At 42.7% G+C, this 62,005-nt stretch overlaps 1 protein-coding gene across 1 annotated transcript; it reads right to left on the bottom strand.

The window, feature by feature from the left end:
- Positions 1 to 13,622: 13,622 nt before the first annotated feature.
- BARX2 (BARX homeobox 2) lies at positions 13,623 to 47,068 on the bottom strand. The gene is made up of 4 exons (XM_053963413.1): positions 46,614 to 47,068; positions 18,165 to 18,462; positions 15,668 to 15,752; positions 13,623 to 14,900 (listed from the first exon to the last, which is right to left on the bottom strand). Exons 1-4 carry the CDS (start codon positions 46,822 to 46,824, stop codon positions 14,646 to 14,648), a joined length of 849 nt encoding a protein of 282 aa, XP_053819388.1. The 5' UTR covers positions 46,825 to 47,068; the 3' UTR covers positions 13,623 to 14,645.
- Positions 47,069 to 62,005: the final 14,937 nt, after the last annotated feature.

Here is a 62,005-nt window from a genome sequence, read left to right as displayed (position 1 = left end):
CTTATCCCAGCAGTGCCAGCCTGGGAGGCAACGTAACACCATGAGGAAGAACCAGTGTGATTCCCTCTTTTATCTTCCTTAGAATACAAGTACAGAAATAATTTTAACTAAAGGAAGTCTCTTAAGAAGAGAAGTTTATCCTGGATATCAATATTTCCATTAATGGAAACTCCACCATACCCTGGGCACAGTCTCCATGCTCAATTAGCCACGCTGTTCAAACATCTCCCCTGATGTCTCCATTATCCCTCCTTTCCATTAGGGAAAATCCAGTAGATATAAAAATGAGACGCATGTCATTTCAGATTTTAATGCAAAAAAAAAAAAAAAAAAGAAGAAAAGTATAATGTTCATTAGGGAAAAAAAACAGTCCTCAAATACATGATTCTCCGAAGGCTGCGATTGCAGCTCTTTTTTCTGACTGGAGCCCGAGAGCTGATGAACTGCCTGACAGAACAAGTACCCTTCTTGGAGGGGAGTTGGCACAGCCCAGCCCTGTGATAAAAGGTTTTGTACAGCCCCAACCATGTTCATGCTGCCTCCATTCACACCCCCGGAGCCTGAGCATGGGGGAGTATTTCCAAATGGAAAGCCTCTAACAGCAGGTGATTATTACCTCAGTAAACAGCCTCCACTTCTCTGCTCTTTCCCAAGTTAAAAACAAAGGCTGAGCACAACATCACCACTCACAGCCTGCTCAGCGAGATCACCCATTTTTACTGTGACATCTGTCAAAACAATAAAGTATTATTAATAACTAAGAGTTCCTGAAAAGAAAAAAAAACTGGATAAAAATTGATTTTTATTAATTATAAACCCTAGCAATTACAGAGATTGAAATGATGATGGGTTCAATTCTCCTCTCACCCGCTGACAGCACAAGGACACAGTGCCAGGTGTGGGAAGGAGGGCCTCATGACCCAGAGGCACATGAGGAGTTGACCAGGGCATGTCCTTGTCCCCATCCTCGATGAGCAAGAAGAAGAAGATCAGCACAGGAGGGAGGAGGGAGGGTGCACTGAGAGCCTAATGAGGCTGCAGGACTCCCTGCCACACGGTGCTTCTGAAACCCAAGAACCAAAGTAATTTCTGTGGATAATGATACCTAGGGTCATTACAGCCAGGAGTAGGGAGCATTTGGAAGGCAGATACGGTGTCACGTACCAAGGTTAAGCCAGCTGTTGGAGGTCAGGAAAAGGAGGAAAGATTGCTCTCCATCTGTCCGAACTGCTCCTCGTACTCCGCTTAGCAGTCAGTGTGACACAGGCTGGATGCACAGGAGTCAGTCACTTTTCTAAACTGCTCCATATCACTCCATATTCTCCATTTCCACAGAATGGTCTGGGTTGGGAGGGACCTTAAAACCCTCTCATTGAATCCCCTGCCATGGGCAGGGACATCTTCCCCTAGACCATTCTGTGTTAGTCTTCAGCTAAAAACAAAATCTAAGAAATCTGCTTTTGCTTAAAATGCCCAGTGATCATCAATTTCCACACAAATCAAGGTGTGGTGTCTTCAGCTGTTAACTAGAAAAATGAAGGAGATTAGGGAAAGGATCTCTCTGTGTACATTTAGTGGTGTCTCCAGAGAATGACTCCCGTCTGCAGGAGACAGCATAAATTATCTGATTTTTCACACTGGCCACAGATGGAAGGAGATTGTCAGCTCAGACTTAACAGCAAACTTTAAGATGGTCAAAGTCAGGTGGGATGAAGCCCATTCAAAGGAAGAAATGTTTCAAGCCACTGTTGTGTAGCATTGCCCAACAGACTATCAACATGATAATAAAAATATCTGCTTTAATTTAAAAAAATAAAAGTGGAAAAAAAGTGCATTTCCTCACCTTTGATTTGTCAGTCCTGAAAGGGCTCATTTTTTGCATACCACAAAAGCAACAAAAATTTGACAAAGTGAACCAACTACCAACTAAAACTGGAGGAGAAACAGAATTGTGTAAATCATTACCAATTTCCATCAAGAACTTATGACATTAAATCCATTAAATCCTGGTGAAATCCACTGGTATTGGCTCATTGGGCTCAAGAACATGACTGACAAGGTGATCTGGAGGTGAGTTACAGAAACACAGTGGTGGCACCTGCGGTGTCTGAAGTGGTTCAGACCCAAACTAACAGCAAAGCCAATTGAGGCTTCACTGGGGATAGAGACCCAGCTTCAGACATCAAGAGCTGGTGGCTTCAACCGGAACCTCTCCAGCACTGAAGAACAACCCTACAGGAGCACTTGGGCGATTTTATTGACACTCAGCTTTGGGTGCCTTCCCGAGCTCAAAACTCCACTCTAACTCCACTCATGTGGGGTGTCATGATCCAGCTCCAGACCTGAATTCTCCAGTTTGCTCCCATCCTGCACCTGCTGAATTGCAGGTGGTAAAAATAAAGGCTATTAAAATATTTCTCAGTGCACCAACAGCACATAAATTTGGGAGAATTTAAGAGAAACTCCAGTCAAAGCCTCTCAAAGGAATTAAAATACATTTCTTATGAGCAGCTGAACTCATGTCCATACTCTTACTGCTCTCAGAGAGGACCCCTGGGGTTTGCACTCCTGCCATTTTTGTCTTTGTTATTTTGAGAACTGTGATTCATGTCTTTGAATCTTTAGTTTCCATATCTGTAAAATGGGCACTTCTAAAATAGAAGTTCTGCATTAACTAAAATTGTCAAAGCATTAAAATCATAGCCATGGAGTTCTTGTTTTCTTGATTTCACCCTGTAAAGAGAATAAAATCAAAGCAGATTGCTACAAAAAAGAAGCCTTTGTGTCTCATCTTCCTCCACAGATAGAGTTTCTAATCTAAGGTATGCTAAGAAACAAAACCCCATAGGGGTTAGTGGTGTCCATTTAAATCTCTCAAATACCTACATGCAAATATTCCAAGTCCAGGAGGATTAACTCAAAATCTGAGTGGATTAGTCAAAAAGCTACCACAACAATGTGGAACTGCTAGAGAAAAATATATAAAATTGTCACTTTTGTCAGTTTTACAATACAACTTGATCCCCGTCTGTAAGCCTGGCAATATCCTGGGATCAAGTGGAGAGGAAAATTTCACTTGGGAACAAAGCAGTGGAATTCAGAGGGTCAGGAGACCTGAGTCCCTCACTCAACACCCTGCAGTCCTCCCCGGCTGCACTCCTGGATCTTGGCCAGCCCCTCTGCAAACCTACAGTCACACACACACACAAATATAAATTTACAAACTCCAAGTAGTTAAAGACAGCTCCAAGTAGTTAAAGACAACTCCAAAAGATTAGGATGTGAAGGACATGATAAACACATGAAATCACATAAGCAAACAAACAACCTTGCACCATTATTTGAAGGTTATATACATTACAAGGCTAAAAAAAAGGGAGACAATTCACTTGCAAGAGGAACAAGGAAAATACAGCAAGTACAGCTTCCTGCAGAACTTCCCTGGGCTAGGAGACTGAAGGATGGCAGAGACAACCACTAGCAACAACCATTCTGACACATATAATTAATACCACACTCCATGGGTGGAACAGGCAACCAAGGGAAAAGTCCAGCTCTGATATAGAATCCCAGAATCCCAGAATGGTTTGTCTTGGAAGGGAATCAAAGCTCATTTCACCCCCCTGCTCTGGGCAGGGACACTAGACCAGGTGGCTTTGAGCCCTGTCCAGCCTGGCCTTGGACACTCCCAGGGATCTAGGGGCAGCCACAGCTGCTTTGGGCTCCTGTGCCAGGGCCTGACCACCTCACAGGGAGGAATTCTTGGGAATCTACTGGCCGAAGAAAGAACACACCACTCTGCACTTGTGGCAGCTCTGGGTCAGAAATACTAAAATATAGTAAGAATTTTTTTCAAGATTATGAAGGGAGGCCTACTCCCACACTCCCACATCCAGGATTGCATTTGATCCGCAGAACTCTTCTGACTTTTTATTGAAAAAACTTCCCTGACTGGAATTGGTTGTCTGTGCCTGCATGACTGGTCACAGCTTATCCATAGCCTAAATTAGCAGGTGTATGATTGCCTGTTTAGCTATATTTTTAGATCTCTGGGCTTTTGCAAGCTGTCAGAACAAAAAAAGGCATTATTTTAGGAAAAGTAGCACTGCGAAACAGAGTGACAGTCCATTTGACGTGTGCAGATAAATTAAGGATGAGAATACATTAAAGAAAACTCTGAGCACCTTCCTCATATTCCTGTATTCAAGGAGAAACACAGCTGAGTTTCAGTTGATCTTGGCTTCTTCATTGACCTGGAGTGTAAATTTTCCTCCCTTTTAGTGTTTAAATTGTTTGTCAGTGAAAGATCCCATTCATAAAGTGCTGGCGATGACAGTTCTGCAAAGCTAAATGGCACTTAACTGTGTACCTAATAAATCTGCAACAAAAATAAACAGAGAGGATGAGAGGGAAAAAAAAAAGATTAACAATGGCAGAGAGCTAAAAAGAAAAAAAAATTTAAAACCCCACTGGCAGGTATGAAAGGCCGTTGTCATTAAAACTGTTTGGAATGGTATTGAGCAGCATTGCTCCCATTTCCCTCCTCTATTTGCCTGACCTTTGAATTCTCAGAAGAAACAGGGCTGGGCTGATGTCTGGGTACTCTGTATTTGGTAAGACAAACTAGCTATAAATGGTGCAGATCCATCTTTCCATGCAGGTGTCCCCATCCACTGGCACCTCCAGGGTTAGACAAAGGATATCTCCACGCTTGTGGAAAGCAAGATTTGCATTTATGAAATTAATGCCTCCATATAGGAAAAATGAATGCAAATCCTCAAATTGTTGAAAGCAGGACTCGGGGAGGGAAATTCAGGCAGAAAATTTGGAACTATGACAATTCCGTAAGAAATGAATCTCATATCACAAACAAGATGATTTATTACAGAAACCCCAGAGCAAAGGTTATAATAAATCAACTTAGCATGAAAAATTGTCTCCTATATTTAAGAATTAGGAAGAAAATTTGATAAAACAGATTTTAACATCTTAGGAAAATAAAGCAGAAGAGATACAGGGAAATGGGATAATGTGAAAAGATTTTGCTAATTTCTTTCCAATAAGATAATGGATTTTCTAGACAAGGGAAATGTCATCCACCAGCAGTTTGTATGAATTCTCCACTTCTGCAAAGAGAAGTAGTGTCTTCACTAACAAAAGCACAGCTGGTACGAGAGGGTCCAGAGGTGGTTGGAGATAAAAAGAAAAGAGAGAGAGAGGGGCAAATGGGCTCAATGAAGTTTATTAACATAGTTGTTCAGGATTACAACTGAGATTAATTTTATATAAGTCTTTAATTAAAACCCTGGGCAGTAAAAGCAGAGTTGAGCCATCAAATTTGGCTGATGACAAAAAGCTGAGTCAGATTGCCATTACCAAAGGAATTGTACAACCTGCATGGAAACAGAGATTGAGAAATAAGATATGGCAGAAGCAAACCATGTGGTAATCACTGAATGATTTAATGAGGTCTCTGGCTACCAAAATCAGGTGGCCCACCTTAAAAAACCCCAACATTTTAGCTCCAAAATGAGCCAGATGAGCTATCTGGGATAGAGGAGGTGCTGCTTTAAGACCTTCCCTACAGCAGTGTGTATGGTTTTCATCTCCTGTGTTCAAGAAAGATAAATCCAGCCTGGAACAGAAACAGCAAAAGGATATGGGAGTGATCCTGGGAAGGAGATTATCTCATGGGACAAGCCTCCAAGAGCCTGACAGGATGAAGATTGCATGGAGATCTGATCCCCAGCTTTAAATACCCAAGGAGAAAAGCAGCAGAGAGGGAGAACTGCTTCTGGACAATGCCAGGGAAAAATAAAAGGCCATGGAATGAGACACACAGAGGCCTAGACAGAAAATTTAATGAAGGGCTGCCAGAGGAACTGGCCTCTGCAACAGTTTTCCAGGAGGAGTAGAAACCTAAACCCCCCTCCATTTGTTTTTAAACAGAGACAGAAATATTTATGAAAGTATGAACAACATGGAATTGCAACAGCCTGGCCTTGTAACCCAAAGAACCCTGCTAATGCTGGCTTTTATCTCCTGCCATGATACCAGCTTGAGAAGGCACCCCCAGGGCTACCTGCACAGAACCTGCACAGGTAAAAGGGGAATATTTGTGTTCTATTTCACAAGCATCCATTTCCTGCTCTGTTGTTATTGTAACTACTCCAAGTTTAATCAATGTAAACTGTTAGGAAGAACAGGCAGGAAATGAAACTGATCAAAATAGGATCCTCCAAAGATATCACCTGGCTCTGGGAAGCACTTGAGGAGCATCAATGGTTTGGCAATAATCCCCTGTTCACCTGCTCCTCCAGATTTATTGTGCACAACTAGAACTGTTTCTTTCTAAGAGCAGATCTTGAAAAAGAGCTAAACTGTAGAAAGCTTTGTGTTTCTGAAAGAAAGAAAAGCATTCTGCCCTTGCAGGCCAGGGGCTGGATGTGCAGTAACTCCTGATTTTGGGAGACCAGGGCTGCAAGGAGAAGTGTGTGATGCCCTCCAAGGAGCTCCATACCTTCAGAGGGAGCATTATCTGCTGCTTCAAAATCACTGTTTCTCCCAAAATGTCTCCAATTCAGACTTTAAATCCTCATCTTAGCCGTTGTTCCAGGCCCATGTCTCACATAAGCTACCCAGGGTGCTGAGGAAATCGCGAAAATCTCACTCTGCTGCCCCAGGCTCCCAGATTGCTGCTGGAGCAGATGGGCTCCATGCTGTGCCCAAAAGGTCAGCATACTCGGCCTAATCCAGCCCAGGGCTGGGAGCCAGGGAGCTGAGAATTCCTTGGGAAAGGCTGCAGGGAGACTGTTCCACAGCTTCCAGTCAGTTCCTGTCAAGGGGAGGATCAAGTTCAGGGCTTTTGCTCATCCCAGGGTGGTAACATGGCACAAGGAGAGGAGCAGGACCTGGGGAAGGGGAACAATGAACCTCAGATTTAGCAGGTAAAGGGCTGGCTGATGCTTCAGAAATGACTCCTGGCAAGAGCTTGGAACAAATGCCAAGCCATCCTCTGCTCTCTGACATCTTCATCTCACTGTGCAAGATGGTGACTTTTCATTGCAGGAACAGATCTAATTATTACCTCAGGGGTAAATATTCACTGAGGCACATGGAGAATAAGGCAGGTAACTCCCAGTCTGGGCATTTAATCCCGTTATCAGGGATTATTATCAGCATCATTATCCTACATAACACAAAATGAAGCACAGGGGGAGAAATGCCATTGTCTTTCCAGTAATGAAAAGCATGGACAGGAGAGGAAATAGTTTCTCTGAGTCATGGTCCCCACCCAAATAATATAAATATCTCCATGTGAAGGAGCAGGTGACGTCATGGATTAGGTGCTGTTAATTTTCACCATGAAGCAGCTTCTTCGGGCAAATCCTAGCACTGAAAGCTGCTCTCCCTCCTTAGGTGGCCCAGACTCTAGAGCTTTGTTGTCTTTGAGGTTTGCAGAGAGCTGATGCTCTGCATCCCTTGTTTGGCAGGGATCAATCCTCTGAGACTGCAGGTGCATTTCTCCGATCCTTCCACACCAATCTAGGGATGGGCACAGCACAGGAAAAAGAGAACAATTGTTCTGGATGTGGAAATCAGCCCTGGTGTGGCAGCCTGTGGTTTGGGAGCACACTCGGATGTCTGCTAAAAATCCCAGCAGCACTGGTGGATCAGAGCTCTGGGAGTCCCAGGAGGTGCAATTCCCCAGCTGCCAAAGCCCAGAGGACCTCCTGTGGGAGCCACATTGATCAGGAAGTGTCCAAGGTAGGAAGGTTGGGAAGAGAGACAGAATTATGGGCAATCCAAAGGTCCATAAGAAGATGTAAATTCCCATCCCTCCTGGAAGGACCTTGAGGCCAAAACACCAAGGCTTGACATGCCAAGAACAGGGATGGATGATGGAGAAGTGTCTTCTCATTGATCTGGTGCCACCATCTCTCAGCAGAATCACTGTGAGCAAGAACTCTCAGCCTGCGACCTACTTGTGAATTTATCACTTTCAATCCACCACTTTCAGCTTGTTTGCTCCGCAATGAGCTACCAGTTCTGCAGGATAATGTGAATTTTGCAGAGGCACCAGAAAAGCACCTCAGGAGATGTGTGACCTAGCTTTACAAATAACCCCCCTTCCTCCATGTTGGCTTGTTAAAAAGCTCTTGAAAGCCACAAAAATCTGCAGGGTTTGTACCCAGCAGCAACAAGGATGGAGCCCTGCTGTTTTCATGACAGTTTGCTCCGCTTTTTTCCCCATTACCTTTATAAGAGTAAGTAAGAGCACTACTATAGCACTGTAATTATAAGGTGACACTGCTGGAACAGCCACCCAAGGTGGGACAGGAAGGGATGCTGCTGAAAGCTTTCTCACAGTGAACTCCTTCTAGCAGAAATAGCACGACCTGACTGATTTCACACTTCTCAGACCTGCTTTAACTTAATCCCCTTTCTGTGACACCTTTCAGGGCTTCAGGATCCCTTGTACTCTTTCTCCTCACCAAACCTGCCTGAACTCATCATGGTCTGCATAGATCAGCATCAGAATTGGGTATTGCAGTTCTGATATAACTAATGAAGGTTTTACTTCAGCTAAAGTGAGAGCTGGCTTTGGGTATGGTGAGAAGAGTGAAGTCTGCAGTGTCCAGGAAATCAGAGCCTTCTCCACCTGACAAGGCTGGCTTCTGCTTGGGAAGGGCATTAATGATCTGTGTGGGAAGCAAAGAAGGCCTGAAATATTTCACAATTATTTTCTTTACAAGGGTTTGGTTCCTTTGGTTTATGCAAATATTAGAAGCATTTGCCCAAGGGGTACCATCACTTCCGCTGCTTTTGTTAGTGCTCAACAGCCTCCACCACCTTCTTCCCCAAGAAATTTTGGCTCCTGAAATTTTACCTTGATAAATTTGTTCCTCAGCAATCTCTGGAGGGATAGTCCCCACTCCCACCTGCATGCAGGAAGACAGGCTGACAGTGATTTCAGGCACTTCTCCTAGTGAGTAACACTTCCTATTACTCTCAATTGTTTGACAAAACAAGAGCTCCAGTGTTTCCAGCAGTGAAGGGATCTGTCAGAGCAGCCTGGAGGGGTTCCCTGTCCATTGGCAGCTGCCCACACTTCTCCCTTTGGGAGAGGATCATTTTACCCATGGATCCCAGCAGATCCAAAGGCTTCCCTTTGAGCAGTGACTATAATTCCGCTGCACTGGGACACTATGTTCAAGGAGGTTTATAATATGGGAAGAGACTGGAATTAGTGGGGAAAGCCTAAAAATGATAGGGTGTCTGGTTTAAACAAAAACAACAACCAGACAATCTATTTCTGCCAGGGAAAAATAGATTTAGATTTCAGGGTTTAAATCCCCGTGTTGAAAATCACCCTCATGGACTTTAACTCCACAACTTAAAGGTGTAAAGCTTGTATCCAGTTGTGGATTCCTAGACACAAGACCAGGGACAAGTTGAGGGGTTTTTTTTTTGCCAGTTTTTAGATAGTAATTTAAACCAAATATCACTAATTTAAGATTTAAATTGCAGCTACAATATAATAATGGAAAGCTACTGTGCTCCAAAGATTGATGCCCCCAAACCAAATTTACAATAAAACCTGCTAAATCCTACCTGGCAGTACCAGACCTTGGGAAGAAAGAGGAGTGAGGTTCTTACAGGATATTCATGCCCAACATCTAAGATTCTACAGGATCTAGACTTCACCAAACCTCTGCCTTTGTTGAGATTTGAGCCCAAATCCTGTATCGTAGCTTAAGTCTAATCCAAGAACTGTTCTTTATCCAGTTATATTTTAATTTATAGTGCATAAAAGGAAAAACAAAGCATGAAAAACATTCATCATCCTTGCACATATAGCTAAACCACAGAAAAATATCTCTCTACAGAACTAGTGCTTCATCTGTCCAAAAAGTAGAGGTTGACTTTTTTACCATGATTATTTTTCCTTCTAGTTTTATTTTTCAAGTAGGTTGATACAGTTAAGCTCTTCCCTTTCTACTTCTCTCTTTTTTTCCAGTCCATTCTTGTGTACTGTCCTTTTCCATTTTGCTGCTGAGGAAAGATTATTGAGAGGGGGAAAACTGAAAACCCTCTCTAACACCAAATTTCTTTGTACTGGCCTGAAGTTAAATGAATATTTTTTTCTCTCCTTATTCATCCTTGCTGGGACCTGGGGGAACCATCCTGCAGGATGAGCTCAGTACTTTGCAATATTATATCAGGAGTGGGTACAATAAAACGTGGGTCCCAGCCAGAACTCCGGATATGAGCACTTCCCATCCCTGTAGGGAGTTAGGATTTTGACATCGGGACTTGTTCGTTTCTGTCAGGACTGGAAGCCAAATACCCCCTGAACATCATCAGGACTCAATCCCAAGGGCTTTTGTCTCCAGTCAGATTTCTGGTATGAGCAACCAGCAGTCCTGGGACAGCAGATCCTGAGAGCCAAGAGGCTTTTAAAGGAATGAAACCATCTCCAGGGCTGGCCCAAAGGCCCCCAGGCAGCCCTTGGCTGTCACTGGGGGTGAGGATGAGACTGCGCAGATTCCCTCAGGGAGCAGCTCCCTGTGTTTCTCCTCAGGTGACTAAAATAAGGTTTGTGCTGTTTTTCCTGGGTCTTAGGAGCACAAGGCAAACACAATTTTCAGCCCACAGCCCCTGTTAGGGCTAAATCCCAGCCCAGCCTTCAAACCCAACTCAGCTCAGCCTAAAGCCAGTGGAAGAGTCACTCAATTCTTGGCATTTCAGTGACCAGACCAAAGGAGAAAAAAACTTAAAGCAAGAGGAAAAGGAGCACTTGCTTCCCAACAGCACCTGGGATCCCTATGTTTAGTTCTACTAGAATTCATAATTTTACTCCAGTTGCAGATGTAAATGGGTTTCCCCATTTCTTCCATGCTGTTTTCCCTCCATCCAAACATATTCTGAGTGTGCTTTAGATTATCACTCAAGGGATTATCAGTGAAAGTCATTCAGTGTGAGCAGCAGGAGAGAGCATTTCAAGAGCTAATTCTGCACTTAAATAATCATGTTGAAAAATAAGATGTTAAGATTGGTCCTCAGCCAAAAGAGGAACAAAAACATCTTCAGTGTCTTGTGGATTCATGAAAAACTAGCCCAGACAGCAAGAGAATTGCATTTTTACCCAGACTGACTCATAAATTATTAGAATGGGATTAACAAGGGAAACAAAAAATTAAAAAATCACTGGAACTGTTCCCACTGCAAAGTGGGGCTGAGTCAGAAACAATTATTTCCATCTGGGAAGTGGGAAATGACATTTTGTAAAACTTACTTTACCTTTTGTTAGAAAATGGCCAAGTTTCCTTTCCCTGGGATTTAGAAACCTGTCGTTAAATTTTTTGTAAATTTTGTATTCTCATATTTATCAGTTTCATTGGACAGCAAAGAAACACCACATACCGCCTCCTATCTCAGGGCAAGAAAGTGATATTTTTTCCTGTTTCTACATTTATTTCCCCACCCTGTTATGTAGATCTATCAGAATTTTTCAAATTGGACAAATGCACTGAGTACCAATTGCAAAAACCCCATCAAATGCACCTGCATTATCCATTTTATGAAAAATCTTTTGGTTGAAGAAAATATTGGAGTTTTCAAATGCTGTGTTTACAGTACATCTCGGATTGGAAATTTTTTCTAGTTAAAAAAGTCCCAGGATGGTTTGGGTCGGAAGGGGCCCTAGATCTCATCCAGTCCCACCCCCTGCCATGAGCAGGGACATTTTCAATGATCCCAAGTTGCTCCAAGCCCTGTCCAGTGTGGCCTGGAAGAGAACAGGTTCACTACAAAATATTTCACTTTGACTCAGACAAGCTGAAATATCTTTGATGCCTTCCCTGACAGTCAGCTTTTTGTTTCTAGAATCATCTGCACACAAAATTTGATTTAATCAGCTATTCAGGCTTACAAACCAACTGAGTAGAAACTCTTGCAGAGCTTTTTGCAAAACTGATGGTGAAACTCATTATTAGACAAATTATTTCCACTCAGTTGCTCTCTTCACTCTCCTTGAGAACTGTGGCATTTGAGACTTGTGGAAACATTTTCTGTGGAGATAGGAGTGCTGATGTCACTATCCAAGAACAATAGAGGCTGATTACAGATTTCATAGACCATGTAATCTAATTCCTGTATAAACAGGCCATAGGCCTTTTTAAATTAAATGTTATTTCTACTCCAATAGATAGGGTTGAACTACAGCACAGTTATGGGAAGAAGAGGGAAAAAAGACATCTACAGATAAAGAATGTGCAACAACTCAGATGTTGTATCATAGCTCCAGACAAGCAGCAAAATCCTTCCTCTCCACCTTTGCCTCTCACTGGGGCTGTCACGAGCAAGTCCGGGCTCTGTGAAAAAAAAAAAAAAAATGTTCAAAGACAACTAAATTTTGATGCATTTAATGGCAGAGGAAACACTTTACAGTTCACAGCCTGTGTTTGCAACAGAAAAGGCAAGAGGGAAATGTTTCATCCCATTTCTAGTTCACTGTGACACAATAAAAAAGGAGCTAAAAGGTAACAAATACCAGGTATTTTGTAAGCTCCTTGCAAATTAGTGTTGCCCAGTTCTGGTAAATTTGGCTTAGGTTTAGGTGCAAACCTGTAGATGCACTTCCACCACTGGTTGCCTTTTCCAAGTTGAATATTGTGTACTGGACACACAGGGAGTGAAACATGTCCCTCCCTGGCTTGGCTAAAGCTGGAGTTTCACCACGTGAAACTGTAATCTCTGTCTCATACACTGTAAATACACATAGTGAGCTGCACAAAGAGGATTACCTGGAAAGTATTTCTCTATTAAGCCATTTCAAAAATCAGTCCCCGGGCAGGATTATACAGATTCATTTCTTCAATGAAAGAAGAAACCCACATTTTATAACATTAGTACTGTTCTAGGACAGGATGTCCCACAAACACCACTGTTGCTTATATGACTTATTTATTTTTACCTTTCTGAAAGCCGTTTTCAAGTTTTAAAGACTGATATCTTCAGTCACTGACTGGATGGGGAACAAACAGCAGGCAGGGCTGGATGCATAACAGCCATGGAAAAGTCTTGCCAAGCTGGGACACTCAACCATGAAAATAAAAATCCTTTACCAAATACCTATTTTATGTTACCCGATGCAACACAGAGCTAATGGAGAGCTGGAATCAGACACTTCCAAACACCACTGAGCAAGAAACTGAGGGAAAAAGAATCCCTTTCTGCCCACTCAAGACAGCTTGGATAAGCCATTTGAGATCTGTGTGTGAATCCTTGCCATCCCAAAAAAAGGGATACTCAGAAATCATCTTCACAGGGCCACAAAGAGCCACTAAATATGTGTGAAAACTGGAGGAGGTGACAGAAAATAGTGCCCTTGTTCTGACACATTCACCCAGTGACAAGGTAGCATTTACAGCAACCTCACCTCCCTTACCAAGTGCTACAAATAGTTTACATAGAGCTTGTTGTGCAGTGATGTTAAGGAAAATCTGATGATTTCCATTTCTTCCAGATTTTGTTGGAATCGAAAAATTATTCCAGAAAAGCCTCTGCCTGATATTCTGAAACGAGAATCTCTGGAAAAGAAACAACAGCAACAACTGTTTGATTTATATATTTTATTTTTAATTAAAAAATAAAGGCTATCTCAATACATCTCTTGCAGCCTTTGGGCAAAATGCACCCTTAACAAGACTCTGTGAAACATGATGCACATCTTTTCTTGGCACACATCTTAAACAAATACCAGCTTTCTGCAGCAGCTTTGGAAATCCATCATTTTCCCCAAACCCTGAAAACATTTAACAGTTTGTTTAAAAAATCCCTACAAAAATTAGAAGTGGGCCCAAAGCAAAAGTCCCAGATCCAAGCACCCAAAAGCTTTTGGAGCAGACTTATATCCAAATGCTCATCTCATTCCAAGTTTTATCCCATATCACTGCAAATTCACAGACGCAGCACCCAAACCACCCAAGGGGAGGCAATCGGAGCTGACCCAGGTACGGATCTCCCTTTGGAAGCTTTGATCTGAACTGGGCCAAAGCAAAACTGGGGGTCTGAACCCTTTCCTAAAATTGTTTAAGTCAGGCCTGTCTCTAACAGAATTAAGTGCTGGTTACACAAGGAAATGGTGCTGTCAGAGCTCCCATTCCTCGGCTATCCCTGATCTGAGCCCAGGCCAAGCTCTTTGTCCATTGGCACTACACAAGGCAAGGATAAAGCCAAGGGAACACACTGACCCTCCAACACAGCCACACACCTGCCTCCCACTGCCTGGGAGAGCCCTAGGCTTCTCAAGGAGCTGTCTTGGAGTTCTAGGCATAGTTTTCTCTGGAAATGTCTCTGCCTCAGCCCTCTCTGCAGGAAAGCTCAGACCCCCACCAGAGGAACAGGCTGGCACCACTCCCACGGGATGTCTTTGTTCCACCTGGCCCGTGATGGCTGATTCCCAAAGGCACAACGTGACCAATCTGTAGACTCATGCACAAGGTCTACATACATATATATATATATTTATATATATATGTACATGCCCACTATTACATACATATTTAAATATATATATACATTTATATATTTGGTTTTGATTTTTCTCTTTTTTTTTTTTCTCTTCTTTTTCCCTCCTTTTAACTTAATGGTGTAGTCTCCTCTAAGGAAAGCTCTGGTATATGTTCTGGAGACTTCTCTGTCTCCAACAGGACTTCTTCTGGGTTCTCCTCTGTTAGTTTTGGCTCCTCAGAGGGTTGAGATCCCTCCTGTGGCTGTCTCTGAGTCTGGCTGTTCATTTTCTCCTCTGCTTCGATCTCCTCCGAGGTGGGAATAGAGTTTTTCTTTGGACGGCCTTTAGGCTTCGTTGGAGCTTCCTGTCCCCCCTTCAACACCTGGAGCAAAGAGATGAACTGTCAGGATTCTGAACTCTGCTGGTCTCAGACATCCTGTTCCTATGTCTAACTCCCTCTTTCTTCACACCATTCCTGCAGCAACAAGACACTCCAGCCAAGGATCTATTTCCAAGGTAATGCCAAATTTGTTAGAAGTGACAGTAACTTCTGCAGGTGCCACATGCATCCAAAGAAACAGCCTAGAACTGCATCTCATCTCCCAGATCAGAAAACATAGACACCTCCACTAGAGAATGTCACAGCATCATGCTCCCACCAGCATTTATTGAGTGGCTTTCCTTCATAAAAAAGCATTTTAACTGGAAAAGGACCATGAAGACGAGAATAAGTGAACGGTGAAAGGAAGATATAAGAAGCAAAAATCAATGATATCAGCTCTCAAAACTGCTCTGTTTCCATAGAGCAACAGCTTTTTTTTCTCTATGCACAAAACCAATCCCAGAAGCACTGAGATCACACAAATGCCAAAAATGCAGAAAGAGGTATTTTGGTTCTTCCCTCACTTCTATTTTCATTTCTTTCACCTCTTTGCTTTGTTCTCCTCCTAATGCCTTTAGTCCCCTCTAGCCCACCACATGAACAGTATGAACACTATTAAAAAAGAGACCATCTCTGTGAAAAATGATCAGGAATAAAACAAAATTTGGTATAAATAAACACAAGTCACTCCACTGTGTTCAGCTTCCAAATCTGTTCTTTGCAATCAGTTTTTAAGAGCCATGTAGAAATGACAAACACCCACTCACCATTTTCTTCCACTTCATCCTACGGTTCTGGTACCATGTCTTCACCTGGAGCTGAGTCAGACCCAAGGACTGGGCTAAGTCGAGCCTGGGAGACAAATCAGACAACAAAATGAGTTTACAGAAGCCAAGAGGAGCTCAGGTGCCAGGTCTAGGCAGTTAGAGCATTGTAAGAGCATTCAGCAGTGTTGATCAGTTATCTTGAGAATGGTAACACAAAAATGGTAAAACTCATGAATTTAGAATGCAAAGACAGATGCTCCTTTGGAAGATGCAGGGGTTTGCAAGCTCTCTTTTCTAAATGTGGCAGGGTTTGTCTGCCTGCTTTGAGACATGAACCTGCTGCACTCCAGCTGCTTATGCTCCATGTTTATCCATGAATCAGGAGCTACTGGTACATCACATCCCTGAAAAACAGGTCACTGGTGTCTGAAGCAAACAGGTAAGAACAGACACACAGCATCAACTACTCTTTGCATCATGTTTCTCCTTCACTACCTTCAGAATGGGGATCATGGTACTTGCCCTTTTCTCATGAAGTAGTAGTACATCTAAATCTATTAATTTCATATACATTCTGCTATTTAGGCATTTTAAGCCTCTAAGTGAATTTTTTTTTTGTACGTTTAGCTGCAGGACATATGTGCCAGACAGCCCATAATTTTGATTCATCCTTCACAAATCTCCAACCCATGCAAGTTCGTGTGAACCCATTCATTATTTCTATATTAAAGCCCAGGATATGAAACAAATATGGCTCAGAGTAGCTCCTGATCCTTCTCCACAAGTGATAGCACCATGCATCTGGCAGTTTTGTAATGAAGCTGCACAAGGGATGGAGTTAGAAATCCTTAGCCACGCCAGGAAAGTGCCCCTCGGAGTCATGCAAGTCCTGCAGGTGGGACAGGTCCAACTCAGAGCCACATTCCACAGTATTCTGCATTCTGTGGCTTTTTGGCAAATATCTCCTTGCCTTTGGATGGGCATACACATTTGTCAAGGCCAAATTTTTAATAATAAAACCTTTGTTACAGCTAGGCTCCTTGGGCAACAAGATTTACATTTGTAAACACCCACATACCCCACGCCAGCTCTCTGTGCTCCACCCCACACTCAAGGATTCATGCTTCTCCCCACTCTGGATTCACTCTGGACCTTCAGGCTTGTTCTGCCACTACATCACATCTGATGCCATTGATCTAAGACATCATTACTGTTAAGAGTAGAACATGTCAGAGTCATTACCCTGATGTACTGCCCTCCCTCACTGTGGATAAACCAGGGGTTTCAGGTGCCCTCCCAGGACTACAGTCTCCTATCCAGGCCAAAAGCTGCAGAAGTGAACACAGACTACAATTCACTGCTTTGCCACGTTTCAGCCGTGAGTTGACAGAGAGAAGCTCGGCTTAGGCAATCCTTCATGCTTTAGTGCTCACGTCTGGTAACACCTGGATTACTTGCAACCAGCTGCCATCTCTTGCCACATAGCTCCGTGCAACCAGCACTGCCTGGAAACCCAAGGAAACAAACACAGGGGAAATGGTACATGGACAGGAATTGCTCATTGGCCTCAATGAAGCCAAGGAACAGTCATATGAGATTATTAATTACCAGCCTCGAGTGCTGCAGCAAAGTGTCAACCATCTGGTGATGTGAAGCTGTGAGAAGTCAGTGCAGGCATAGCAGGAACTCTAAAACTCCATGAGGCAGGTTGGCTACAGCTAGGAATTTTCATCTTGCAGCAATTTGGTGACAGGCAGGAGAGCAGAAAATGCCATCTTCAGAATCAATTTAAATATTGGGACACTGTCCTCTGTGGAGTGCAGGGACCCATACCTTTCAAACCTTCTCCAGATTTACAAACTTCCTAGGAATTTGATGAGTCATTTTTCCATAATTTAAATTTCCAGAGTAGGATTCAAAGCCCTTAAAAAAGCTAAAATCTCTCTTGGTTTGGTTTGCCCATGTGGTACCAAGTAGTGCCTAAGAACTTGCCAGTGCCTTGCAAGGCAGCTTTCAACTCCAGGCTCTGCTTTCCAAGCTTATGGACAGGCCACCACCTTCCCAGTGAATTGCTGCCCAAGGTGCTGGATAAAAGCCAGCTCAGGAGGAGCTGAAGATACCATGAACACACAGCCATGAACCAGCAGATCCCAGGGGGAGACAGGCTCCATCTTTTTTCAAGCATGCAGCAGGAGTGGGAAAGGCAGAGATCCTGCTTCTCTGAGGAGATCTCTCAGCCTGGACAACTAATCCCAACCATGTGTATCATCATCTGACATTTCCACTGATATGATCTATTTGTGTCACCTCTGATCCCAGGAAAAGTAGCCTTGAATTTGAATCAGGTTACCTGCCCATGGCCACGGCCAATGGCAGAGGCAACTCGGTGGAGCCAGAGGCAGCACCCCATCCAGGGAATGTTCAGTATGGAACAGCAGAGCAGGGCTGGAGCATCCCTTTTGCTCATCTCTGTTCCTGGTGTGAGCAACCAACCTACCTGTCAGGGGTGGAGAGGTACTTCTGCTTCTGGAATTTCTTCTCCAGGCCCATGAGCTGGATCTCGGTGAAGATGGTCCTACTCCGGCGTGGCTTCTTCGAGCGTGGCGGGGGCTGCTCTGCCTCCGACTCGCTGCTGCCTTGGGCCTCGTTTGGGGGAACCTCGGAGCCCACGGACCCCACGCAGGGCTGGGCTGGCAGCACCTGGGAGCTGCCGGCGGCCGGGAGCAGCGGGGGCAGCACGGGCGGCTGCCGGGTGATAACGGAGATGAGGGGATACGCCCGGAGAGAAGGGGAGCCTGGCAGGGAGGAAGCACAGGCAAATGAAGGTCAGTTCAGTGTTGATGTGTTTGAGCAAAGGGAGCACTGGGGAGAGGAGGGAGAAAGGAAGGACCTTCCTGGCTCTGTCATTTGCTTGTTAAAGGACAAGCAAGAATATTCCTCTCTCTGGACCTGCTCCTTCTCCCAGATTGCACAGCTTTTCTTAGGCTGGGGAACCCTAACCCTAACCCTAACCCTAACCCTAACCCTAACCCTAACCCTAACCCTAACCCTAACCCTAACCCTTACGCTAGGACAGGGAAAGGAAGGACTGCCTTTCCACTCCTTTTCTAGGAGATATTATAACCATTCAAATCATCTGTCTAATTACTGCAAGAGATTCAACTCCAAGCAAAGGATGAAATATATCCCCATTCTGTTCCCAACTTTGTTTCCCTGGGGAAACTAGGACAGGGTTCCCTTGAGACAGTCCCCCTCCCCTTGTGGGTAGCAGACAACAGAGTGTGGTTCACAGCTCATTCCATCCCCTAACAGGTAACTGCATCAGAACCACTCTTGTCCTCCACTGCCCACACTGATCCCTCTGACCATGCAGGAAGATGAGGATGAATAGATCCCAAGAGTTCTTCACTGACTGAACTCTGCATCTTACAGCAACCAGTTGATACCAGCCCTAAACCAGTTCTGCTCCAATCTTTTCAGGTCAGGGCTGTTCTGGGATGACAAATCCAAACATTCCCAAACACTAGAGGAAGTTCTGATCCACATCAGGCCTTCTGATTTACAGCTATAGCAAATTCCTGCTCAGCCTTAGCCCCGGGAAATTGAACATTCCTTTAAAGTTTGGGCAGGGAAATTGAGCTACATACAGGAAACATAAACTCACTGTAAGATATTCAACCTGCAGTCTTGGGCAGCTCACTTTCTTGCTCCGTACCTCATTTTACCTCATTTGCAAGATGGAAACAATCCTCCTTACCTACATCACTGGTGGTAAAACACGGATTAAAATTTAATGTACACAAAGTATTCAGAGATCTTTAGATAAATGGGACTGTGGAAAGGAACATATTACACCAGCAGGCTTGATTGTGAAACCTTCACATGAATCACCACTAATGAAAATAATGATCTCTAGACCTCAGTGAGTGTGTTGGGGTGAGTAACTCCACACAGTGGAAGAAAGGAGTTCCCAGCCTGGCCTGCTGATGACCTGTATTCCTCAGCCCTCTCCCCAAGTGTAGCGTTGTGATCACAGGAACCAGGTCCTAGGTGAGCTGGGTACATCAAAGAACATCATAGGTTTTTGATAGTTGCTTCTCTCCTCAACTGCAGCAAGTTGTGTAAAATCCAGCCATTTACAAAGCAAGCTGGGGAAACTATTGTCAAAACCCTAAATAGCTGTGACTATACACTGGGGTTTATGCAGACTAGGGCTTCAGTCTTGCTTTCTCCTCTGGACCTCTGCAACACTAAAAATCAAAATATTTCCATTAAATGTAAAGCTTTCCACTTAAACCACCAAGAAAGCATTTGAGAGATGAGATTGGAATTGCCAAGCCAACCTTTAGCTTGTGTCAAGCCTTAACTACCTTTTCTTTCTGGATATTTTTTTCAGCTCAAGACTGTGCTGATCTACAGCACCACTGAGTAACCTGGTGGAAATTCTGCCTTGATTTACAACTTCAGTGGCTGTTCAAAGATCATAAATTAGGACAGAGTATGCTGTCCTTTGCTTTACACCTCTGTCCTGTGCTTTATGCACTAAATCGATGCTGGTATTTATGCACCTCTAACACCACCCAGCTAGACAGAAGGTAAAGCAGATGTTGTTCCCATAGCCTATGTCCTCCTTGTCAACCCACCACTGTTCATTTCCGACACTGTGAGATAACAAAAAACTTGCTGGCCTACCCATGGAACAGATGATTTCTTCTCTTTCAGACAAATTTGCCCAAAAATCATCCCCTCTTGCCTCCTTGAAGAGTCTCTCAATTTCTAGAGTCCTGTGAAGGAACACTGAGGCCACCTCCACCGTGAGAGGTGTTCCTGGGTGTGCCATGAGATTCCTGAGGACATCGTGTGATGACGTCTTCATTTGCAGCAGTCCTGGGACTCAGCCCCAGGACACAACTGCTCTTGGTCACTCAGGCTCCAACAGGCTTCTCAGATCCCAGTTCTCAGTTCTACCCTGTTCTGGATAAGGAGACTTAAGCTTAAGCTCAGTCCAGAAAGGAGTGGATCCAGTATTATTACATCCCCTTAACCACTGCTATGGAGTCCTGGTTCAACATGCCCATCACAGAGCTCCTGTTCCTCTACAGGTTCATCCTCCAAACCTTATCCCACAGCCCATTCCTGTTCTCACTCATGGGTAGCTTTTGGCACCAGATCACTGATTAATCAATACTTTTGTACCTCCATACATTTCCAGCAGGGCTCTCCATAAAGCACAAAATTCCTCGTGAATAATAAATCACCAGAGCTCAGAAACCCTGCAAGGCTCCAAGTGACTGATACCTCTTGATGAAAGGATTTTTACAAGTAACTCTCTTCAAGGGAGGTCAGCAAAGTTAATCGATATCAGAACAATTTTCTGTCCAGCATGGCAGCAGCATGTGGGAGTGCTTGAAGGGAGGGGAGGACGGTTATAATCGTCCCAGAGCATAAGATCTGCCTTCATCAAACAGAGAAAAGTCTCTTCAGGTTATTTTTCTAATAGTCAGGTAAGATTAGGATTAAAGGAACTGCTTTTCAAGATCAGCAGCAAGGCCTTGGCTATTTTTGCAGGGTACAACAGTGGTTATTAGAGAAGCAGATGACACTGGAGTTGTTTGGGTCTGGGTTTTCAAGTGCTGAGCACCTGAATGGGGGATACATTTTCCAAAATTCTCAGCAGCCAGCAGCTGTGCCCTGGTCAAACAGTTAGAAAAGCTCAGCACATGCTTATTTTTGTTGCCCACGTCAGGACACAAATTTATTAATGGCCCTTCTGAAACCACGGTGCTGCCTCTGCACAAGTCGTGGTTTACAACTGCCAAGCTGATTTGAGTTCCAGGTGCTGAACAGATTTGTGAGGCTGTTGACACTAAGTTTCGTGTATTTGTTTATCATTTGTGCTTGTAAGAGTAACCTTTGCTTATGGTTTGACACCAACAGTTGTGACAGTGCTTTTAGAAACCCCTGTAAATAATGAAAGCATCATGATCAGCCCAGCTTACACAAGACTGCTCAGCTTTGTGCCCTCAGCCTGGTGAGGACATAGGATGGATGTGGCACAGAGTAAGAAATAAGGATGGCATCTAGGAAAGACATGGGCATCAAGGCTGCAGATATTTTTTGGGAGAAAGCTACAGGTCAGAAAGGGGGCAACGCTTTAGCAGCCCCTTGCACGTAGAGCAAACCAGAAATAACTGACCTCTACATTGCACGAGGCAGCTTTCAGTTCCCAGAGAAAAAAGCCCAAGTTCAGTGTCCTGCTCTGGATCTAGTTATTCCAAAGTTCAAAGCAGCTGAAGGTGAACCAGTCCATAGTCTCTAGGTACACTCTTAACATGACTCCCCTCAAACCATCTGTACAGTTCTCACCCTGATAAAGCCTTGCCTTCCAAACGCCATGAAATCTGAGGCAAGATCTAAACTTCACATCACCCAGAGTTCAAAGGTACTTCTAGACTGACACGGTATTGTAAGAATGGAATAATTTCCTAATCTTCAACAAATTAAATGCTGGCAGTCAGCTCTTGTCTGCTCAGCACTGTTGTGACACGCTCTGTCTCCCGAACTGGGATGAATGGGAGTGAAGAGCTCTTTCTTTCCATACCTGCCTTTCACAATGCTTCCACTGAACACGTTCTCACCTGTACTGTCGTGTGAGCACTTTTTTTGACCCACTGCTCTTTTGTATATGAAAACCCAGAAGATGCCCATATAAACCAGAAAATGAGGAATTTGCTATCCTAGAAATACACCTAAAGCATTTTACTATTTCCATTTAAAACTGTCAAGAGGCCCCACGCTCCAGTGGTGAAACCACCAGTGGTTTAGGACTCAGGAGGTCTCACTGCTCTTCACAGGGACAATGGTCTCTTACTATGTGGTTTTCTGCAGAAAAGACCCAGTTTTATCTACTAGAATAATCTTAATCACCCCAAAGCCTAGGGTATTCTCGGGCTCCCTCTGCTGCTGAATACTTCTCAAATACTTGGGAAAAATAAGTATAATCCCATACTTCATACAATGCACTACTGAAGGAGCACAGCCTAAACAATAGATTTTTTTTCCTGTAGTTCTTTTTTAAGGATTTGAATAATCTCAGTTTCAAGCGGCAAAAAAGCTCTTCTTTCTGTCCACTCCACAAAGGAAACATCTGCCCACTCTCGTTAAAACTAATCAAGGGTTAAAAATAAAAGAGATGTTGGATCAGCAGAGCATTTTCTATGATCTGAAAACATTTTGCTTTGCTATTTAAATCTGTGTTGGCAGCCACTGTACAGTGAATAAGAGATCTGTAGTAAGCACTGCCCACATCACCTTGGCAGGAACTGGCATATTCAAGCCACACATAGGATAACCCTGGACTCCTGTTTCCTAATTATATGTCAGATATTTCTGAAAAAAAAACCTATCATGGTTTGACATATCCAAAGATTTATTTTGTCATTTGTTTTTCTTTTCAGCAGCAACAAGAAGAAGATGTTGCATCAAGAAGACCAACCTGAAGCCATCTCCACTCATCTTCTGGGATGTTTCTAATAAACTTCTTTTAAACCTCTTCTGACCACTACCTAAGACACAGTGGATACACCACCACTGCACCAGATCACCTTGCAGAAGTTGTAATTAAAAAGAAATACTGGAAACAAGTCTTTTCCCCTTATTTTTTACCGCCTCCTCCCCTCCTCCCTGGCTTAATTTCAACCCCAGCAGACACAGGATAGAAGGAAGAGAAAAGGGAAAGCACTAATTAATTGCATGGTTTGACTGCCAGCAATGGAAGAACCGTTTTCCTCCCAGGCAAACTCAGTTTCCAAATGTTGTTTTGGAAAGCAAGAAAGAAAAAGGAAGGAAAGATTTATGGATCAGCTCCTCTTGGCAGGTCAGCCCTGCTCTGAGGCAGAATGAATCTCACTCAGAATGGGCTGTAGCAAAAGGTAAATGATAAAAGAAAATGAATTTACGACTCAGGAAGGTCTATAAATCTCTCATCTCCTGAGTGTCAAAACAAAGGGAACCAGGAGTTGAGTTCATTTAGGGAAGAACTGGATTTTGCTAAAGGAGCAGGCAGTCTCCTGACAGGAATAAGCAAACCCTGAGTGAAGCAAGGAAAACAAAAGAAGCACGGAAATGTTGAGAATTAGTTGAACCACACATAGTTTCATAGTAGTAGGGAGGGCATTACGTCATCTTTTTCCACCATAGATCCCAAAAAGCAAAGATTTTCCAACAATACCAATTCCATGGATCTCAGCTAGACTTTGCCACCTCATCCAGAGCTGAGCAGGGACTTGGTACAATCCAGGAACTCAATGTGGCCCAGGAGCCAAGTGCTTAAAGACAGCAGCCAGGTACCCAGTGTGTGCTGCAGGACACATGACAGCCCCTCAGTCAGAGTGGGACTTTGCCTTATGGTTGCCAGACCTGCCAAAAGCTGACCAGAGAGAAAACGTGACCCTTGTACAAGGGCTCTGTTCCTCTGCTGAGCTTCCTCAGGCAGCACATGGACCTGCAGCACCTCTGTTGTCCATTAGGAGCCCCACTGAGGGCAGGAAAGCAATTCTTGCACTCAGGTTAGACCTTATCTCATCTATTTTTGATGATACCAAATTTGAACCCTCTCTGCTCCCTCTATACCAGGCTTAGGCACCGAGAAGTTCCCCAGACATGGGAGACTCTTTCTTATTAACTATTAGAAGGCATCAGGTTCTTCCCAAGACCAACGCTGTGCTCCACCAAGCACCCTGATACAGACATAAAGGCAAGAGGAGAGGAAGGAACAGCAAAAGGCTGTGCATGTACCAGAAAAATTCACATTCTCTCAGGAACAAGTGCTTAGGAGAGGGTTGAGGGGAATCACCAGGTCTCTCAGACTTCCTTGATCCAGCCATTTCTAAGCTGCCTGGCCCACTGAGCACTGTCATGAACTTTTGAATCCCAAGTTTAAAAAATGACCTGGGTGATGTTTCTGCTATGCAGCACAGTGGGAACAGATCCCTCCGCTATCTCCAGAAAGGGAAGCAGCAGAGCCATGCCAGGGGATGGCTGCTCATGAGCCAGTTATGATCTGGGCAGAGGTGAGCTAATGAGGTTGTGATCACTGTGCTGACAGCTTGGCACTTCCCAGCTGTGAGCCCATGTATTTGCATGGTGCAGCCCTTGGAACACACTGGCACACAGTCCTTCAGAGCTGGAAGTCCAGGCACAGCAACAAAGTCTCCCCAAGCTGCCCCTGTGCAAGGCAATTGAGCCTAGAGGTGGTACCTAGGTATGGAATTAGATGTTCTTGGCACCCCTCTCAAACAAAGCTGGGGCAGAAAGGTGTAGACGAGTAATTTGTCAGAATCCCTTTTTATCAACAAGTTCAGGCATTGATTCTCTTCTCATCCTTTCCAGTCTTTGTGAAAGACAACCCTCAGATACTCTTTTACATTTCCTGTACCTCTCTTAGTATTGGAAGAACTGGAACACCTGCAGATAATCCTCTGAACCTTTACAAGTGCCATAGCTCAGCTCTATAAGCAGATTTTTCTGTGATTTTTGCATATTAAATGGGAATCCTGGAACTGGGAGTGTTTGAAAATGCTCTTTCTTGCCATTCTTCTCCAGCACCTCAAAGCTCAGCGACAGACTTAGCCCTGTTTTGGGAGAGGAGAATTGTCTGTGGTTTGGTTTCTTCTTCTACTTGTTCTTTTTCTTTGGATACATGTGGAAAACAGTGGTAGCTAAGCTAGAGCTAAAGTCTCTGCACAAGAGGAGAGGTGAAGGGCACTTCTGGGACATTTTGAGAGGTTCCAAAAATAGTCTCAAGACTCAGCCAAAATGCACAGAGACAAAATTTCCATAGGAATTGTCATGGAAGATACAGGAAGGCAGAACAACCAACCCTGAAATCTTAAGTGCAGAGCTGGAACATGAAGAGACACTGCTGATACTCTAAAATAGCACCAGTGAGGATCCTTGGAGTAAAGTTTAACTGCTCCTCAACCAAAGACTGTAGGTACATTAACATTAGATTCTTTTGCCACTTCAATGAACCCTATTAATCTGACAAGAACCACAAGTCTTGCAAACATTAAATACAATTCAGCAACACAGCAAAAAGTGTAGCAAATGGCTTCTCTTCACTGTGGAAAAATCCAGACCTAACTGATGTCCATGGCAAAATACCCTCAGCTTCAGTGGAGCCAGGATTTCACCCACATATGCCGCAGAAATAAAACAGAAGACAAAACAAAACAAAGGAAATTAGTGCAGCTAATTTTAGCACAGGTAAAATGATCATTTTTTTAGGCATTCTGACTGAAAGCCAGTTCTTCAGGAGTCTACACCTCTGTATGAACCAAGTGGGAATGGGAGAAAAAATTGGCATCTAATCAAATGGCAATTTTTAACCTCAGATTTTCAGGTGGGAGAAAACCTGGGCTCATCCAGGAGTAATGTTTAACCCTCCCTAAGAGAACAGTCCCTTTTATCTGCAATCACTCTTTTTGGGGGGAGCAGGTTTTTAGCTAAATCTGTTGCAAACAAAACCACTGATGTTGGTGGAGGTTGATTTAAAAGATGATCCTCCCCAAAGCATCTCCCACTCTGTAAATCCCAGTACAACTCCCCAGGGACACAACTCCCTCCATCTTCTGTTTCCTGTGGTCTGGGACACTTGGAAGTGTGGCTGAGTTCAGCTGAATTTCAAAGCCACAGGGGAAATTTTCTCAGCTCTTGGAGCTGTAGGATCCAGATTTTCTGTTGTAAGTCTGTCCCCATTAGCAATTTATCAACACATTGCTGTATTTCTTCTCAATAATAATAGCAATTAATAGGTTTGAATGACGCAAGGTGTGCACACTGCAGGCCTCCACAAAAGACAACAGAAAAACAATTAATCCTTACTTATTAATGACATTTGATATTCATATTGTGCTTTTTTGTGTGTTTAAGGCCCCACACACAGTAAGTAATTGGCCTTGAACAGCTGAGAAGCCTGAGAGCCTCCCTGAACAAGACTTGTCTCACTCCCTGCTCCCACAGGCACCTTGCCTTGGACAGGGCTGGATGTGGGGCAATTATCCATCTTAAAAACACAATCCAAACCTCACCTAGAGCAGCAGTTTCTCCAGGGATGCCAGATCCCTGAAGGATGGCACCAGGGATGGCAGGGCTGGTGATCACCATTATGACAAACTGACGCTGCTCAGGAGGGGAGGAGATGGTAATGAACCTTTTGAAGCTGGAGTGGAAAGGCCTGGCTGTGCTGTCCTGGGGCAACCACTGGGATATCCTGGGATAACAATGCTCAGCCGTCGAGTTTATTCCCAACTGCTGGAAAGACACAAGCCAGCACCACCTGGTGCTAAAGGCTGCTGCCCCTGCACAGAGCAGCCTTTCTTCCAGGCTGTCAGTCAAGCAGAGGAGCATGCCAGGACCTTGTCAGATCCTCAATGAAGAGGAAAATTTATATATAAAGAAGATTTATTTTGTTTTAAAGAAGCATTTAAAGAATCTATTTGGCCAGCACTCAAGAAATCCTTTGTGGCAAATGTAATGGCACTGTGGCTTCATCAGCAGAGAATGAATCAGATCAGACACCGTTCCTGTACTTGGAATTATTCTGCTTCACGTACTCAAATGACAACCTGCCTTTTGGGTGGGGGCCTGCCTTGACTCAAACCTGCCCTCTCCAGCCAAACTGAGCATGGCTCACAGAGGTCCTGCTCATTGTCTAAGGCTACCCAAAAGGGTCTCTGTCTGGGATTCCTCATCTTTAGCTGATAAGTCCTTTAAATCCTACTCAGTGGGAAAGAAGGTACTCTGAACACAAGCAGATCTGCCTTAATATTTAGTGGATACATGGGCTCATGGCCATCTTGACTTCAAACAGCTCGCAAGGGAAGGCAGGTTTGGAAGTGAACCTCCATTCCAGACCCTTATTGCTTGGACTCAGAGGGAGTTCTAAGCCCGGGCCACATCAATCCCAGAGAAATAAACACCAGCACATCTCCATAAACAACAACACTCAGGCAGTGCAGGGAAGTTCCGGGATACAATCTGCCAGCTCCCTGCCCAGATCTGCACCAAGGGACACTTCGGGTCCACTAAGCCAACTTTAGCTTGAAACTCTTTCTTTTGAACTGAGTCATGTTAAATATTTCAGCCAAGAGGTCCCTCCATCACTGAGGAGAAGGCTCAGCACTAGAAGTCATCACCCACTGACCCAGACTTCACATGTGGAGCAGCCAAAGCATGAGAGAATGGAACAGCTCTAAGGGGTGGATTTACAGGAAGTTTCCGGTCTTGGCTATTGAGGATGAAGGGGGAACACAGCATTGAGACACCAGAACTCTCAGGGTGTCTCAGCTCAAGTTGCGACAATTTACCAATGACAGACATGACCAGACATCATGGGAGAGGCCAAATTGATTCCTCTGTCCAGATGGTGTTACCGGTCAAGGAGCAAGATCTGGACTTGGATGGTGAAACAGCTCATCCTAGCTGAGAGGGTGGAGTTTGATAGAAGGGTAAGTCCTGTCCTGTGCTCTATCCTGCTCCCCGAGCATCCCTCCCTGGCCACTGCCCAAGCTTTCTGTCTATGTGGCTCTTGGGCCAACACATTATGGCCATTCTTACATCCTCACACATCCGACAAATGATTCTGCCTTCTCTGAGGATTTCACAGTTTCTGGCCAAGTTCAAACACACAATGCCATGAATGCATAAATCAATCAGTCCCTCACTTCCTGCTGTGTTAACTATTATCACAGCATCCATAAGCAAACACCAGCCTTGGCCAGCTGACTGGCTGTGCACACAAAAGCACTCTTCAGGTTTCTCAAGCCCACCTTTGTGTGAGCTCCAGCAGAAAGCTGGCCATAAATATCACTACCTCTTCCTGCTCCAAGGCTCTAAAACACACTGCTGAGAGTGACACATGGGAAGAAAGAGAGTGCAATTGTTTCTCAACATCAGACTGTGTAAATTTTGCCTGATAGGTCTTTTGGAAAACACTTTCTCCTTCTCAGGAGAATAGTGGATCAGTGTTTAAAATACACAGACATCCCGCTCTTTTCCTCCCCACTGAAATGAAAGAGGGACTTCAGCAAGTGCCAGTGTTAACCTGAAATGGACCTGTCACATCTTGGCAAAGCCTCTCCCTCTTATAGCTGTGTCTTATAATCTCAAGGGTTGCTTTATTAATAATTTTGCCCCCATCAGGACACATTTAATAAAGAGTTTGGTCTCTCTGAGCTGCATATATGATTGTTTGATTTTGCATCTGCCGTAACACAGAGAAAACCCATCTCTGTTTCCTCTATGGACAAAAATAAACTCTGTGGACAATTTGACTGAACAGCTGCACAAACAATGCAATTTAGAAGGATGCAAATGATACATGAGCAGGTTTTGTTCACAGCCTGCCTGTCCTTTGTCATTGACAATTAGATCAGTGGTCTTAACCCAGATCTGGTGGCTGGATTAAGGAGGAGAGACACGCACAGGGAACAAAGCTGAGCATAATGGACATCCCAGTGTTATTCCTGGAAGCTGAAACCCTGTTAACAGAATCTAGAGCACCCTGGAAGAGGATTTCCTCCAAACCTGATCTTTTTGTTTGAGTAAGCTGACTATGTCACAGCTTCCATAAGCACAGGCCATGACTATTTTTATCTTCTTCACATCAAATAACAGCACACCCATGTCACCTCACAGATCCAATCTTAACCAAAAGAGAATGAATTTAGGACAACTAAGCTTTCACTTTTTGGATGGGGGAAAATACACAGCTGGATTTTCAGGTTACAGAAACTTTTCACTGCCAATGATTCTACAGCATAAAAATCAGTCCTGGCAACTTCATTCCTGAAGCAGCTTCATTGACTTCAGGACTCTCTGTATTACATAAAGTCAGTCATGAGCTGAAGATGTTGCAAGAACCATCAGTCACGGTAACATCTCCACCTCTGCCTGCAGACATGAGTGTCCCATATGGACATGGGAAGGTGGATGCTCCCACCAGTAATACCGCAGTCTCCCAGCAAAGTGATTAATGGGAGCCAAGACCCGGCGTGTTCACTCCAGGGTCAGTGGCATATTGGGGTTTTTCAGCTGAAACACAAAGTGAGTTTCACTCTTACAGAAATTCATTTAATCTCAAAAAATAACCTGAAAAATATCTCAAGGATGGGCAGTCCCCAGATGGACACACACAGAATAAGCAGTTCCATAAGAAAAATGTCAGCCTCAGAGTTGCAAAGCGCTTTGGAGGGATGAAACCAGGTATGTGCCAGAAGAGTGATGAAGGTTTTCCCGGTGTCCATACCACAGCTCTGATAGAAGGATGAGCCAGAGATTCCAGCTGGTAAGCTCCAGCTGTCCTGACCTCCTCCTACTCAGAGGAGCTAAGGCTGCCCCATCCCTGGAAGTATCCAAAGCCAGGCTGGATGGGGTTTGGAGCAACCTGGGATAGTGGAAGGTGTCCCTGCCTATGGCTGGAACTGGATGAGATTCCAACCCAAACCATTCCAGAATTCCATGATCCAGTGATCTCCTAACACAAGCCCTCACTCATGTCCAACATTAGTCTGTGTAATTTTTTCTGTTCTGATAGGAAGAAACACTGTTTTCACATCTCCAGAGAAATTTAGATTAGACTTCAGGTGGAGATAAGGCCCTAATTAATCATAATGGATGGAATTAGGTTTCTACAGTGCTCAAATTCAGCCTTAATTGTGAACTAATGCCTTTATGGGAAGAAATGTTAGGACAACTGTTGGAAACAGCTTCAATCCAGAACTACAAACATGCCCCTGGAAATGCTCTGATTTAGGGATTGAGGTGGGAAATTTAGGGATCCAGATGGAAAACCCTCCCTCAATCCAAGATTTGAAGTCAAAGCTTTGGTTATCACCCACCTCTGGTTTCATCACTCGTGGATTCTCCTCCGAGTTTCCTACAGGCCCTCTCACTGGGAAACGCAGCGTTGCTGTGCTCTACAGGGATGCTGGGGCTTCATAATATCATTCCAATGCCAGTTATAAAATAGGCAAAAATCAACACAGCCCTTTTTTCCCTGCACATGTAGGTGGGCGTATAATTCCCACTAGCATAAGAAATAGCTCCAGGCTGATGGGAATATTGTCACATTCTCCCCGACTTTACTCTGTCCCATAAAAGAACCAAACAAACAAAGTTCTGTTCACTTGGATGTAGATTTTGGGGAAAGAGGACCTCAGGCACAATATTTCCATCCCTTGCACTGCCTTCATGTTCAGTCTCAGCCAAATCCCTGAATCCCACTGGACTTCTGTTTTCTCCATATGCAAAACGAGGGCAATAACACCAACCACACCAGTGATTTGGTCTGGAAAGGACTCAACAGAAGCCATGAGAGGAGGCAGAGGTGTTGCTATCTCCCAGCTCGCTGCAGACATTGCCCATTAAGACACTGCATGACTGCTGCGTTGAGAACTCTCTTTTGTGTCACACGATTATGAAATTCCTTAACATGCCATTAATATGCATGTTAATTTTGAAGCAATGCATGTGTCCTGTTCTTGTGCAAGCAGCATTGTTTCCAGGGGAGCTCCTCCAATAACAGGCACAGATGCAGTATGTGGCTTTTCCAACAAAAATAGCTTTTTAAAGCTCAATTTTTGAAAAGTTCTCTTCACCCAAGAAAGACATTCTGCCCAGGATCAGCCATCCTTGCCAATTGTAACATGAAGCTGATCTAAATAATTCTGCAGGGAATATTTTATGGATCTCCCAAATCTCAGCCAGACTCTGATTTGGCTCTTCTGGGATGAAATTCATCTTAGATTTGGCATTTCCACATGCAAACAGACAAAATCTTTACATTGACAGTGTTTTCATTAAACTCTGAAAAACCTTCTGAAATAGAGGCTGTATCCCACCTGGAATTTTATCAAGCTGTCCAGAGAATTTAGTCAATTATTGGCATTTACTGCTCTCTGATGAAAACATCCAACACTGCTGACCCATCACGGGAATATGCATGCTCTGCTCAGCAATGGCGTGATAGTTCTGAGGGAGCTTTTAAATTCTGAGACTCAAAAGAGCCTTTAATTCACATTTGGTGAACCTCATATGAAAAGCTGTTTCAATTTTATTTTTTTTTAAAACATCCTAGTCATTTTTCCTCTCTGTTGAAGTACTGATGCCCTGCCCACAGCTGTCCCTGTTTCCATCCCAGGAGATCTGATGGGAAGGAGATCCAAGGACTTTCATTTTATGTAGAGCTTTCAAAATATTTGCTTGGACACTGCATCCCATTTCACTTCCTTGAAGTAGATTTTCTCCAATTAATTAAAAAGTGCTTTTAAAAGTATTTTTCCTCCTTATTTGAAGCCATTCTACAGAAGTTAAAACATTGACATTAGATGGATGCAGTGTTGAATCCATATGGATATAAATATATAGCTGGTTAATAAAAAGGTGAGTTCTGTGTCTAGCCTGTGTATTCCAACCACAATCTACCACCACATCCTTTACACACACAAAATGACAAAGTGGAGAGAAAAGTGCAATTGAAACTGCAGCAAAACCAGAAACTTATAATCTGATACAAAAATTAGCTCAAATACCTAAAGATTTCAAATTATTTTAGTCCTTTATTAAAAATAAAGAAAACAAAGTTTAAGGCATTTGAATAGCTTGCCTCTTCCAAATGCTAAAGTTTCACAATGACAACACATTCCTACTTGTTTCCAATTCGGAGGAAGAGTAAGAATCTTGAAAGAAAAAGAAAAATCCAGTATGAAAAAATAATTTTATGAGTTGTCTTCTCACACATTAAAAGGAGGCAAGGAGGCAAGGAAAAGGCAAATTTAAATTATTTTCTCCTCTCTGTGGGTCACCTTTCATTAAATTGCTGTGAATGAAACACACTCCCACCAGGATGTTAACATCTCATTTTCAGTGCTGCTGGGGTGAGGAGCCTGAATAAAAATAAATGGTTTATCCAATGAGACACATCATCCATCGTCAGCATGTAAAACACAGTCATTAATCACAGCACAACCTGCTTATTATGGGCATTCAAGCACTGGCAATACAAATGCTTATAAAACAGGGGCTCATTTCACAATTCCAGTCTCTCAATAGTTTAGAGGATTAACCCTTTTGCAGTGAGGGATGGGCAAACTGGTTTTGCCTAATTCCAAACCAACCTGACATCATGGGTTCAAAAGTTCGACTTGAACTCAACATTCTCAGGTGCAGTTTGTGCTGAGGGAACAAAGAGCTCAAGGGGGGATAAAGGAAGGAAGATAGGGAAAGAGCAAATTGAAGAACTCTACAGGGCATGGACTAAGTGTAAAAATCCAGTGAGAGACAAAGGGTGGATAAAAAATGGTGATGAAAGACTTGAAACTCTTGCAAAGTAATAAACATGATTTTGTCTTAACACCTATCTTAAAGTGATTTATGGGGAAGTCTCTTCCTTCCTACAGAATTCCCTCTGTTGAGAAAAAAACAACAGGCTTTTACTTGTACTTAATTAATACTCATGAAGAGCACAGTTACGCATACACAGTTAAACATACACAGTCCCCACTGACCATATGACTTCGGGCTTCTCTTATATTTCTTAGCAAAGGAATTCAAAATGCTAATGTGCAGAGAACTAACATTTTTCTTTTAAAAATGGGAAGGATAAGGAATTCAGCTGGCTCCATGTCACATATGAATTCAAGGACAAAGCCAAGCACGGATGGCCCAAGCACAAAGTGCTGCCTGCAAAGCTCTCAGCCCTTCCCTGGGCCCTGCAAAACCCAGCTCCACTCAGTTATCCCTGCTCCCAACACAGCGTGTCCCAAGCTGCCAGATAAATGAATGCTCAGAAAATGGTCATTTATTTGCAGTCTGATGCAATTCCTTTTCTTTTTCTACACACTCAAAACTTCTATTGACTTCAAGGAGAAAATAAGTGGGGGCACAAGGAAAATCCAGCGGTCCTGAGAAAAGCAGTATTTGGACATCCATGCAGCAGGCAAAAGTACTTAAGCCCCACTATTTACTGACAGTTGTAACAAGTGAAACACCCCTATGAAGAAAATTCTTGTGGAGAAAAACTAGATGAGGTGTGTATTTGAATTTTTTCTTGAAGTGTGACCTGGTCCCAGGTTAACCAGAGTTATAATTTGTCAAACACTTAAGTTTGTCATCAACTGGACAAATATTTCCAGTGTTGGTATCAATTACTGGAAGCAAGTGATCCATGATTGGCTTTGGGGAAAACAAATATTTTGAGAAGACAAATTAATAGTCCACCATATTTTAAATTACACTAAAGCTACACAACAGGTACTGGAAATTAACACTTAACTTTCTTCTGGGTGGATTTTTCAGTTAATTAACATTGCAGGAATGAGTGGTGGCAGCAATTCCATTATAATTTACTCCAAATGTAAGAAATAGTCAGTGAATGCTTCATAGGCATGACTGGTTCAGAGTAGAGTGGGATATGTCCCAGCAAATAATCAGCAAGGAGTTAAAATAAAAAAATATCTTGAGCTACAAGAGACTCACAGGGATCATCAAGTTCAACTCCCAGCCCTGCACAGGGCAAAATCACACCTGAGGTACTTAGAATTTCAGCATTGGCTCTACTTCCTAGAAGTAGAAGAACTATCAGAAGTTTTCCCAAGGTATTTCTTCTAAAGGAAAGGTTTTCTTCAACTGAAGTCACCATCAAGTAACTGTGATGAATGAAAGGCTTCTCAATATCCTTCACTGCCAAAAGAATTTTCTATCCTGTAATATACTACAGGAAAGCACCACTTTTGATTTGTGGGTGGAAGCTCAGAGATAAAAACCACGAGCAGGTGAGAGCTTTATTGATGGATTTGCTTTTCCAAAGGCACCCCCAAAGCTGAGCTCGGTGGTGAGCCAAGGCTGTGCTGAGCAGTGTCTGCGAGGAGGGAACAGCAATGCTCAGGTTTTAAAAAGCTGCCAAATGATTTTAATGCATTTTTGCAAGTTGTATCATGACTAATTGTGCTAATACTGAAAGGGAGAAGTAAGGCCTGGATCACAGAAATCAGATTTCTCAAACACATTAAAGCCACGGAGTCACCAGTTGCCATCAAAATGTCTTGTTGCTCTCCTGGCAGTGGTTTTGCTCAGTGACAGGGAAGAGAAGGGACAGTATTTTTCCATGGTTGAGTATGTGCCACAGAAGTCCTGTAATAAGGTTTATCACAGTCCTTTTTTACTGATTAAAGCTGCTGGATGGGTATATTTTTTCCCCTTCTCTGAAGGCCAAATTTCTATTTCATAGTTGCCAACACTGTAGAATGTGACAGTGGAAGCTATTAATTGATCCTGCTATTAATAGAAAACAAGGAAAACAGAAAGGACAAAACAATTACAAAAACTGTGACAGCACAAAAGAAAAAGAAATTATTTGCCAAACTGAGTTTTCCAGACCAAAGCCCAGTCTATGGAGCCACGTACACAGCAATAAGACAGTCCAGCATTTCCATGCCAGCTGGACATGCAGTCAAATCCATCTTTTCTATTTCCACACGTGTCCAGCACCTCCATCCTCCACAAAGAACACAGAGCTTCTCACAGAGCCAAAGCAATGTCATGCCATGAAAACCAGGATCAGGCCCTATCTTTCATTTTAGCACAACTGCTACAAAGACAGAGAGCAAGCCAGATCAATCCCACACCTGCAGAAGTACTTTCAGCACTTGGCATGGGCTGGGAGATCATCTGTGCAGAGACAAATTTAGCTCACCCAGAGATGGGAATGATCCCAGTGCACAGACATTCCCTGCTGTCTGCACAGCTTGCCATAACGCAAGGTTTTGATGGGATGGCACTTGGGATGTGGAGCTCTGACCTCCCAAGACAGTCAGACAAATCCAAGCCAGGAAACCCTACATCTGCAACTCAGAGCTGCTCCCTGGCTCTGCTGGAAAATGGACAGGGAGGAAAATTTCTGAGGATAAATGAAAAAAATCAATCCAGAATGTCTTAAAAATACATAAATTGTCTTAAAGGAAGCATGTAAATTACAATTTAAAAGATAATAATGATTTAAAAGATAATCTGCCTTATTTTGCGAAAACACTGCCATACTTGAACTTATTTCTAAGTCCACCATTTTACCATATAGATTATTTCTTTTTAAATAATATTTTGGATGCTGTACTTTGTTCAGCTGAGAAACAGATGAATACCCATAAACATTCCAGCTTTGGAATTTGGAATTAGTAAAAGTTTCATTAATTTATGAGCTGATACTTACACAAGTAAGCTTTCTAAATCTTGACAATTAGATGAAACAGCAGCAGGATTTCTACAATCTCCTTTCAGTCATCTTTGCTGCCTCTTCTGATGCAATCCCTTCAGCAGCAAGTCTGTGATGGACAAATTCATTTACAGTACCAGTGGCTGTGACATCTCTTCACAACAGACAGGTGCTCTGGGGATTAGGCACCAGCCAAAGAGGTCTCTGTCGCAGCCACAAGAAAAAGGCTTTTAATAGGGCTGTACAAATAAAATCCAATCAGTCGGGATTTCATAAATGCTTTTGTTTTAATATAATTTAAGTGCTGAACTACCTTACAGTAATGTGCTTTAAAATGTTTACAGTTAAGGCATAATTGAATTTGACTCATTCTGGCCCTGATCCAGCTACAATTTAATTGACTTCAGTGGGAGTTGGACTGGGCTCTAAGTAATTTTAACTAAAGTAATCCATCAATTGTTCCTCACCCACTTCATCAGACTCCTTCCTATCATTTATGATTGCTCTATAATTTATTACAACAAGGTGAAACCAACCCTTTTAACTTCTGGCACAGCTTCCTGACCCTCGGTGGAGAATTTCACTACATGCAGCCACCTAAACCAGACCTGTTTGAGGAAAGCCAGGAGCACAATACAGCTGAGCCCCAAACCTCCTAGTACTATCCACAGAAACCTCCAAATATGAGCTCCTCCATGGCTTAGTCACCACAGGAACAAAATGAACTGCTAGCAAAGCTGTCAAGAGGAGGTTTGGAACAAAATAAGCAGAAGAGTGAAGTGAAATGTGTTCACAAACACCTTTTTTTTTTTTTTGTGTCTTCTGTCTTCTCACTTTTTTATTCTATCAATTATTACATTACTGTTTTCTATTTATTTTCATATTTTTCCTCTTTGAGCCACAGGATTAAATACCACCCAGAGCACTAGGCCTTCCATAAGGCATACCATGTTATGTGCAACATACAAGGAGATGTTTTCCATAATAAAGTACCACTACTTCAAATTTCATTTCAAAGATGACAAGTTAATCTGTCATACTACACCCTGTTTAAATAACCAGAAACATATAATGCACATTTCTCTATCTTCTAAAAGAAAAGGACATGTTTTTATTAAGGTTTCAACCATTCTGTGCTTACACAACAGGGCTCTTTTTTTAATGGATCAACGTAGGCAGCTCTACCTTGGATGTGGCAACAGGCACTTGCACACTCAAAGGTACAGGAACTTGTTGCTTCAACATTAATTCTCAAGACGTCTATTAAAATTAAATTCAGATGAAATTCAATCCCTGTAAGGTGAAATAAATACCAGATTGAAAAAAAAAAAGCCAACTCACTGGCAGGAAAAGTAGCCATTTAACTGCTTTGTGACTTGCAAAATAATCATTAAAAGAAATATCCAAAGGCAAATGGTGGCCAAGTATTTAAAGATGACTTAGTGATTATTTGGAAAAATCTCTTATTCTGATGAAAATCCAAAAAATGAGTAGTAAGATTATCAAAAATACAAGGCAAATATAAATACTTCCAATTCAACCCCTTCTCTGCAAGTCATCCTGTTGGAGTCAGACAACAAACTACACGAATAGAAACTACTGGCATGTCAAAAAATTTACAAGATAAGACCTGAACATACACATCCAAACACATTAAGGTCACTGAAAGGTTGCTGCTAGGAGAAAAAGACCGTATATCTGCAAATTTTCTATTATCACATCTCCAAAGGGAATTGTAATTTTGTTGCATGGGAAGTTCTGGAAAACTGTTTTTTCCTTTCATTCATTAAAAAAAAAAAAAAAAAAAAAAGACAAAAGGGAAAAAAATATGTGATTTTTTAAAAGAGAAAAATGAAAAACAAAGCAGATTTGTCTCAAGGTTCTTTCAGGTTCTGTGTTTTAGACAGAGCTCAAGTATTCTGGATGTGCTACCTGCAGTCCAAAGATTTTGAATATGAGTGCAGGTGTCCATGTTCAGGAAGATGGGGTTTTCTTTGAAAGACTGTTCTTCACCCTTCTCTTTAGTTACTTAAATGGATCTCAGCTGTTCCCAAACACCTGCAACACCTGCAGCTGGTATCTGGGTGTTGTTCTGAGCTGTGCTCTGGACAAGAATGGGTGAAAACGTAAAGGTGCATGAGAGGAAAAGGGAAAATACTGGAAAATGGAAACTACTACATATTACTGTCTTAGCCAGGTCTTAATACCAAATCTCTATATTTTTAAAGATGTCATTAAAATGTAGCTTTGGGAATTCTGGGCTAGAAATCTCTCAGCTAAATTTTCCCACAATCCTGGACAACGCCAGACTTCTACTACAGCTCCCTTTGTCCTTGTGATCCTATTCTATTACAGACTTTACACAAATACAACTGAGATCACAAAATACGTCCTAAATTTTCCAAGGAAATGTTACTTCTTAGCAAGTGAAGCTCTTGAACATGTTATGGTTTCTGCAATTTTCCAAGGAACTGTTATTTCCTAGCAAGTGAAGTTCATGAACATGTTCTGGGTTCTGCAATCTAGCCGGAGCAATTCTTACGTAGGAATGATTGAAAATGCTTGGTTGTAACTTTCTCTCCTTGAAAAAGAAAAATAAATAAAATTTTGCAATACTGAAAGTAACTTCATTGCTTTGCCAAATGTCCCATAAAAAGGAAAGTGCTATAAAGTTTTGCCTTATCCTTTAGAGATAAGTTTTCAGTATTTTATTCCTGATTGAGTATTTTCTCTGATCTGATTTTACACACACACTTTTTAAACCTCTCCATTGTCAAGCTAAATTTATAACATTTCCTTCCCTCTGAACTGAAAAGGATACTTAATGATTATTTCTTCAATCTACCAATGATCCAAAATATAAATTTTTCTGACTTCTCCTGTTTTCACTTGGATATTATGAGATTTTGTTCATGGCCTGCAAATGCAAACTCAGGTTTCCAGTGGCTCCAAGCAGGGCTGTAGTCACTTCTAACACTGAACAACTTATCAAGGGCTGAGCAGAAGAAATTGATCAGCAGAATCAAGCAATTCAATCCTCTGAGCCACCAGAGCAGAGACTTTCTCCAGCCCAGAAGTTTTTTTTAGAAAAACTTAAGCCACTGTATTGAGCAAGTGCCTGCAGAGCTCAGTTCCTGACTGGACCATCAGTTCTGGCTCTGCCATCCATTGTGTGCATTCCATGCAAATCTGCCTTCCCCACAGGCCTGCACTGAGGGCATGAAAGTGACTTTGATCTGGAAATGCACAGATTTTGTTCCATCACCCAAACATGCTCACAACACTCCTATGAGCAGAAAATCCATCCTGGAGGTGGATCAACCCATACATTGCCAGAGCTGTGATCCAGGAAGCTGTCCGTCACCGCACCTAGATCAAAGAGATGTACTGCTCAACAGAGCAGAAGTAAAAATACTCCAAGAAAAGGCTCCTTAGTTCCTGCCCTGCTCTGCTCCATGAGCCTGGTGGGGTGATAGGAGCTCCACACAACACATCAGCTCCAAACACTCTTCATTCCTTTTCCTCACTTTCCCCAGCGAGTTTTGCTCTTGTTCATGCCCAGCTTGTCCTGAAGGCAGCAATGCTGAGGGTCATTGTTTATACAGGATGAGATGGCGTTTTCCTGCATTCTGCAGAAGCAAGTTAAATAAAAGTCCTCAAAATGGCACTGGGTCTGCACTGCGCAGTCTCCATGAGCAGTGGCCAAATTGAGGACACTTTTAACCGAAGTGCTACATTTAAACCTAACTCACTGTGCAGATGGATTTAAACTGTGCTTCAGTGCCAGCTGTGAGGCTTTAGAAAATGAGGCGTAGGTGTCAATTTTCCCTGTGGAATCCCAGATTCATTAATGCCTCCTATTATAGCATTCCTCCACAATGCTTATTCATGCCCAGCCACAACCACAGTGCTGATTACTTGCCACAATAGGTTTTATTGCAATCACTGGGGTGTGATCTTCTGGTTTGTTCACTGCAGTTTTGCCATTCATTAAATCCTTTTATTCACTATTAACAGTACCGAGATAAGACAGCAAAAGTCAGTCTTTATTACAGATATTTTAATATCTAGCACTGAAATTTCTTTAGAGACAGATTTCTCTGCTCAGTCCTGAGCTTTCAAAACTAGATTCAAATCCGGGTTTCCTTCTGAAATGCCACATCTAGTACTGCATATAACCCAACAGAAAAAAATTAACAGGCATTTCTCCAAGTATCCATTTATCATCACCCAGCCCATTATTATTATCCTCCATATGGCACTTTTGGGCATTTCTGAACTAAATTTTCTGCTAAAGACATCAAAACACTTAAAACCCAAGATGGCCACCCTGAAAAACACTAGTCGCCTTAAAATTAACTGTTGTGCCCAATCTACAGCACTTACAGAGGAATCTACTTTCAGTTCATAGATTTGCTTTATTTACCTCAGTTGATAAAGTGCTCCTCATCCACAGACAGGCTTTCCCTTGTAGGGCTAAAATAGACAGAATTTTGGAGAGTTTGAGAAAACTCAGATTTTCCCAATGTTGCAGCTGAATAAATCCCCCTGCAGGAGCAGGGACACAGTCCCAACAGGAATTCCTGACTTTTCTAGGTTTTCAGAGGAATGCTCAGAGACAGCAGCATAACTGTGAGTGCACCTTCTGCCATTTCTAGGCAGAAATGTCATCTCTGAACTATTTTATATCTATTAAAAATACTCAATAGCTTCACAAATACTGGATCAAAGACATCTACAGAGGAAGCACTTTGTATTTCTCAGGATCAATAGAATTCCTTTCTAATTTTGCCTTTACTTTTTGCTACTCAACTATAGAATTCTACTGATCTTTGTAAACTAAACCAAATAAATACTGGCAGTTTTCAAAGTATCTTTTTTTTTCCCCTTCATATATTTGCGCAAATAATCAGCAAAAATCCCAAACAGCCTTGCAGCTATGCAGATTTCCACACGGAGACATTTTCAGCTTTGCAATTTAGGTTGGTACCTCTTGTATAAACACACAGATTCATTTCGGCCTGCTTCCCTCAACATTTTGGGACACAGGTTTTTCACAAACTCAGGAGCCGTTTAAGACATGTAGATCTCCTGAGCACTCACTTCACACAGCACAGAAGCAAAACTCTTTCTGAGACCTTGCACTATTGCCTGGGATGCCGTTGCACTGCCGGCAGCGTCCTGGGGGATGACAATCCAGCCCCAGCTGCAGATGCCAGGCTCAGGGAATGTGGGACGCACTCAAGTCCAAGTGAGCCTGGCAGAAGGTGCCCCCACCACTCCACATCAGCTTTATTCAACGGGATTTATCCAGCTGTCATGTTCCAGACTAGAAACATGATGAATGGATGGCATCTCATTTTTCCCCGTGCTGGAACACATGCACTACATAGATTCCCTTTTCTTTTCCCAAGTGTTTTGCCTTCCCCCAAGAATTCCATAACAAAATCTGTTCAATGTAAAGGAGAAGATTCAGCAGGTATTTGAGCAACAGAAGTGGCTTCCACCCCAATTTTAAGTAAAGTCCCACAGCAAAATCAAGCCTTGCCCATATCAAGGCCTTTTGGAAGCTAATCAGAAGGAATCTCTTGCTGTGAAGTTGCACATAAAAGCTGAGCTATTTTAAGTCACAATAAATCTACTTTCTCACCATGGTTTCCTAAAAAGGCTGAGGAGACTGAGTGAGAACCAGAAGAACCAAACCTCATACTTTATCTCCCAAGCAGTGATTTCCCAAAGGCCCCAACGGCTGCAGGTACCGCTAAGTTTAATCCAGAAAATATAATTTATATGAGGAAAATGACAGTTAAAAAGACCCCTTTGGAATAAACAGCTCCCAAGTTCATCCTAAGATAAAACAACAGAAGACAGACAGAACTGGAAGAGAAGAATCCAAGATTTGAAAAATTCTATATTAGACACCTGCCTACATTAAAATCCCAACCACACATATCCTGAATGTTTTGAAGTAAAAAACAAAACAAAACAAACAAACAAACAAAAAAAAAACCAAAAAAAACCAACCAAAAAAACACCAAAAAACAAAAACCAAAAACAAAAACAAAAAACAAACAAACAAAAAAAAAAACCAAAAAACAAAAACCAAAAACCTAAACAAACCAAAAAATCCAATCACCAAACTAAAAATCCCAAAAATAATTTAAAGAAAGCAAATAATAATAATAATAATAATTATTAATATTCTTTAAAGGCACAGACCAGCAAGCAGAGTAGTAAATTTTCAAAAAAGTAAAAAAACAAGTGGAGAAGCTTAAGATTACATTCACTTCCCGAAATTGCGGCACTTTTAAATTTACATGTAGCAGTAGAACCCTCTTCAGCACAACTCCCCTAAAACATGGGTAAATATTTTCTATCTTAGCAGACAATTGTCTCAGAAAAGAAACAGGGCCACTCTGATCCAAGGTATATTTTTGCCTTGCAAGGTGTTGTTCTGGTATAGCAATTAACGAGAAATCAGCACAGCCCTACCTGAGATACGGACTAGTACAAAACCTTGGCACAGACATAAATTACTCTGCTGCTCATTAGGATTTAAATTATAAACCACTAAGATACATTCAAATTTGAGGGTTTTTTTATGAGCTGGAATAGGGCCTGGTACAAATGAATACACAACACAGACAATTAACAATTTGTATTACCAAATTTGCTGAAATAACTGAACTCTGCAATTGAAGGCAACGCGATTCTTTTTAATCCAGCCATCTCAATTCATTTGGAGCGTTTAAAAAGGCCATCCAAGACTACTATTACTGATTACTGACACACAATGTCACAAATTCCACTAAGACCAGGGATTGCACACTACTCCCCTTCACACCCCAGCCTAGTTTTCATTTTCAAACAATTTTAGTTCCTTTGATAAATAAGGAGCTTTTCTAATTTGACCTTGTAACACTGCACACTGTGTCCTTTGATTCTTTATCATGCTCAAAACTACTAATAACGCAACTGGATTCTAAATCTATCACTAAACCAACATAATATAAAATAGAGGAAACAAATTAGAATTGGAATAGGCTTGCCTACAAATATTTTTAATTGAAAAATTAAAATTAAAATTGGAATTTGAAAAGTGATTCCTACAGGACTCTGCTCAGTGAAAAAGCAACCGTCAGCAATCACCATAACAAACCAAGCATATGAACAGTGTATCATTACTTATACAAATTAATCAATGGTGACATAATATGAAAAGCTAATTAAAAATATAAGTATCATGAAACAAGAAAAATAGTATTTTCACTCAGCCATCACAGCCCAAAAAGTCATAAAGCAAAGTGGCATTAGACACCATCTAAAAATATTTCTAGTCTTTAAGATTTTAATCATAATGGCTCTGAACCCAGACTAGCATTTTGTTACAGATTTGCTATTGGTTTATCTTGGTTTTTTGGCTGAATAAAGACCACAATACATGTTCACATACCATACTTTAAACTATTGATGGAACATTTCCACAGGGAATTGCAGTTTTCTTTCAAAAAAGAAAAAAAAGGTTGGAGAGTTTATTCCAAGCTCTCTTCAATGGGAATCTCCCTGGTGTGACACTGGTGAGCTTTGCATTAGACCTCATGAACGCTCCTCACAACTAAAATGCCAATCTTTGACCTCAAGATGCACCAGAAAAGTCCTGAACGCTTCTTCCACCTCCTTCTGCTTCTACTTGACAAAACTGTTTTGTTCCAATTCAGATGCACTCAGTTAAATATTCAGCAATTCATCAGAGCCAAAAGAAAAACTCTTTTCTATTGAGTTAGCAAAGTTTTCTCATCTCTCTTCACTTAACTAGGGATATTGTTGAACACAAACACTGGATATGTACATCATCTTATGTCTTTCAGCTCCAAATAAATTATAAAGGCATGTCAGCCTGCTCTGACTTCACCCAAGATGAAAGAAATATTAACTCTTTAGCCCATGAAAATGTCTCAAACCCTGACTCTTGCCTTGAGATAAAGCCACTGAGATGTTTAGCTGGAATAACTCATTACTCATCACTGTTTCAAATGCTCCCAAGTCCAAGCTATGATGGTACGGTAACAAATCTCTGTGGTTTAGGTTAAGACACATTTTCTTAGATGATGAAGAGACCATGTGCTCACTCCCTTCCCCGATTAACTCCGGAGGCAAAAGAAACTCAGGCAGAAAGTTAAATGCCATACAGTATTTATATAGTGCTATATTTCTGCAGCCTTTAGCCCCCAAGTAGTTTGGGAGGGTTTTTTTAGTTTATTTTCACTCTGTGTGTGTGTTTTTGTGGGTTTGGTTTCTTAGTTTAGTTTAGTTTAGTTACAGATTTATATTGGGTATTTTTCAAATTCTTTCACATTTAGATATCTTTTGCGGTATTGTCCATTTCTTAGCCAATAGTTTCCTTTCATAAAAAAAAATTCCCACTGCCTAATACACGTAAGATTTGAATTATGCCTATACACCTTAGAAACTGACTAAGTTTTGATCCACGCTAAGTTTTGAAGTGTGGACTTGATAGTAGTTTCCTCTGTGATTTTAATTCCACAAGCAAATTCTCTCTCTTTACTTCACCAGTGCTGCAATTCCATACAGCTTAGTCCATTAGAAGCAGATATTAAAAACCCAGGCTGAGATAGGGACAGGCCAGAGCTTGGGCTAGAAACACAACCTTGAGGGCAAATTCATTAAAGATCCCAGGCACAAAGAGAAATAAGGCTTTAACTGAAGAGTAACCACAAGAGACTCACTAGCATCAATCTCAACCCTCTGCTGAATCATACGAGGATTATTGATTATTTACTGAATATACATCATTCTTGCAAAGACAATGCTTGCTATACTTGACCCAGAACTATGTATTTTAAAAATTTCTCTCTTTTTTTTCCATGGGGGGTGGTGAGAGTCAAACCAGCTGCTAGGAAGCACCTCACCAATCAAAAATCCCGAGGTTCTATTAGGTGACATTCAGACCGTAATTTTTATGCTGAGGTAGTTGTACATGCTTCTGGACACTGATCATATCCAGGTTAATATTCCTTTTGTGTGCTAAAGGGACTTTCTTTTCTAATTCTTCCTCTTTCTGTACAGAAAGAGATAAAAGGCAAGAGGCTTGGTGTCCTTACCCTGGTGACTTGAGGTCTGCAGGCAGAATCAGGCGCTCCGTGCGTCATTGCCACACACCAAACCCTTCAGGACGTTTTGGCCAAGCACTGAATTTCACTACGCAGTAGTGAGGGATCAGCTCTCAAAAATTCCCTTGTCAGCAATATCTTGATTAACAACTAGTTCTTATACAAAATATGTCAGCGATTAGTTAGGGAAGGCAAGGGACGTCACGCACAAATCGGTTGAAAGAAATTAATGTTGATGGAGGATCAAATTGTCCATGCAACTTCTTCCCAAAAGCTGGTCATCATGGGTCTTAATTCTGATCCAGCTTCCTAATCCCTCCTGGATCTTTAATAACTACTATTTACAAAAAAAATATTGAGGTTGAAGGAAGATTTATGCTTGGAGCAAGGATTTACTCTACTTGTCAAACTCTTAGGGTACGCTAACGGCAAGTTTTCTATCAGCACAGCTCTGCTAAGAGCTGAAAAGATCCTTGTTATTTATATTCAGCAATAAAAGACCTCAAACTAAACCAGCAAACCTAAGCCAAAGTATAGACCTTGAGGTTTTAAACACAACCTAATACAAGGGCAAAACGAACATTTCCAGCAAAGAGAAAGAGGAAAAATATAACTCTATGACCTTGAAATAGGTATTATTCTTATTGGTAATTAGTCCTTTACAAATATTTTTCAATAGATAAGATTTTTTGAAGAATGCATTTTTAAGTTGCAGTTTCATCACCTCATTTTTCTTGACACATTATGTGTCACCACTGGAAGTATGGCCTCATGAGAAGAACAGAAATCTGGAAAACTGCCTGCTTCACCAGAAAAAGGGATTTTTAAAAAATATTTTTTTTAATCTGGAATGTATTCTAAGAATACTATTTTTACTTTTAATGTGGATTTTTAAATGCACACATTACAACAGTCTGCTTGTGAAATTTTATAATGCCCATGGTCAAGACCTGATTGCTCATTGTGTTGCCTGTGCAGGGCAGAGCTGTTTGTGCGTATTTATTTGTGGTGTCTGCAAAATCTTTACAAGTGTTTTCCCATCTTTGCTGTTAGAAATAACCTACATTCTTTCAAAGAAAAACAGAATTTAGGGTAGAAAAAGTGTGCCTCTATAGATTTTTTTTTCCTTTTCACAATATTTTTATTAATTTCTTTGTACTCACACCGACAGAATGAAAAAAACACTGGAGGTTTCAATGAGCATAAGATGAAGGATGATTTCTAAAGGAGCTGGACTCCTGTAGATCTCCTTAACTCATTATCATTAGCACTGATATATTGGCTCCAAGGCACACCCCGACGACGATTGGGCTGAACCCCACCAGTACACATTGACAGTAACTAAAAAGTGATAGTAACTAACTGATAGCTGCTAGTTACTGATAGCAACTAACAACGATCCCAGCGCTGGCAGACCCAGGGAGTGGGGATGGAGTGTGAAAGCCGGGCTTCGTTCAGGCAGGGTTTGAGGGGGATGCGGTGGGGGATGCAGGAGCCGCTCGCCCCGGCTCCGCGCCCGCCGCATCCCTGCTGGGGTCAGGCTTACCGGCGCAGGAGTGCAGCGGCTTGGGCCGGACCAGGAGCGACGGGCACACGGAGTACAGGGAAAGTTTCTCGAAGTAGTCGCAGGTCTCCTTGGAGAGGATCTCGTCGATCATGAAGGTCTTGTAGCGCCTCCTGCCTGCCTTGGGCCGGCCGGGCGCAGGCAGCCGCGCCGGGGGCTGCGGGCCGGGCTGGGGCTGCGGCTGGTCGTGCATGGCGGGACCCCTGCGGGGCGGCCAGAGCCGCGCCCGGCTCGCATGGGCGACCGGCTCGCCGAGCCTGTCCCCGCTGTGTCCGCGCTGTCCCTGCTGTGTCCGCGCTGTCCCCGCCGCTTCGGCCGCGCTGCGCGGCGCCGGCTCCCCGCTATATAAAGCCGCCGATAAGCATCTCTCCCATCGCTCCGCGGCCTTTTTAGGAGGCTCGGGCTGTCAATCAGGGCGCCCGCTGCTCCCCGCCAGCACCATTGTTACCCTGCGCCGCGCTGGGAGGATCCGCCGCTCCTTTCCCCTCCCTGCTCGCTATTTTAGGATACTGGGGTGTGTGGCTTTTTTTTTTTTTTTTTTTTTCGTCTTCTCCTCCTCCTCCTCCTCTTCCCTAGATTGTAATTATCTAAAAAAGTTAAAATTCGGGCTGCCGGAGGAGAGTGCTGCCCCGGCCCCGACAGCTTTCCCCGACCGGCGTCAAACCTATTCCCGAGCCGCAAAATGCTGGAGAGTGGCAGACGGGAAAAAATCCTGTTTATAGGTGCCCTGCCTAGGAAAACTGCGTAGCAGTTATATTTCTCCGGCGTTACTTGGATCCCACGTCTGAGATTATTTTCTGGCGGATCCCTGCTTAGTTCAGCTGGATTTTTGCAAAGCTGAGCACCCCTTCTGCTGAGGGGTGCTGAGGCTTCCTCACTGGAAGTTTTCCTACCAGGCTGTGGACTGAATTTTATTTCTCATCTCCGTGGCCTCCAACAGGAATCCCCAGGACAGCCTACTAATGGAAAGGTGTATCAGGAGGAATCCTCTGGATTTACTGGTTGCTGCAGGTTTTCCAGAACCCACAGCCAGCTCACTAACTTTAAATGGCTAAAGAGATGCTCATTATGGAGACTTACCACCCTCCAAAAATTTACTCGCAGGTTTCATACAAGAATTTAAATATAATCTGCAAAAAGTTATCAGACATCCTTCGGTTCTCATGCTTTGGCAATCCAAATGGGAGCAAATGCTTATTTTAATAACAGAAAATTCAATCTGTTTTTGCAAAAGGCAACAACAATTTCAAACTCTCATCAACGATTTGAACCACTTTTATTTTTTCAACTGTATTTTTTAAAATCCTTCAAAACACTGTAAACTATCTTTAACCTCTTTTGTAAAAGCACTACTTCTGTTTTCAATTCAAAGTTTCATTTACCTTCAGCAATACAGTTGTTCATTTATAGAGACTCAAAATCAAAATAAGATGCTTGCATTATCCGTACACTGACAAAACTGGAAGGCTGATGCAAGAATATATCAGACTTATGATAGATCCATTGAAATTTTTTTCTTAAAACCTCCTTACATTTCTTTTTAAAATATAGCACAGCAAATTATATTGAAACAAATGTAAAGCAAAGTGTTTTGCTAATTTTAAACCATTGGGATGACATTCTCATTTAAAATAAATTATTTGGAAGTGGTTTTACTTCTTTTTATTTTGAAAAACTAAAGTGATCTTATGATGAGGAATTTAACTAGAATGATAACAACTAAGGAGTTCAAGAACTTCTCTCCTCCACAGCATTATAACTCTTTCTAAATTACTTAAACTACTGCTTTAATTCCTAACAAACTACAGCCATTTAAGCAGATGGACTGATTTTGTTATGACTGTACTCACATCTTCATTCAGACAAAAATCATTTCAGGAGCACATTTTCTTCATTTTTTCAGACACTTTTTTTTCTTTTTTTTTTCTTTTTTTTTTCTTTTTTTTTTTTTTTTTTTTTTAGGAAACAAAGTAATTACCAGCAACATTAGCTTCAGCAATTAGTACTTGCTGATAATTATTGCAAAGAATATTTTGGAGGCAATAGTGAGCAAGCCACTGATTTAAGCCCCAAAGCACCAGCAAATGGCATTTTATTACTTACGTTACCTCCGGGTCTGGCCAGGAACTGCAGCCCACCCTATCCCCACTTCAAATTTATCCTGCTTTTCTTGCCTTTGAAAAACCTAACACAACACAGCAGAGGAATGTTTTCTGAAGAGTATTCCAGGAGCTTGACTAGATCCAGCCCAGAAATCAAGAGGGGAAGCAAACCCTGGGCTTTCCGAGCTCATGGGACAAGAGACTCTGCTTGTCTTTGAATATTTCTTTCTCACATATGAAGGGCTGAATACCCAGAGGTGTGTGGCTGGCACCTCTGTCCATACTCTAGAAATGTGATGCTCTCACCTGAGCCCAAGCAGATGAACTGGCAGGTGGGATTAGCCCACACTAACACATCTCTAGAAACTTTATTTCTTTTTATTAATGTTTTTTTAAAAGTAAGTGGTCAGAACAATACGCTGGGTTATGTCGGATGAAACACACACTGGCTGTCAATCAAAAAGGGGGTGCTTTGGTCAGGAATAATCAGGGGTTTTGTTTCTAAAATTAATGAAGTGGCTGGAATAGCGAACATCTGCCAAGGGGACTCATACCCCGAGCAGCTGTTGGAGCCCCAGGACTCTTCCCATGTAGAACAGCCTTGCTGATAAGTGTTTCTCCCTGAGGTTTCCCTTGTGGTTGAGAGCTGGGACCGGATGGGAGGCTGGAAAGTGAAAGGCAGATTCGGGAAGGTTTGGAGGGCAGGAGATTTGACACAGACTCTGCCCCAGGCCGGCACCTGCACGCCATAAACGGCAGCCGGGTGGCCAGGGACCAGGATTTCTGCTCTTTTCCAAGAAGGAATAAGTCCAAGGGACACGATCCTCCATTTTACTGACTAAACCATTTTTGCAATCAGAATTGAGAAAACAGAACTGCTGTGAGTCTGTCAGTCAGTAACAAGTAATTTCTAAGGAAAAGCAGGGAGGTCAACCCAGCACCAGAGAGCTGGAAATAGATTGTCCTGGAGGGCAGTTGTGTTCAGTCAGGAGAGATACGGCAGCACACTCTCTAAACTTGGGTTTCTGGAGACAACTAGTTTTAATTTGGAGTCAATTTGTGCTACCAGGCCTTTTGTATGCAGTACCAGAACCCCACATGCATGGTGCACGTTGGGAAAATGATTAAGCACCTTCGAGTTGACTTGTTTAGTCCCAGCACAAACATTACCATGAGAGACAGTGATTAAGGGAAGAGGAATTAAGTTGCTGCTGTATTACTAAATTTGTGATTTAGGTAGTACCCAAGTGGCTCCGCTTAGGGCAGAGTCAGCTGGTTGTGATCACTTTGCTGCTGCTGCATTTGTATATTGCCAAGCACACTGGGATTGTTTGCCTGAAGAGAAGAATTCTGTCTGTCGGATTTTCAGCTTCCAGTTTCCACAAGAATTTAAAATGCAAACCTATTTTGACAGAATGGGCAGGATGAACTAAAGTGCCAAAGTCTGAAAGTGCCTTGGCTCTTAGTCTGAATTCCTAATTCTATATTAAAAGGGCAGAGATACCTTTCACAAGTCCCTGACATTACCATTTTTAATCACTAGAAAAGTCCCTTTTCCAGTGAAATGCAACCACCTTTGAAAACAGATCTGTACAGACATAATAAATCCTGCTAAACACCAACACTCTCATCTCAAGTGTATGCCTTTTTCAGCATGATATTGGGCTTGATACTTGATCCAGTATAGAAAAATCAAATGTGTGGCTAGAAAGAGGAAGGCACAATTTGGGCCAGTGCTTCGCTCCAGGGAATCCAGAGGCTTTGTCCTCTCAGCATGAAAGGTCTCAGTGCATAAAAATCCCTTTGAGCAAAAGATCTCAGCATATGCCTCACATAAATAAAATGAGTTTCTAGTATCTGCCCCATGCCAGAGAAAAGGGCATTGCCCAGGAAGATTTTTTTTTGAACCAAGGGAGAGTGTAAAACATCCAACACATGCACATAGAAGGAAAACCCACCTGATTGGTGGCCAAGTGAGCCCCTCAGTCCTGTGCATTCCTCTGACAGAAATGCTCTTTGACAGAAAGACACCTCTGAGCAGGGTCTCCTCCCTGCCTCCTGGAAAGCCTTGTAAAGGCAGAGGATGGAAAAGAAACTAAAGTGTTTGCTGACCCTGAACTTTACCTTGGCCCCTTTGCGGATGATAAGGTGATACCTCTGAGCAGCCGAGGAAACAGAAATTGCAGAGCAGCAACTGCACAAGCTCACACACCCCCATCACCTTTAGGGGGGCTCTTTGCTCCCAGCTTATCTATACAACCAAATTTCACTCCTGGCCTAAGTGACTATGGTATATGACTACTCCAAGTCTAGCAGTTTCATTAGATTTTTTTTTTCAGTCCCCAAAGCTATGTAGCCTGTCTCAAATCCTCAATTACATTATTTCCCCTGTCACCTTAAATCTGTCTGCCACTTCTTTGCGTGTCACCAGACCTCACTCTGAGTCCAACTGATTCCCCTCCTACTCCCTATCCCCCACTGTGATGCTGCAGCATTTGTGTGGTTCCAAACCATTCCTGGCTCCAGTTTTGTCCCGTAATGGACAGCCCTGGGCTTAGGGCAGCAACACTACAAAGGTGTCCTTGACATGCTCAGAATAAACCAAAGCTTGAGTTACTTTCTTGAATAAAACTATACTGAAAGCTGAACTATCAATTGGGACACCTTTGTTTTATTTCCTGCTCTGCCTCAAGCCCTAAACCTAATCTCCCTTGCCTAGAGCCAACTTTGAATCATCTAGAAATAGAGTATAAGGGTATTCATCATGTGACTGGAGCCACTGGCCAGTCCCCAAATTAGTTAAGATGCTCTGATTTAAAGTAATAGTACAGCTAATAACCATTTTTATCAGTGCTGATAGCAGGCTCAGAACACACAAGCCATAAAGTTCATGACACATTTGCAAAACCTCTTAAAAAGGAGACCTAGATATGGCCTCAGATTTACATGCAGAGAAACTGAGGCAAAGTTTCCCTCTGTTAATGCTTGGGACAGAAGCCAGATCTCTCTCACCATCATGTCCTCTCAAGGCAGAGCAGAATCTAAATCCCAGAATTTTCCTCTGTGACCTCATTTTTTCCCCCACAGTACACTGGGGGTTGTGAGACAGTGTGTTAATTTTTTTCCAGTTACCTCTTTGCAGGACACACAACACCTGAGCAGCTTCTCCTTCCCTACCTGTTGCTACCAAAACCCTGCAACCAGAGTCTGGCACTGGAGTTGGAGTATTTCCATGAGCTCCCAGGGAATTGCTGTGCCGCTACACAGGACACCAAGGAACTAAACCAGAAGGAATAAGTCACTATGAATCCTGAGACAGACCCACTGGCAGAACAGAAGGCATCTAGAGAGATATTTATGGGGTGGCTCTGATTTTCTGGGAGTTGCACAGACACCACGTACACCAGAGGCTATGCCAAGGAACAGAGCCCATCTTTCAGCAAGTGGGATTTGTTTTTCCAGGCTATAGCTAAGAGGCTACATTCTGGACTTATAAACTAGGACTAAGAAGTTTGGGAGTGGCAACCAGGAATGCAAAGGAACATTCTGTGCCACCTGAGGGTCCTGTCTGGGCAAGGCAGAAACAACTGGTCCCCTACTTGTCACCCCAAATATTAATGGGACAATAAACAGTGTTTTTCCCCTTTCTCCAATGAATTCCACACTGCTGTGACAATCCACCCTTAAAGGGAAGGAAGCACCCAACCATCATCCTCCTACCCACATTGCTGTCCTCTCTGGGATGCCAGTGAAAACAGAGACAACTATTTTAATATGGCCAAGGTAACAACAATCTCATTTAACTCATTTTCCTAGAGGGACTGGAGCCAATTGTGAAGGGAAGTATCTAATCTCATGAGAATGAGTGTTTGGAATTGGAACATCTTTCAAAAAACACCCCCAATTTTTGGCAGGGAAGGCTTCCCAAATTTAACACTACTTCACTCTTTAATCCATGCTCCAGCCTCATTTGGATGAAGATCCACATGTGAATACTTCATCCAGCTTTGCCTAAGGCCAATTATTTTTGCACAAGTCTTGCTAAATCTCTGCCAAACTGGTAGTGTGTTAAAAAAGGAAAAATCAAAATATTTGCAACTCCTTCTATAAAATAGCCAGGATGTTTTGGTGTTCTGTGACTGATGTTTTATTCATTATTCAGAGGATTATCTCTGCTTTCTTTTTTTCCACAAGAGAATTTACCTGAAAGCAGCAAAGAAAAGATCCCCAACCAGTTGATCAGAAGAATGTCTCCAGTCTCCATAGAGACACCAGGAAAACACCAGGATCATGTGAGTTTTACACAAGAAACCTATTCATACTGGAATGGGTGTTGTTCCAGGACGTTAAGTAATTTTGACAATCTGCCACTATCTCAGCCTGCAAGAAGCCCAAAGGGACTTATTGATGCCATCAAGTTCTGATCTTTATTAATGGTTTCTAGACAGCCTTCATCATTCTGGGCTCTGCAGGAACCCAGTCCAGACCTGCAGATAGATCTTTGTACAGTCATCCAAGAGAAACCAGGACTCCCATTTCCAGAGAGCTCAGGGGCTGAGTGTCCTACAGGAACTGCTCAAGCTTCCCCTCCTGACAGGCTGCAGAGAGCCAGGAGCTGCCAGCCAGAAGCCCAGTTATCCCAGTATGCTGGAACAGCCCAGGACTTGCTCTTCACTTACCAGGTGCTGTGCTGCTGCAGTTCACCGTAGATAAACTTGTACTTAATTAATCCAAGGACAAACAAGGAGACACGGGGGCTCTGGGACTCAATAAATAACAGAGCATACCAAAATTAACTGTAGCATTCCTGCATCCACAGGTAAGGCCAGGATTTTCATTGCCTAATGCTAAGGAAAAGACAGAGATGAAGAGCCTGATCATGCCTATAAATAGATTGATTCCTTCTAAACAAGGAAAGAGCAAAACCTCATCTACAGTGAGAAGTCCTTTCCAGAGATCCCAGCCAAATTTACCCTCCTGAGGAGCAAGCAGAGGACTGACTGCGTGTGTGGAAGCCAGCCAAGGTAGGCTTGGGGCTTGAAACACAGAGGAGTCTCTCTCCTATTTCAAGTGCCTAGTTTGGCTCCCTATGATGCTCTGTGTCATTCCTCGACCTTCCAGAAAGTCACAGAATCCTTACCTGTGTAAAAGCTCAGGAATCAATTTCATCACCAGAGCTGGAGAACTGTGCCATTCCCAGAAGGATTTGTTGCCTGGGTTGCTGCAGTTGGGTGTTTCAACATCAGCTGGGAGCCAGCAACCAGCTCCAGGGGTTTGGGAATGCTGCAGAGGACACTCTGCATTGACAATGGGGCTGCATGCAGAGCACTCAGCTTTTTCAGCCCGGGCTCAGTCAGAACTGCTCAGAACACTGAAACCTTCAGAGCAACCATGTACTAAAAGGTTTGACCCTGAAGAACGACCTGACTGTACCAGTGCTACTCTAGAAGCAAATCTGTCACTCTAGATTGCTTAACAGCACTGAGGCACCTGCAGGATCTGCAATCCATCCGGTTTTGCCACTGCTCAGCTCCAGGCTCTGCCTCACTTCCCTTCCCCGCAACGCAGACAGAGATTTTTGGGTAATCCTAGCTCCATGCAGAGACAGGCCTTGACCCCAGCCTTGGGATCAGCCAGTGAGGAACAGGGAGGAATCAGCTCTCATTCCATTGCCATTCCCTGTAATTAGGATTTTCAAATACATGTAGCTGTTAAGACCCTGGTGCCAATAGTTAAGCCCCAGAGCTTTCAATGTGTTATCAGTGCAAGGGGGGAGTAGGACATCAAACAACTGGTATATGTGCCCAGTGTGTCCAATCCCCTTATTTAAGGGGCACCCCCAAGTCCCTTAACACAGTTGTCCCATTTTTCTGCCCATAGTCTCAGCTTAATGCTTGATCCTGAGCTGTTTTTCTTCTCATCATTACCTATTTCCTTGCCTGCTTTCTCCAGTCCTTTTCCAATGGCATTCTGAAAGCCTTTAAATCCTTACTGCCATGGATCTTACAGCTGCTGAGAGCCTCGGGGCTGTCTCAGCTGATAACTGAGCAGTGTCTTTCACTCAGGGCTTAACCCAGACCGCACAGATCCTCATCATGTCGGCTTGCAAGGCAGAATTGTTCTCATTTGCCTTCCACCCATTTCCAAGAGTTCCCAGGGTAGATAAAGTTCCACTCTCCTGCTGGAGGAAACAGCAGCAATTGCAGAGTATCCTTAACATAGAAAAGAAAGGTCTCTAGAGTCAGCCTGAAAGCTTGTCCCTGCTCCCTGTCTGCCACCAATCTGCCATTAACATTTCTTCATATTCCAGAGATGCTCCTACTTAACTGCACTAATATTTTACATTTAAATTCTTCATGGCTTAGCTCCATTTTATGCTCTCATTTTGGGGCAACACCTTCCTTCCCCAGTCAGGACTTCATATTCTGCTGTGAAAGTCTTCCAGCTATAAGGAAGAGAAGAAAAAGAGATAAATAAGCAGAAGGAAAGTTCATCTTCCTCTTTTCATAAGATGTCCAAGTCCTTGCACTTCCACCTGCAAGCTGTAACAAGGGGTTATTGTGCTAAGTGCCTTCTGCACTGTAAGAAGGGGACAGGACAGTCTAAGAGAGCTGTAATAGTTATGATTGCCAGTTATATTGTGTTAATAGCTCAATGTTAATCTCAGCACTTGAAAATAATGTGTTTTAACTGTTAAAATAGGCAAGGCTAATGTAAACCAAATGTGTATATATATATCTACATATATCTATATATATATCTATATATATATCTATCTATATATATATATATATAATTGCATAGTGTTGGCCTAGAAGAATGCCATGAAGAAAAAAAAAGGTCTGAGCTCTTATAGTAAGGGCATATTATTATAAATCATTCTTTATTATACAGAGGTTTTTTTTTTCTCAATTCTAAATTTCCCATGAATGTATTTCTTAGCACTGAAAAAAGAATGTTCTGAGACTTAGTTTCTGAAGTCTTTCTAGCTCACAAAATATTTTATTTTCATCAGCTATGGATCCCTGGTGTAGGCAGGAAATCTCCTTATAAGCTACAGGGGTCGGGGAGTGTAGGAGGAGGGGTTGGGGAAGGCAGTCTAGGGTTGCCATGGGAAACAGCAGTTGTATGAGTTCCCCACCCCCTTTTGTAAGAGAATTGTACCCTCCCCCTGTCCTGTCAGTTATTGTTCAAGTCTGCCCCTTACCTAGAATCTTCTCTGTTCTATGTTTCCCCTTTGGTTCTTCCACTAAGAACACTCCTTTCCCTTTTCCCCACTGGTTAATGTTGTATTTCCCCTCCCTTTAGCCTTCTCCCGATTGTACCCTCGTATGCTGGACCCTCCTACCCCTACGCAGTTAAAAGAATCCTCACCCCGCCCTTCGGGGCTCTCGGAATCTGCCTCCCTTCTGCTCGTTGTCTCCCTGTTTGCCCCTTCTGCGATCCTTCAATAAAGGAGCAGGATTTCAGCAGCCCGAGTGTCCCTCCCGTTCTTCTAGTGGACCCTCAGATGTACCAGCTATCCGAGCTTCGTGCCGAGAGGCTACAAGCCCCCGCGGCTCGGCAGGGGAGCACTTGGAGACTCCTTAGTCTTAATCCGTCTCCGTGTCCTAGTCTATGCTTTGTGTATTAAAGAAAATTATGGTTTACCACAGCTGTAGCTCTAAGTCTAGAAGAATATTAATATAGAAGCATTAAAGTAGGTATGTACATTAACACATGGAACAAAGGTCAAGGCTTATGGAAAGTCTCCTATTAAGAGAGCATAAAGAAATTATTCAGCTGCAGATAGAGAGTAAATCAAAATGCACAATTTTTCATAGTAAACCATGTTTCTTTTCAACTTGTTACTATTCCTTCATGGCCTGATAGTGATTAATAGTAATAAAGTAATTGCAGTGGGATGTTTCTGCACACTTGAGTGTAAAAACCCCCATTCTTCCAGAATATTGGGATTGTGAACAGGATCCAGTTTAACAGATGATTCCTGTTCCATTACCTGCAATAGGATTTTACTGATAGAGGATAAAGATCTGTCTTGTGATCCAGATAAGGCAAAGCTTGAGAATAATTACCTGCTAATTAGGTCTCCATTGTCCAGCTGTTTTCTTGGATGAATAAGTAACTGGTTAACAATAAAGACCTGCATCCTTGAGAAAAGTTGCTCCTTTCAACTTAGTGTGATTTTTAGTTTATTTTTTAAATATCTATACTAAAGGCAGGACAATGACATCTTCATTCAGGCAAAGGATGGTGACTGGGGTTGTACTGGTAAGCCACAACTGATTGCTGGGAAGGCAAAGAGCAGGTTAAAGAGTTTTCTGTCCCTGATTGTTCTCAGCAGAACTGGTATGGCCACATTTCTCCAAGATGCTCCTGTGTATAGGAGAACAAACAACTCTGCCATGTCCCAAAGGGCTCTCTGGGTCTGAGGCACCACTTCAGGCAGAGAGCCTTTGTTCCCCTCTTGCCCAGTTGTCACTTTGCACACACAAGTAACAGGAGATGTGCTGCCTGGCCCGTGGGCTGGGATAAATGGGGCTGGTTCTGTTTGGTTCCACAGGGCTTGGCCAGCCGATACTGGGAGGTACAGCTCTCCTGGGCAAAGGTTCACGTGGGCAGCTGCTGCTTTCTGACCCCTCTGCAGGCATTACTGAGGGTGATGTGCATCCGAGCAGGAGCAGAATGAGTAAAGGTGAGTGTACCGGGGCTGCTGGTGGTTGTGAATGTTACCCTTTTGTGTGTCATAAACAAACACTTTCAACTCTAAAATGAGCATGCAAATAGAAGAGGATGACAATCACAGACTCACAGAATAGTTTGGGTTGGAAGGGACCTTAAAGCTCACCTTGTTCCAGCCCCTGCCATTGGCATGGAACCTTCCAGTGCTACCAAAAACCAGACTGATCAGGAGTCCTGTACTCCTGTGACCTTTTCACATCACACAGCAAACGTGGAGAACAGCTTGCAGGTCAGAGTCACAGTAATCCATAGTCCCTAACAGACTGCAGTGGGATCTCCAGAGCATTGTTCCCCACTGGGTATAGAGTCGCTGTATTAGTAGGGGAAGGTCAGCAGAGCTTCATTAGTTTATCAATACAGTTATCAAGTCCCCATTTTGGGAGGTGCTCCCATAGGGGAGTGGCTGCTGACAGTCTGTCTAAGGCACTAATGACCCGGTCATTAACTGCTGAGTTTGCGAAGCCTGTTTGTCCAACTTAGGGCCGTGTGTGCTGTAGAATAGACAGCAGCATAGGAACCAGATGCTGGCTGGAGAGGAAAGAAAACAAATGTGCCTTTGGTGTGCTTCAGATGCCATCCAAGCCATGTTCAAACACCCAGACGGGGCTGCCGTGTTCTCAGAACCAATTGACCCTCCCTTTGCAAGTGTTAGGTCACAGACACGTGGGTTATTCATGTTAAAAGACAGGCAACACAACTCTTCCATAAAAGTCCACCAGACAGACACTTTAACCCCTGTAATCCCTTCCTGTGGTGCATGTGACGCCACATAGATTTATTAATCCTGTTATCTGGTGGCCACTGTCAATTAAGTGTTTCCTTGTAATGTGCATAACGAGGGCTCATTCATTAGCAAATGTTTCCATTACATTTAAGGCTGTGAGTCTCTTCCCCATAAAGGGGTACAGAATTGGCTGTGGTTTGAGATTCTGGGTGAAGGGAGGGGAGAGAGAAGTGAAAAACAGGAGGGACATATAATGGATCTGTTGCTAAACTGAACAGTTAATAAATTTAATTGCTGTGCCCTGGGAAGGCACAGTGCTGTCTGCAAAAATCTCTGTTTCAGGAGGTGGATGCAATTCTTGCTGTGCCACTTGCCACTTGCACTTGACCCCAGGAAAGTTGCAGCACACCTTTTTTGTTGCTGTTCTCTGGTTTGACAGCTCTCTGGAGAACTTGAAAAGGAACAACCTCACATGCAGGGTTTGCATCTTGATCAATGCCTCTGGAATGGGCTCTCACTGAATAATATGACCGAATAATTAATTGCAAAATGTACTGACACTCTACTAAAAGTACCAGCTCCCTGAGTTCTGTTACTAGAAATAGTCATGTCTCTGCCTGATAAACTCTGACTGCTGAGAAACTAAAGTACCAAAAGACTGAACAAAAAAAAGCTTTCAGGCAGTATCTGTAATAATAAAATCTTCATGATTTTAAATGAGTACCAAAAGTCCCTTCAGACCTGATATGATGTCTAGATCATTGGATTTCAGTAAAACGGATCTAACAGAATAATGAATCCACTCGGAAAGTTAGACAGAGTTCTTTCCAGCAGCTGCCTCGAGAGAAAGAGGGAAAGGACTAACTGAAACCAAGGCTTTTAAGTGCATTCCTGTCAGTTGTGATGGAGCAGCTGCTGGGAGATGGAGCTTCAGTTCCACCTTCTGGCAAAATTTGCAGTTGCAAGTCTCTTTTAAAAACAGGATTTAAATTAAAAAAATATATTTTCAATTAATCCAAGACTGGGTTAGGGCTCGTTCTGAATAAAGCTCAAAGGTAAATATGTCAGGCAAATCACAAAGTCTGCATGTCAAGAAAAAAAGCAATTAAAGCATATAGGAAGGTAATGACAAATAGTCAAAGAAATTATACTCAGCCAGTAACTTGTTGGCTGATTTAGCCCTCAGAACTACATTTTTATTGCTGCAGTGTTGTTAGGTCTTTGTACAGTGATCTCAAGGCTTTAAATTTATTACACTGGCAAAAGGAAGGAAAGCCTCTTGTAAAGATTCATTAGCTGCCAGAGAGCCTGGAAAAAGATGGGAGTGGCAATTTGGCTGTCAGGCTGAGAAGGTCCAGTGTGGTGTCCCTGTGCTGTTGGAGTGCTGCACCATGGTGTTGGATATCACCACTGGGGAGTGGAGTCAGCAGCAAATCCTTAGAGAATCCCACAGCAAAGATTCGAGTCAGATGTTCCCCTTCTCCCAGGTCCTTTGGGACCTCAGCCAGACTGAGGGAGCTGTTACTGTGGAGCACATGGAAAAGGCAACCTTATCGAATCAAAATCACTGGGAAAAAGAGACAATGCCACCTGGCTTCTCTGGAGAGAGCTGGAGACCATGCTGGCACTACCTCAGGCAGGCTGTGCACTCATCCTTCCCCACACATTCCTGGGACATTTCTAATCATAACTGTGAATGGCATCCCGCAGGGCCTTTCTGGGATCAGGTTTCCCTCTACAAGTGTCCAATCCTCTGTTTGGAGGCAGCAGAGCTCCCACTAATATCCATTGAAACATAGCCTGCCTCCCTGCCATCAGAACTGCTATTTCATGGAGGGCCCATTTATAAAGCTCTTAATAGAACATAATTTAGACTTTCAGAGTATCATTGTATCTATTCAAAGCTGCAGTCTTTCAGGAATTCAGCAAAAGACAGGAAGGGATAAAATTACATATTCCTTGTCCTGTCTTCTGGATTGTTCTAGTGTAACAAGTGTATATAATCAATTATGGAGAGCAAAAACTAGCATTCTTTTTTAGAAGCCCACTTAACTTTTCTGTCTTTTTAGTGTTGGTGTGTTCACACAATTCAGCCTGGATTGAAGTGATAACGAATAACTCAACACATGGCCCTGTCTGCTCAGTTTATTATCATGCATTCCTATCTGACTATCTAATCTAAGGACCCATCACCAAAATATTTAAGTGCTGCTACAGGATCTAATTATTAATCTTCAGGAAGAAACACTGGCTTTGCTGCAGATTTGGAATAAACCCCCCTTAAATCTTTCTGAAGGTTGAAAAGCAAACGTGTATAAAACATCAAACTGCCTTTCCTTGTACAGGTCTGGGAACACTGGATGCAGGATGCAACATAAAACTATTATTCTATCAGCAACCAAGGTGTTGTTTCACACTGCATGAGACCATGAGTCATTAAAACTGAGCTGTGCCACAGCCAAGGAATGGTTTACATTGGCCTGTGTTCTTCATCACTCTCTTTATAGGCTGGCTTTTCTTCAAGCTTGTTTCCACAGCCTTTGAGTGCCCTGCAAGTAGTTGTGGATTCATTCTCCAGCACTCACAGATCAGGCAGCTTTTCTTTTTTTTTTTTTTTTTTTTTTTTTTTTTTTTTTCTTTTTTTTTTTTTTTTCATGTGTGGGGAATTGGAGGTAAAGATGAAGGATGAGATTTGTCTAGGGAAATAAGAGTGATTTTCATGGCAGCATTCCAAGTGTAACCAGATGTCTTGTGTCATAGTCCTTCCCTGCAGGAGCTCTGCTCATCTAAATAGAGCATTTCCCCTTGTCTCCTGACAAGCCAAGGACAGGTTCACCAGCTGAATCAAATAAAATCACAGCCAAAGTCTGCATCCTTCTGCTCAAAGGAGTTAGGAAAACACTTAGGGAGCAATAGGCTCACAGTAACAGTGTTGGATAGAAAATACCATACAAAATTGGGGAATAGAAGACTAGGGAATGAGCTTGGGATGAGTATTTTACACTTGTTACAGAAACCATCTTGCCTAAATCCAGGTCATTGCTTCCTTCTGTTTCTAAGTCACTACCAGCCTTATCCTCAGTTCCTGCCCATCAGGAATATCAGGACTATCATGCATATCCATGTTTCTGGATACTTCTTCATCACAGACAGGAACCACCTCATGAGTCACATTCTTGTGTCCCAGAAAGAAGGGAAGACACTAATGGTCTTCCCTCCAATTTAGTCCACACAGGACTCAGCTCTGTTTGATTTCCATCAGTCAAAGTATGATATTCCTAAAAGCACTGGAAAACATTGGGTAGGCACAGGTCGATTTAGGGTTTGGGAGGACAGGCCAGTTTGTAGCCATACATTTGAGCTGAAAAGGAAACCATTAGAGCCAATTCCATTGTAACTGACCAGGCACTGTGGTGTTACTGGTGTAACTGTGTTTCTAAACATATGTCCACAGACAGGGCTACCCAGGCCCGTGGAACAACCACCAGCCACTTCCCTCCATGGACAGAAGCGTAGACTACATGTTCTGAACCTTCTCAGCCCGGCCTTCTCATTCCTGTTTTCCAGTCACCCTCCTACCAAGCAATGGCAGCATATTCATGGAGTCCAGGCACGTACCATAAAGTTATCCACTGGCTCAATGCAGATGTCCTTGGACTGTTCTGGTTGGTGATTCTGGGGTGAAATAGCACCTTTAGAAAACCATCCACAAAGCCTTCATGTGATGGCACCTGCAACAGGGAATTCACAAGTCTGCTGAGGTATGCCACTGCAACATCAAAGTTTTATATCTAATTTGAATGCAT

Source organism: Vidua chalybeata, chromosome 23 (assembly GCF_026979565.1).
Source record: "Vidua chalybeata isolate OUT-0048 chromosome 23, bVidCha1 merged haplotype, whole genome shotgun sequence".
NCBI lineage: Eukaryota > Metazoa > Chordata > Aves > Passeriformes > Viduidae > Vidua > Vidua chalybeata.
The sequence above is the reverse complement of the archived record's forward strand: the minus strand, read 5'-3'. Positions and strand labels throughout refer to the sequence as shown.

Excerpts from the sequence above, each read along its gene's own strand:
- BARX2 (XM_053963413.1), bottom strand. The coding sequence starts at position 46,824 with ATGCACGACCAGCCGCAGCCCCAGCCCGGCCCGCAGCCCCCGGCGCGG. Across the intron at positions 18,463-46,613 it reads GCCGCTGCACTCCTGCGCCG|GCTCCCCTTCTCTCCGGGCG; the intron begins GTAAGCCTGACC and ends CCTCCCTGCCAG. Across the intron at positions 15,753-18,164 it reads TACCTCTCCACCCCTGACAG|GCTCGACTTAGCCCAGTCCT; the intron begins GTAGGTTGGTTG and ends TTTGTCTCCCAG.